Source organism: Tamandua tetradactyla, chromosome 1, assembly GCF_023851605.1.
Source record: "Tamandua tetradactyla isolate mTamTet1 chromosome 1, mTamTet1.pri, whole genome shotgun sequence".
NCBI classification, from domain to species: Eukaryota; Metazoa; Chordata; class Mammalia; order Pilosa; family Myrmecophagidae; genus Tamandua; species Tamandua tetradactyla.
In genome coordinates, this window is record NC_135327.1 from 62,878,704 (window position 1) to 62,950,792 (window position 72,089).

At 35.2% G+C, this 72,089-nt stretch overlaps 1 protein-coding gene across 1 annotated transcript; it reads left to right on the forward strand.

The window, feature by feature from the left end:
• Window positions 1–43,747: 43,747 nt before the first annotated feature.
• LOC143684689 (olfactory receptor 10AG1-like) lies at window positions 43,748–44,710 on the forward strand. The gene has a single exon (XM_077161887.1). The coding sequence runs from the start codon at window positions 43,766–43,768 to the stop codon at window positions 44,708–44,710; it is 945 nt and encodes a 314-aa protein (XP_077018002.1). The 5' UTR covers window positions 43,748–43,765.
• Window positions 44,711–72,089: the final 27,379 nt, after the last annotated feature.

Sequence of the window (72,089 nt, forward strand, 5' to 3'; positions counted from 1 at the left end):
CAAGGCTTTACTCCAAAACCCTAAGGGCCTGAATTATGATTCACCTATAGTGGCCTACTAAAGGGTCTAGCAGCATCTCTATTTGCCATTGACACTTCCATCACATTAGATCTGCTGGATCATATGGCCCAAGTGGCAGTGCAGCTTGGACCTATCACAGAGCCTCCTTTTGCTCTGGTCTCCACTCAAATCTAGCAGCTTTTTCTGGTCACTTGATAAATGGGCCAGAGTAGCACACCCAAATGAGGAATATCATGTTTTCAACTAGGCATCATGCCTCTTTTTTTGGTCATAGGAGGGACCAGATGCAACAGCTTACCCTTCACCTTAGAAGGGATATATTGACATGCCCCACACCACTATACACCTAGAAATTGCCCTGCGGTTGAAGGCCTTCGTATTTTTGTTGGAATTATCTCCCATTCTCTGACATTCAAGTGCCTTGGCAATATGTCTAGGATAGTTGTTACTTCTTGATAACTTGGTCCAATCAACATGCTATCATCAAAATAATGGACCAATGTGATATCTTATGGGAGGGAGAAATGATCATAGTCCCTCTGGACAGGATTATGATATTGTGCTGAAAAGTTTCTACATCCCCGCAGTAAGAAAGTTAAGTTAAGCTGTTGGCCTTGCCAGCTAAAAGCAAACTGTTTTTAGTGGTCCTTGCCAACAGCTATTGTGAAAAAGCATTTTCCAGAGCAATAGCTGCATATCGGGTATGAAGGGATGTGTGAATTTGCTCAAACAATTATACCACATCGGACAGTGACTAAAACTGGCATCAACCCTGGTTAAGTTTACAATAATCCATCTCATCTTCCAAGACTCATCTGTTTTCTGCACAGGAAAAATAGAAGAGTTAAATGGGAATGTGATGGGAATCACCACCCCTGCATCCTTCAGGTCCTTAAGAGTGGTACTAATCTCTCTAATCCCTCAAAGAATATGGTATTGCTTCTGATTTACTATTTTTCTAGTAAGGACCAATTCTAGTGGCTTCCCCTTGGCCTTTCCTACCAAAAGAGCCTTCACTCAGGAAGGCAGGGAGCCAATGTGAGAATTCTGTCATTTGCTGAAAATTTCTCTTCCAATCATGCATTCTGGAAACTGGAGAAATAACCAAACAATGGGTCCAGTGTTTCAGTGAACAACTGTGAGGTGGAACTGAGCTAAGACTTCATCGATCACCTGACCTCCATGAGCCCCCTACTCTGACTGGTAGACCAGAGTGACAATTTGGGTCTCCTGGAAGTATTGTCACTTCTGAGTCAGTGTCTAATAATCCCCCAAATATCTGATCATTTCGTTTTCTCCAGTGTACAGTTACCCTGGTAGATGGCCATAAATCTCCTTGGAGAAGACTAAGAGGAAGATTAACAGCATAAATTTCAGGCAGTTTACAATTATTCCCCAAGCGGATCAGGTCTTCACCTCATTCAAGGGGCTCTGGTCTGTAAGCTGTCTCAAGTCTGGGAATTAATTAAGGGGCCATGACTCTCTATTTTTGTAATTCAAGTTAAACATTTGTTCATTTTACCCAGAATTCTTCTGCTTATATGGCTCAAACAAGAATTTAATAGACTGATTATCTATTTTACTTCTAGGTACCCCATGAACTATGAGCCAACATCATAAGTCTCTGCAAGTTAGGTTATTTTGACTGCTGTTTTGAATCTGGTATCCATTATGGTAGCCATGCCCACCTTGCCTTTGCCAGTTTAGTGCTGCCCCCTTGTTTCTACCAACTCACAATCTGATCATCTCCATTGTGTGTAAGGATTTCAGCTCAGTGACAACAATTCCCACAATAATATTTGCCCTATAGAGAACAGCAACTACAGAGTTCTTCAGGGATGACAGAGCTAGTCTTGCAAATTTACTCGTCACAACTCTGGTAAAAGGTGTGTCCTCTGGACATTCCTGAGAAGTATGAGCAGGCTTTCCATGATAAATTGACTCTAACACTGAAATCTCTCTAATTCTTTTTTTTTTTATTAATTAAAAAAAGAATTAACAAAACAATTAGAAATCCTTCCAATCTACATGTACAATCAGTAATTCTTAATAACATCACATAGTTGCATATTCATCATTTCTTAGTACATTTGCATCGATTTAGAAAAAGAAATAAAAAGACAACAGAATAAGAATTAAAACAATAATAGAAAGAAAAAAAACAAAACAAAAACAAAAAACCTATACCTAACATGCAGCTTCATTCAGTGTTTTAACATAATTGCATTACAATTGGGTAGTATTGTGTTGTCCATTTCTGAGTTTTTATATCCAGTCCCGTTGTACAGTCTGTATCCCTTCAGCTCCAATTATCCCTTCTCTTTTTTTTTTTTTAATTAACGGAAAAAAAGAAATTAACCCAACATTTAGAGATCATACCATTCTACATATGCAATCATTAATTCTTAACATCATCACATAGATGCATGATCATCATTTCTTAGTACATATGCATTGGTTTAGAAGAACTAGCAACATAACCGAAAAAGATATAGAATGTTAATATAGAGAAAAAAATAAAAGTAATAATAGTAAAATCAAAACAAAACAAAACAAAACAAAACAAAAACCTATAGCTCAGATGCAGCTTCATTCAGTGTTTTAACATGATTACTTTACAATTAGGTATTATTGTGCTGTCCATTTTTGAGTTTTTGTATCTAGTCCTGTTACACTGTCTGTATCTCTTCAACTCCAATTGGCCATTATCTTACCCTGTTTCTACCTCCTGCTGGACTCTGTTATCAAGGACATATTCCAAATTTATTCTCGAATGTCTGTTCACATCAGTGGGACCATACAGTATTTGTCCTTTAGTTTTTGGCTAGACTCACTCAGCATAATGTTCTCTAGGTCCATCCATGTTATTACATGCTTCATAAGTTTATCCTGTCTTAAAGCTGCATAGTATTCCATCATATGTATATACCACAGTTTGTTTAGCCACTCGTGTGTTGATGGAGATTTCGGCTGTTTCCATCTCTTTGCAATTGTAAATAACGCTGCTATAAACATTGGTGTGCAAATGTCCGTTTGTGTCTTTGCCCTTAAGTCCTTTGAGTAGATACCTAGCAATGGTATTGCTGGGTCGTATGGCAATTCTATATTCAGCTTTTTGAGGAACCGCCAAACTGCCTTCCACAGTGGTTGCACCCTTTGACATTCCCACCAACAGTGGATAAGTGTGCCTCTTTCTCCGCATCCTCTCCAGCACTTGTCATTTTCTGTTTTGTTGATAATGGCCATTCTGGTGGGTGTGAGAAATTGAAAACTTTCCCCCTAAGATCAGGAACAAGACAAGGATGTCCACTATCACCACTATTATTCAACATTGTGTTGGAGGTTCTAGCCAGAACAATTAGACAAGAAAAAGAAATACAAGGCATCAAAATTGGAAAGGAAGAAGTAAAACTATCACTGTTTGCAGACGATATGATACTATACGTCGAAAACCCAGAAAAATCCACAACAAAACTACTAGAGCTAATAAATGAGTACAGCAAAGTAGCAGGTTACAAGATCAACATTCAAAAATCTGTAGCATTTCTATACACTAGTAATGAACAAGCTGAGGGGGAAATCAAGAAACGAATCCCATTTACAATTGCAACTAAAAGAATAAAATACCTAGGAATAAATTTAACTAAAGAGACAAAAAACCTATATAAAGAAAGCTACAAAAAACTGCTAAAAGAAATCACAGAAGACCTAAATAGATGGAAGGGCATACCGTGTTCATGGATTGGAAGACTAAATATAGTTAAGATGTCAATCCTACCTAAATTGATTTACAGATTCAATGCAATACCAATCAAAATCCCAACAACTTATTTTTCAGAAATAGAAAAACCAATAAGCAAATTTATCTGGAAGGGCAGGGTGCCCCGAATTGCTAAAAGCATCTTGAGGAAAAAAAACGAAGCTGGAGGTCTCGCACTGCCTGACTTTAAGGCATATTATGAAGCCACAGTGGTCAAAACAGCATGGTATTGGCATAAAGATAGATATATCGACCAATGGAATCGAATAGAGTGCTCAGATATAGACCCTCTCATCTATGGACATTTGATCTTTGATAAGGCAGTCAAGCCAACTCACCTGGGACAGAGCAGTCTCTTCAATAAATGGTGCCTAGAGAACTGGATATCCATATGCAAAAGAATGAAAGAAGACCCATCTCTCACACCCTATACAAAAGTTAACTCAAAATGGATCAAAGATCCAAACATTAGGTCTAAGACCATAAAACAGTTAGAGGAAAATGTTGGGAGATATCTTATGGATCTTACAACTGGAGGCGGTTTTATGGACCTTAAACCTAAAGCAAGAGCACTGAAGAAGGAAATAAATAAATGGGAACTCCTCAAAATTAAACACTTTTGTGCATCAAAGAACTTCATCAAGAAAGTAGAAAGACAGCCTTCACAATGGGAGACAATATTTGGAAATGATATATCAGATAAAGGTCTAGTATCCAGAGTTTATAAAGAGATTGCTCATCTCAACAACAAAAAGACAGCCAACCCAATTACAAAATGGGAAAAAGACTTGAACAGACACCTATCAGAAGAGGAAATACAAATGGCTAAAAGGCACATGAAGAGATGCTCAATGTCCCTGGCCATTAGAGAAATGCAAATCTCTAATTCTTTTGAATCACCTCATCTACATTATACTAGGGCAGTTGTGGCATTTCAGCCTCAGATAGCCAGCCACCTTTTGATCCTTGTTTCAGCTAACCACCCAAGCAAACTTTCAAGCCCTTTTTAACATCTTGAACTATAACATTGAATCTAGAATCTCTGCTTAATATCAGCCACCTTTTGATCCTTGTTTCAGCTAACCACTCAAACAAATGCTCAGCCCTTTCTAGCATTTTGAGCTATAACATTAAATCTAGAATCTCTTCTTAGTGGGCCCATATTAATAAATTCAGTCTGATCCAGATATGTATGCCATCCACCATTATCCTAAATCCTTAATATCCATTCCCACACATATTGCCCTGATTTCTGTCTATGTAAATTGGAAAACTTATGCAGTTCTTTTGTAATACAGCATAACTCCTCACAGGTCACACTTTGTACCTTACCTTTCAGGGGCTTTTGAGAGTTTAGTTAAGTTATAGACCTGAAAGAAAAGAGAGATAGTGGGGGTGGGTCATGAAAAGATGTAAAAGTGTCTTTCAATCTTGTTACCTCAGGGCATTCCCTTGCAGTTTCATCTGGTGAAACAGGATTAAGCTCTCCAGACAGAGAGGTGAGGGCTGATTCCTCAGGCTAGGTGGTAAAAGATTTAGCAGGTACTGAATGGTTGATCTTTCAGGTAGAGGTTGGATGGTGGACTCATCATGGCAGACAGGAGTTCAGGAAGCTTTTTCCTCATGGCAGGCTGTAGATTAGGTGGCTGTTTCCTCAGGGCAGAACCAGTACAGGTTTATCTAGAAGAGATTTAGCAGACTAAGTTTTCAATATCTCCACTGCCATAATTATGAAGTCCCTATCCCACTTTTCAGGATCCCATTCCTTTCCAATCAATACCCTTATTTTAACAATAGACACCCTGCAAAGTTGAGAATTTAGTTTATGTTATAAATCTGCTACTCACATAAGAGCCCGGGTCTGATTTTAAGAGATCCCAAATCTGCAGCCACAAGAAATAAGATTTTCTTTCAGGAAACCAATAGGAAAATTTACATCTTTCATGTTTCATTAAAATTGCACATTTGAAGTCTTCACCTCATCCCTTTCTTTTATAACTGTATCTAGCACTTCTAGGAACAACCTGCCAATATCATTATGCCTTTTCACCCAAAAAACCCTGCTAAGATGTCAAAAACATTGTCACCCAGTGCCTTTACTCATATAAGTGTACGATTAACAGAATCAAATGGCAATATTTTACATATCTCTATTGACAGCTCATGCCATGGACTGTCAGTGCCGTCTTGATTTTTGGAAATAGTGTTGTTAGTGCCTTTAAGTCTAATCACAGACAATTGCAGAAATCCTTTCTTAAGATTGTTTCTCAAGAACCGTTCCCAGTACCAAAGTTGTATTAGTCAGGGTTCTCTAGGGAAAAAGAACCAATAGCTGATATCAGTAAATAGTATGAAATTTTATAAATGTGTCTTACACCACTGTGGGGATGTTGAGTTCAAATTCTGTAGGGCAGGCTGCAAGCTGGCGCTCTGATGTAGGTCTGCAATAAATTCCCCAGGAAAGGCTGGCTGGCTGAAGTAGCAGCAAAAATTTTCTCTTCTGACTAATGAAGTCCTCACCTCCCCCTTAATACTGTCAAATGATTACACACTTTTCATTGTGGAAGACACTCCCCATAACCAACTGCAGAAGTGATCAACTATAGATGTAATGAACAAACAATTTTAGTTCACAAAATGCCCTTGTTGCAACATCCAGGCCAGTGCTAACTTAACCAGACAACAGTGCAACATCATCTGGCCAAGTTGAAGTAAACCTAACCATCACCATTTCTAATAGTAAAATAATTTTGATGGAGGATCAGAAGTGAGAACGAGAAAAGGGAATTAACTTCCTTATCTTAGATGATATCAAAGAGTTATCACTTTATCCCTGACAACAATTACTCAATTTGATTATTATTTTAAGGTTTCTATTGCTCCATTTATTTTTTTTCAAGCTTTTGATTTGTGTGTTTTGAAATTCTATTAAGGATTTTTACATCTTTCTGATAAATTGGCTTTAATGTTATTTTACACTATCAAAAATATATCTGGAATATAGATGTCTAATAATAAGGTCACAGTTTTATTTAAATTTATGATATGCATTTATTTATTATGTATTTTTCACCTATCTTATAAATATTACACAATTGGTTATTACCTTTTATTTATTCTCAGTAACCCTGCCTTTTTTTGGCGTGTTTAGTCCATTTACACTCAAAATAATGTTTAATGTGCTGTTTTCATTTTATGCCATCTGTTTTTTGTACTTTTGGTTCTTCTCTCCTGAATTCTTTTGGGTTAATAAAAACACAATATCCAATTTTCTTCACTGGATTTTTAAAACGTGTCTGCTTTTATTATATTGCTAATAATTAAGGGATAAGATTTACATTACTAAATTATTTTAGTGTACTTAAAATTAATATTGTACTGCTTCACATAAAGTGTAAGAACCTTAAAATGTTCTAACTCCATTTACTCATTGTTATTTCTGACATGGTGCCATTTATTTGATTCTCATGGAAATTATAAACTTAAAAATAAAATATTATTACTTTTGTCATATATAATCAGTTGTCTTTTATAAAATTTAAAAATATTTCCCATCCCTGATGTTCTTCATTTCTTTTGGGAAATATTTTCTGATAATTTTCAGAAATTTTTTATTTGAATATCATTTTTATCTATCATATCATAAAATTTTCTTGATATCATATTTTTTCTTAAAGAAATTTTGCTGGCTTTTCTTGTACTGCAGATTTTAGCAGTGAATCTTCTGAAAGCTTGTTTGTCTCTTTGTCACCTTGTTATTTAGGAATATTTTCACTAGGTACAAATTTTTCTTTTTCCTATAATTTTTTTTATGAATTTTTTTCTAGTCTTTCGGTTTCTGATGAGAAGTCTGTCATAACTGCTATCATTTTTACACGCAGTTAATTTGTACTTCTTACCCTATATGATTGCTTTTAAGTGTTTCTTTGTATCTTTCTTATTTTATAGCTTGAGCATGAAGTGCCTCAGTGCATGCTGGTATGTGTGTGTGTGTTTGTGTGTGTGTGTGTGTGTGTGTGTGTGTGTGTGGTAGAGTTGTTTTTAACCTGCTTGGATGTTCAGAACTTCTTGAATCTGCAAACTGATGTTTTTCTCCAATTTAATAAAATGTCATCCACTTTTTCTTAATTTTTTATTGATGTACTTAGGCTATATTCTCATTTACTTAGTTTTCTCAGTAACGTTTCTTGAAAACATTTTATTGTTCTGGCCTCATGTTAACTGATACATTTCTCTGTACCTGTAATCTGCAGTTTAGTCCTTTCAGATAATTTTTTCCTTTCAGATATTTTACCTTTCCGATCTGGATCACCCTGAAAAATGTTTGTATTAACTTCTTTATTTATTAATATTGTTCATATTTTCTTGCTTTGACAAATGTTTGGTGTTCATTATGTAATGTATTTTATGAATGATCTATTGTAGAGGGTTTGGACTATGTTGCTTTCCTTTAAAGATTATTCAATTTTGTTCTGGGAGGGAATAAATTACTGAGAATGCCATTTGAACTTCTCTAATTTATTTTATTCCTTGATAAAAAAAGACCTTTTTGTTTTTCTCCTGTTTGGCTTTTTTACCACAATTTCTTTCCTGAGTCAATCATAGATATTTTTCATAATGGCTGAGTCATAACTTCAACTCCTCCCAGCCCTTCATGAATTCTGTAGTTGTCTTCTGCTCTTAACCCTGTAGCAGCATCTCTTGGCTCAACTTACATCCCGGTGCGCATATGCAGCCCAGTCTTCATCATAGGACCTACAGGGAATCCCCACACAGACATTTGGAACACCTCCTTTTGGTTCTCTGTATTGAATGTTCCACTTTTTCAGCTGCAGGACCTCCAATTTCTGTCTTTTCAATTCTACAAGACCAGACCTTTATGTTCTGCTTGCTCTCATTACTTCCTTGCTCAGCCATCTAGAAAGGCAAAATAAACATAAGACTCTTTTCATATAATTCCAGAATCTTATGAATAACTGAACTTTGCTACCTGTTTTCCAATGCCTGAAAGCAATCATCATGCACATTTTGTCCAGATTGGGAATTGTTTATGATGCCATGGAAATTATTGTGCCATTTACTCTGTCATGGTAGAAGCCAAAGACTTAGTAGGGATTTAAAATCTCTTCTGATTTAAATGATGATATAGTTTTATCTCCTCACTGACCACATCTTTTCTGATTTTGTTCTCTCTCCTCTTATAGATTATACTTCCTGTTTTTTTTTTTCTTTTCTGCTGGTTATTAAAGAATGGGTCTATGGTTCTATTTATTTCTTTTTTGATAAATGAAAATCAATTTTGGCCTTTCTAATCCATTAATAGCTGCTTTAGTTTCATCAGGTTTTCTCTCTACTTCTTTAGGTTAAACGTATTATTTCTCCAGCACCTTCATATAACTAATTACATTATATATTTTTGTTGACTGTTTAACAGTACAGGAATTTAATGTTTCCATTATTCAGCTGAGAACACTTTACTTTTACTTTTCATTCAGTGATATGAATGATTTATATTGTTATCCATTGTATAAATAGTCTAGAATCAATCTTTATTTCCTGTTTGACTGAGGATAATTTGATTGTTTTTATATATTGTTATGATGTCAATTTTCAATTTGAACAGCCTTTCAGTTTTTATATTTTGAATAGTATTTTTAAATTAAAATACATTTTGTCTGAAAATGTGGTTCCTGTATTTTAAACTATGGAAATTTTTTGAAGTATATGGATTAATTATACCCAATTTGTATAAAAGATACATAGATGCTGAGAAAGTAAAGATCAAATGTTGATATTGCAATTTTAGCACTCTTCATTATATTATTCAGATATTAAAATTCTGAAATGAGTTTTACTTGCTGGATTAATTACACACTAAATGGGTTGTGTATAAACATTCCACTGCATTTTATTCATTTATTCAGTAAATATTCTATTGAAAACGTGCAATGTACTGGCACTGTGTACACAGTATAGCAAAAGAATAACAGAAAGAAACAAAAATATACAGAAATAAGTGATAAAACATGCTAAAATGTGAAAAGTGGATGAGACGTTTTGGCACAAGGGCATGAGGGAGCAACTGGAAATAGTGTGGTCAGGACAGGCCTCAATAAAAAAGATGACATTTGATCTAAGAAGAGAAGAGTTAATCACACAGGTACTTGAGAGGAAAGTGCTCCACACAGGGGTCACCAGTGCAAAGGCCTGGGCAGGGGATGGGCTGTGCAGGTGAGGAACAGTGAGGAATCTAAGAAGAGTAACATAGAGCGGTACTCTATTATGTGTGGGAGTAGGTTGATAGACAATGAAGGATAAACATGTATGTTGATGGTGACAGTGATATGTTGATAGGGATAAGTCCTATGGAGAAAAGCTACATGGAGGGGGTACGTGGAGACTGCTGGGCTTATTCTTTTAAAAAATAATTCTCAGAGACTTTTCAGTGATAAGGTCACATTTGTTTAACCTGAAGGAAGTGAAGTAGAGATCCATAAAAATACTTGGAGTAACTGAGGCTCAAGTAAATGGATTAGTAAAAAGTGTTCTAGAAAATTAGTTACTTTGTGTCCTTTTATCCTAACAATTTGCGTCACTGTATCTTAGTAAAAATTGTGTAAGTAATACCTCATAGGAGATTTATTATTTCGATTCACTCTCAATCCTATGTTTTTCAGAGGACTTTATTCTAGTTAATAAATATAAACAATATAAACAGAGTTTTTAATATATTTATATTTTATTGCATCAATATTTCTACTTTCTTCATTAAAATATTTTCTTTCTTGTAATCCTTTTCTTATTTGATGTCTTTAGGTATTTTTAGATCACTGCTCTATCCACTCTCCTCACCCCTTCCATATCTTGAAAGACAAATTTCTTATGCAAAATCCTAACTTATTTCATACTATGTTCTCTAATTATCAGCTAATATTCTTGAGTTAATTTTTAAATGTACCTTTAATTGTTGTGTATGGATTTAACAGTGAGTCTGAATCTACATGATCTCAATAAGTTAATTTCATCCCATTTATTGTATTTTCTTTAAACATTATATTTTGGGGGAATTCCTTAAATATTTTTAAAATAAAACTTGTTAGGAAATATTCTTTTCTCGAGTTGATGTAAAAGGTATCTGAAACTGAACAAAAATAATTATCTCCAATTTGACACCTGATACATAAAACACGTTTTAAAGTGGATGCTTTCTCTTAATATATTAAAAAAGAAAATATATCTGGTAAATTTCAAACATGATACTTATTGCTTGGGACATAGTTGCAAATGTTACGGGAATGGATATTTTAAAAAAGAGAGCTAGAGCCTTGAGGAAGTCAAGTGAAGACAGAGGTGTGGCAAAGAAATTCATGACTCTTTCTGGAAAGATGGTATTACTGGGAACTAAAGGCAAAGTGCCGAGAAAGCAGCTAGGAAAGAGATTAGGAGGTATACCAGAGATAAGTAAAAGGAGAATATCATGAGGTATAAATAGCAATTTATACAAATAAAATGTATTAATACATCTTATGATAGGCAAAAAAAGTGTGGCACGTTTTTTCACAGCAAGACAACATTAACAATAAAAAAACAACTAAATGCATTGTTTTGTTTATATTAAATATAGAAGTGTGAAAGCTAATTGAAATTATTTATGGAAGAATATGTTTTCAATGCAAATGAAGATGAACAAAACACATAAAAATTAGAACCAGGATAAACAGAAATAAGTTTTGGAAACCATGATGTTTTATATAATTATTTTTAAATGAATATTAATGAAATAATGAAATAAATAAATAAATGAAAATGAAAATCCCTGGTAGGAATAAATGAAATAAAGGAAAATCCCTGTTAGAAAAAAGAAATTCAGAAAATATAATTGGTTTAATAAGTCTCAATAATGATTTTGAAATATCTTCACATTAACCAATTTTAATCAGACAATGTTATTAGAGAAGAGCCTTTTATGACAGGCAAGACAAAATGTCTTCATTTAATAAATGCTTGCTAAATGAATGAAAGGATAAATAGGAATGCTTGTGAACATAGGGACACAAATTGATTAAGTATACTTAATATAGCCTCAATCCTTTTTGGTTTACTTGAGTAGTGTGTTTTTTATGTCAGAAACATATTTGAGTTAACTATACATACTGGTTTCACTTGTTTTCATTTATCAAATATTTATGTCAATCTTACTGGGGAAATAAGTTCTCTAATTTCTAATATGAGATGATGTTATATTTATAATTCTGTGATTTCAATACAACAAATCAAATTTTTCTTACTATTTTAGGATTTTTATCTTTGCCTTGAAAACCACTACTTGTGAATTCAGATGTATTATAGGCGGGGCCTTTTGATTAAGTTATTATAGTTGAGGTTTGCCCCAGTGTGGGTCTTATTCCTTTAACTGGAGTCCTTTTTAAGAGGATAAAAAAACGTGCTGAGAAGTTGAAAGACTATGGAGAATCTAGGAGAGGACTCACCGAAAATAGAAAGGGAGCCAGTGAAGCCAGAAACTGAAAGCAACAAAATCCAAGACAGAAGAACCAGCAGACGTTGGCCATGTGCCTTCCCACATGACAGAGGTGTTCTGCATGCCAACAGGCCATTTTCAGAGTTCAGGTATCTTCCTGTAGATGCCTTGAGTTGGACATTTCATGGTCTAAGAGCTGTAAATTGTAAGTAAATAAATTCCAATGTATGGGGCTTCCTTATGAAGGATCTGCAGGAAAGAAGAAGAAAAATGAAATAACTATGCAGTACAATTTTAATGTATCAATTCAATCTACTAGCATGTTTAGAGAATGGCATGGTTTTAATTGTTTAAAATAATAATCCACAGTAAACTAAATTCTCACAGGTATGAAAATTAGCCTGATACAAGACATTAATTGGAGCAAAATTTCACCAGATCAAACTGGCATTATGCAGCACAAAAGAACCCCTGGAGAAATTAAAATTCCCCTGGATTCTCCTAATAGGATGCTTGAGAGTTTGGGAGATGGATCCTGGATAGGTACACTCCAGATTCCAGAATACAAGGCAGGACCTCATAATTTAGGGAAGAACATTCTGTATCAGAGAACTCAGTATTTGAGAGGTAAATTTTTTAATCTCAGTAAACATATTCTGTAGAATGTATTATACAAAGATTTTATGTCAGATTTCATTCATAACAATCAATTCTTTGCCAAAACTCACCTTTCCAGGAAGTAATTTTTTGCAATTCCAGCCAGTAGTGGTCATTTCATTCTGTCATCTCCTATAGCATTTATTATTCAATGACTTGGATTTATTCATATCAGATTTTTTCATAATATCTTGACTTTAATTAATATCAAATCAGAAAACTTTCTCAATATATTTTAATTTCTGTATTTATAAAGCCTCAAATCTAATTTCAGGGACAGTACCTATCCTTCCTACACAGTAGATATGTTTGAATTGACCTGTTGATTTTTTATCCAGGAAACACTTAATCATTAGCTTGATTTTTGTTAGCATTAATTGTGTAACCCCAAATACAAGAAAAGTAAGTTTCTCATAAGTAGTATGCTTCAGAAACACTTGATTACATAATGTTTAAGAAAAAATTTTTTTCATGACAGGACTTTGAAGATCACATAATAAGCTAATCAGCTTTGTGAGTTTCAGAAAAGTACTATAGATCATTTTCCAAATTAAGTTGATAATTGAATCTATTTTCACTGGACATTTGTTAATATAGTCTTCCAAAATCCATAATTTAAGAAGTTTCCCCTGGCATTGAATAAAGAGTCAGAAAAAGATGGGTTAGGTTTTCTCCATCTTACTATGAGGTAAGGTAAGGAAGTTCAAATTCTGTAAACAATGCTGCAAGATGCCTTTATTATGTCCATTTACCAAAACTGCCAAAGGTTAAAAAGAATGACTATTCACTTTCTACCACAGTAAATTGTGATTTCTTATTAGTTTCTTGTTAGCTTCATCTATAAACAAACCTTCCTCAAGGGGTGAATCTAAGCATTAAATAAGAAAATATGTGAAAACTGTGTGGCCAATCACAGGTGTCCTTTAAATGTTAACTGTATATTCAAAGTAGAAAAAAAAAAGAAAATTGAATGGAGAATGGGCCATTTGTTCACACATTGGACAAATGCTTTTTAGATTTAACTGTGTGTATGTGTTGTCTTTTTTGGTTTAGTTGCTTTTAGTTCGCCTTGCTTTGATTGGTCTAAATATTTATTTAAAGATGTTTTAATTGAAATTTACCTAAGTTGAATATGATACATTTAGTACATCTTCTTGAGGAAAATAAGGAATAAATCCAAAAATTATTTCAGGAGAGCAAGTTAATTTTGACAGTTGATTAATTTTATTTCACTTATCTCAATAATTAGAATGGTTTGAAGCAGTTTTTTTATATATTCTTTTCCCAGCAAATATTGAGAGTTGCTGTGTGCTTATTTATTTATTTTTGTTTAACACGGGCAGGCACCAGGAATTGAACCCGGGCCTCTAGCGTGGCAGGTGAGAACACTTGAGTTAGTGTGTTTTAAAAACAGAGATGGCATTTATAATCCCTTTGTTAAAACATGTAAACATGATGCCTACCTGGTGTTAAAAGGAAAGCCTGGCTTTTTTGTCTTGTGCTTCCTAGTGTTTTTTTATATTTGGTCCAGATCCTTTGGGGGCTGTAATCGCTAATGATTTTGTGAACACTGGGAATTGGTTCCATCATTTCAGATCATTTAATCAACTAAAGATAAGCTGGGAGAAATAAAGTCCCAAAACTATCTAACCAAATTGTGGCAATTTTCATTACCACCTTTTTTAATTTTAGAGAAAAATTGTCACATATTCTTATCTCATCTATATGAGGCTCCACAAGGAAAACCTGATGTGTTACAAATGATAATAGTTTATAATAATAAATCATTGTAATTTAAACACTTCTATGTTGCCTTTGTTGCTAATCATATGCTTCTATAAATATATAATTAATAATAATAATATTTGGGATACATATATATGTTTCAATGTTAGAAACCCCTAAATAAGTAGAAGAAATAATTAAGTAGAAATCAGATGCATGCATTTTCATATATTAGAGCCTTTTTACATGGGATGTAAGTTAGTCAACATTTTTTCATTGCATTGACTGAACACAGAAAGCAGTATTTATATTTAGAATGCAGATTTGGAGAATGTAATGAAAATATGAAAAGAGATAAATATAGGGTGAAATGGTGAGCCAAATCTAAAATAATATTTAAAATTAATTAATTAGTAAGTAAATTAATACAGCAATAAATAAGAACAAATAAGCCTCTAAGATAGGACAAATTCAACCAAACCAAGAAAGACAAATATGTAAGAACTAAATGAAAATTTGCAGTGCTTTTAAATGAGGCATAGTGAGAATGTACTAATATAACAGGTAATATTGTACATGGCTTAATAAACATGAGGATTTCTTATTCTCTGGAAAACAAGAGTAATGGTTTCTATTTAGTAAATTCTTACTTCCAGAGAAATTTAAAACTATCATTTTTAAATCACATTATTCATATTACAGGTGGCTAAGAATAATTAAAGAAATTGCCCAAATTCACACTGTAAGAAGTGATAGAACAATACTTTCAAAACAATGTTTCTGGTGTTTAGTAATCTGTGCCCTAATTAAATTTATTGCATAGGACTTTTCAGTATTTACAACCTAAATACATAATGATAATGGAATGCAGTCATGAGCATGAAGTATAGTTGAAAAGATGAGAAATATCCAGACTGAAAAGAAATTGGACTCAGTAAGTTAGTATAGAAAAAATTAGCATTTAAGAACTGTAAGAATGCACAGTGAAAAGATATGAATTCTAAGACTTACGATATATTTCAGGCTAATGCATTAAAACCATAAGGAGAGTGCTTAAATTGGGAAAATGTGATTATTTAATTGATAAAAATTATTCTAAATTTATTATTTAGATTATTTTATATTATAAAAATTATATATTATTAAAAGTATTTAATCAATAAAATTAGAAAGTACTGATTTTGGAGGTTAGGATAAACAACTCTAAATCCGGGTAATTTTAGAGTGTATTCTATACCAGGGTAGGGATGGCTGTATAATCCTTAGATGACCATGAGACTGAGAGTCAGAATTTGTCCACGTGCCACATTTGACCAAAGACAACTAGAAATTGTCTTCAAAGCTGGGATCAATGTATTCACTATGGACTCATACACAGAACCAAACCTGAGATCTTAGAAAAAAAATTCATTGTGTTGACCACTGGGAATCTTAAGTAACAAACATGAACATGATGAAAGTGCAGTCCGTCCAACCCAGACAGTACTGACAATTTTTTTCCTGAACATTGGTCCTCTTTCTAAATCATAAACACCAAGGTGACACAAATGAAATTTTAAAGCATATGCAAGTTAAGCAAGATTTGTTAAGTCCTGATTTCTCCAATGGTTAATATTGCACAATTGCCAATGTTATGTATGGAGTTAGGGGATTGGGCTATAGTTGTCTATTCCGGGATTATTTTCCCATATATTTTAGTTGACAATAAATGGAGCAGCCTCAGCCTCAGATATTTCATTGAGAAGGCGCTCGATTTATTTCCTACTGACTAAGGACATCAGTCATCTAAGAACACTCAGAAACTGCTTAGGTTTCATTAACTTTTAGAATAGTCTTTAATATACTTCTATCTATCTATCCTTAGTCAATATATAACAAATAGGGATATATTACTAATTTTCCAATATTCCGTCCTATAAAAGTGCCCTCCCATTTGCCTCAGAATTCTAAGAGAGAAAGATCAGTTTTCCTCATTGAGGGAACTAGTTCTTGTTTATAATATAATAATGCAACTATTTGTTCAAGTAAATTGAAGGTAAGTATTAGACAAAAAATCATTTTTTTCATAAAATATTCACCCCTAAACACACACACACAGTGAAATTAATTTTATCTTCTTTCTGGGATAAACAAAATTCTTTTATATGGTATAAAATGTAACAGGGTTTCTAAATAGTTCAATTTATATTTCTGAACCTCAACTATCTTGCCCATATAATATTTCATGTCTTTCATCATCTAGAATATAAGTTATTGAAAGTTCTTGAAAAATTGTAAATGATTATACAATATTAAATTTGTGTATTATTATTTTTATTATTTAATTTTGAATTAATATGTTCACCCAAATGCATTTACATGAATGTCTCATGTATGCAAATATCATATATGCAGTCTTTTGGAACCAAATTTCAAATAATACATCATATTTTGGGGGGAATTTGTAAAAGGATGCACAAATGTTTTGTGTTATTGCTGTTAATATTATTATTATGTCATTCTGCAAATTAAAGACAGAAATTTCTTTGCATTAATGCATAATATAACTAATATTTTAATTTGCCACTTTCACTTTCATTTATATAGACATGGTACCACTCAATTAATAATTTTGGCTTTCACTGAAATGAAAAAACAAAAGGTCAATCTTAATAAATGCCATGTAAATATAAGAATTAATATTTACAAAGCATTTAGCAGTCTCAAAATTGTGCTATTTAACTCAGTTGCCAATTATAATATAATTTGCTTTGTGGATAAAGATATTCTCTGCAATATTTTTCTTCAGATAAAATTGCCTTAGATAGGGCAATTTATAGCAATTTGAAAGGAACAGATATCTTTGGAACAATCAGGATTTCTGAACTTGATTTTTTTTTTTGTATGGTGGGGGTCACATTTCATTCTTTTTCCATGTGAGTATCCCCTTATTGCAGCACTATTTGCTGAATTTTTGTTTATTTGGTAATTCATTTGTTTGTTTGCTTGCTTGTTTGTTTGGGAAGTGCATGGACCGGAAATCGAACTCAGGTCTCCCTCATAGCAAGCAAGAATTCTACTACTGAACTACCCTTGCACCCCCTGAACTTGACTTTATAATGATCTATATAATTTGATTGGCTTCCCATATAGAGGGTGGGCTTTCCTACCTAGAAAAAGGCATCAGAGAAGTTCTTGCTTAATCTGTAAAAGGACACTGGAAGATCCTTAAAGGAAAGGAACAAACTAGTCTGGTTATTAATGGATTCCTAATTATTCTTGAAGTCATTCTACATGAGTCAGAACTTTCTAAATATGAATAAAATTCTTCAGAATACACTTTCTCTGAATGTAAGTGTCCATTGTATATGAAGTGAAGATGAAAGTGTGAAATTCTGCCCTTTCTATTTCATTTATACTAGCTGAAACTGAGGTCAAGATTAGGGAAATGTTTTAGAGTAACCACTATGAGTGGAAAGGAAATCTAGAGCCAGATTTTGTTTCTGAATAATTTTGAATGTCTGTACTTATTTTGAAGACTTTCAAGCTATAACTCAACATAATCTCAGGAGTATGTATGCATCAGTTTTCTGGATAATTTCTGCCTTGAAAGTATTTTATTTATGTTCATGCTCAATGGGGAGACAGAGTTAAGATATACGTTTCAATTTTTAAATTTTATTTTCATCCATTTGTGTATTCATCTACATGTATGTGTATATATTTATTTCTGCCTGTATAGAAAAATTAAAATATTTTGGATTATCTGAACATAATTAAACTCAGTCTTATGTCTGGTTTTAGGTTAGTTTCTACAATAACTAGCCATGAGTCCTCTTTCTAGGCCCTTTCTTCCTCTGTAAATCAGAGGAATTCAAATTAATAAACTTTAAGTGTCCTTAGGGCTCACAGCTTTACTAAATCCATATAGATATCATTAGTCAGAACATTGACTTGTATACTGTTTGGGGAAACCTATGTGTGAAATTCAATGGGAAAACGTTTCCTTTCTGTGGCCCTTTTCATAGCATCCTTTACTTCCTGGTTCCTTAGGTTGTAAATCAATGTGTTTAACATGGAAACCAATAGTGTATAAAACACAGGCACCACCTTTTCTTCTTTAAGGGATATTGGGAGCTTGCTTAAATTTAGCTAAAGCTTATAGAGCCATAGAATAAAGCCACAACTGCCAGATGTGAGGCACAGCTGGAGAGAGTTTTGACTACCTATTGTTGAGCAAGTTCTCAGGATAAAAGCAATAATAAAAATGTAGGAGATTATCACAATCAAGAAAGTGATCATGGCAATAACACCAGAGAAGATTAAAAGCAACAATTAATTAATAAATATGTCAGAATATAACAGCTTCAGCATGGGTGGGAAATGTCACAGAAGAAGCAACTGATGACATTTGGCCCACAGAGAGTTTCAACAGACACCTGTGTGTGTCAATGAGTTGATTAAATCTCCTAAACACAACCCAACGACCTGCACTACACACACTGTTGTAGTCATGACCACTGTATAAAGTAGAGGATTTACAAAAGCCCCATAATGGTCATAAATGAGCAAGAAGTCCTCAGTAGTAAGGAGTCACACAAACACACACACACAAAGAATGAGATTGACTCCTTTTCAACAAAGAAGTTCAGCAGCATTTTCTGTCAAGGACTGATGAATAGCTGGCATCTACCAATAATAGACAGCTAAGAAATACTACATGGGTGTGTGGCATTTGGGAGTTATCTGGATTAAAAAGAGCATTCCCAAGTGAAATGGCATAGATTAGCAGGAACAAGATAAAGAGTATTTATCTTTATCTAAAGAGATTTAGCTCAGCACAATCTGTCAGTCCCAACAGATTAAACTCAATGATCACAGTGAAATTGCCTTCAGCCATTTGTTTGTTTTACTTGATATCTGCTAAGGATATAAAGATTGAATTAAGAGAGAATAGCAGTGCTACAATATGAAGACCATTTGGAATCTCTAGATAGATAGATAGAGACATATTATAAGTATTGACTAATGAGACTACAGGAATTGACAAATACTTATTCCATGGCACAGGCCATAAACTGGGAAATCCAATGATGGTATCAATGAATTCCCCAAAAGAAGCCTCCTGGCTTAATTAGAGATATTCTTATTTCTGACTGCTGAAACAATCAGTCCTCTAAATTCTTCAACTGATTGGATGCGACTTTCTCATTGCTTAAGGCAACCTCCTTTGTTTATTATAAATATAATCAGTCATAGATGCAATCAACTGACTAATTATTATACCTTCACAATGACAATCAGTCCAGTAGTTGCTCTATCAACATTTGGACATCATAACCTAATCAAGTTGACACATGAACTTAACAATTGCATGGATATTACTATGGAAAAGGGTATGCCAACAAATTAGGTAATCTAGATGAAATGTACAAATTCCTAGAAACTCACAAACTACCTGTAGCAACTCAAGAAGAAATTAGGATATCTCAACAGATTTATAAGAATAAAAGTAATTGAGTCAGTAATCAAATACCTTTTTACCAAATAAATGCCCAAGACCAGATGGATTCAGTGGTGAATATTACCAAATATTCTAAAGAATTAACACCAATTCTGCTCAAAACTCTTCAAAAAATTAAAAGAGGGAAAACTTACTCATGTATTTTATGTGCCAGCATCACCTTAATACCAAAGCCTAAGAAGATACTATAGGAAAAGAACATTATAGATTGTTCTAGTTTGCTAGCTGCTGGAATGCAATGTACCAGAAACAGAATGGCTTTTAAAAAGGGGAATTTAATAAGTTGCTAGTTTTACAGTTCTAAGGCCGAGAAAATGTCCCAACTAGAGCAAGTCTGTAGAAATGTTTAATCTAAGGCATCCAGAGAAAGATACCTTGGTTCAGGAAGGCCAATGAAGTTCAGGGTTTCTTTCTCAAGTGGAAGGGCATATGGGAACACAGTCAGAGTTCCTCTCTCATCTGGAAGGGCACATGGTGAACATGGCATCATCTGTTAGCTTTTTCTCCTGGCTTCCTGCTTCATGAAGCTCCCCAGGAGGCATTTTCCTTCTTCATCTCCAAAGGTCGCTGGTTGGTGGACTCTGCTTCTCATGGTATATCATTCTGCTCTGCTCTCTCTAAATTGCTCTCATTCTCCAAAATGTTTCCTTTTTTATAGGACTTCAAAAACTAATCCAGACCCACTCAGATGGGTGGAGACATGTCATCACCTAATCCTGCTTAACAACCACTCTTGATTAAATCACATCTCCAGGGAGATGATCTGATTACAGTTCCAAACATACAGTATTGAATAGGGATTAGAAGAAATGGTCATCTTTACAAAATGGGATTAGGATTAAAACATGGCTTTTCTAAGGTATATACATCATTTCAAACCAGCACATAGATCAACATCCATTATGAATATAGATGCAAATATCTTCAACAAAATATTATCATGCTAAATAAAACAGTAATTCAAAAGAATTATGTACCATGATAATGTGGAATTTGTGTCAGGTATCCAAAAATGGTTCAATTTAGAGAAATAAATTAATGTAATCCACAACATGTGCCAGTTTGAAGCTATTATGTACCCCAGAAAACCATGTCCTTTTATCCTCATTCAATATTGCTGGGCAGGATCTTTTTTATTATTTTCAAGGAGATGTGACCCACCCAAATGTGGGTGGTAACTTTTGATTAGATGGTTTCCATGGAGATGTGCCTCTACCCATTCAAGGTGGGGTTGCTTACTGGAGTCCTTTAAGAAGGAACCAGCTTGAAAAAGGCTTTAGAGCCCACAGAGCCAACAGAGCCCAGCCACCCAGAGATCTTTGGAGATGCACAAGGAAAATGCCTCCTGGAAAGCCATGAAGAAGCCTGGAGAGAAAGCTAGCAGATGTTTCCATGTGCCTTTCAAGCTCAAAGAGAAGCCCCAAATGCCAGTGACCTTCTTGAACAAAGGTATCTTTCCCTGGATGCATTCGTTTGGACATTTTTATAGCCTTGCCTTAATTTGAACGTTTTCATGGCCTTAAAGCTGTAAACTTGCAACTTAATAAACTTCCCTTTTTAAAGCCATTCCATTTCTGCTATATTGCATTCTGGCAGCTGTTAAGAAGCTAAAACACTGCATTAATGGAATGAAATAAAAGATATGTACAATCATATTGATTGATTTCAGAGAAGGCATTTGACAAAATCTAGCACTCTTTCTTGATAAAACCACTTTGAAAACTAGGAATCGAAGGAAACTTCCTCAACATGATAGTGTATATGAAAAGTTCAGTTTTAATCATTCTCAATAGTAAAAAGTTGAACACTTTTCCTCCGATATCAGCAACAGGACACTTATGCTTACTGTGACTATTGATATTCAACATTGTACCGGAAGTTCTATACAGAGCATTTAGGCAATAAAGAGAAAGAAAAGGCATGCAGTTAGGAAATGAAGAAGTAAAATCATCCTTATTTGCAGATGACGTGTATATACATATATATACATATATATATATATATATATTTGAAAAAACCACAGTACAGCTACCAGAGATGATCAATAAATTCAGAAAATTGTTGGGGTATGTCATGGTCAGTTTCATGTATCAACTTGGCCAGATGGTGGTACCTGTTTGTCTGCTTGGGCAAGTGCTGGCCTGTCTGTTGCTCTGAGGATATTTCATAAAATTAAATCATGATCGTGTCAGCTGCATCCACAGCAAATTCCACTTGTAAACATCCAAGGGGAGTGTCTTCTGCAATGAGTGATGCTTAATCTAATTACTGGAAGCCTTTTAAGGAGGATTCAGAAGAGGCAGGCTTTCTTCTCTTCCTGCTTTGGCCGGCGAGCCTCTCCTGTACAGTTTGTCCAGACCCTCCATCAGAGTCATCAACTTCACAGCCTGCTCTATGGATTTTGGACTCTACATTCCCCTGGTTACATGAGACACTTTTATAAATTTTATATAAAATAGAAATACCTATTTCCTGTTGATTCTGTTTCTCTAGAGAACCCCAATTAATATAACTTGGAACCAAGAGTGCTTCTTAAGAAACAGAATCTTAAAAATGAGTTTTTATGATTGACTTTCTACTCTGACAGGACTCAAAGGCACTAAGGACTCTGATTCCTGTAATCAGAATGATACTGCCAATCCATGGAATGAGTTGGCAAGAGAGATAGTCAAAATATGACCATTCAATGTTTCTAATGCATTTTTTTGTATGAAGCCAGTCTCTGGGGGATAATGTTTCTGACACCTTTGTGGAGTTTGTGGAAATAGGAGGTATAGAGATATTGGCTGCTTGCTGTTAGATACACTGTATATATTAATGACTGAAAGGGAATGGGCTTAAGGCTTCAAATGAAAAGCTTACATGCCATCTGACAGATGTAAATGCTTTGATGAGTGTCCTAAAGGAAAATCTTATTTCATGTAGTTGTAGACTTGAGATCTCCAAGAATCAGACTCAGATTCTTATTGCTAGAGTAGCAACTTTACAATGTAAACTGAAATTTCAATCTTGCATGGTGTCTGCCATTAATGTGAGGGCATTGATTGGAAAGGAGAAGGACCCTGAAAAATGGAATGGAGACATATGGGCTGATAATCATGTCGGAGGAGAGTTTGAAACTCTAGGTCATGCTGAGTCTTCTCTAGATAACCTTGTAATGGTTTGCCCTGAGGACATAGTCACCCCACCTCCAGCCTGCCTTGAGGAGTTGACCACCCAATCTCCACCTGAAAGGGTTAGCCCTAGAGTTATTAATTCTATTTCACCAGATGAAACTACAAATGAATGCCCTGATACAAATGGCTTGGAAAATACTTCTAATTCTTTTCATGACCCACCCACATACCCCTAATTTCTTCCAGACCTATAACTAGAGTTATACCTATAACTGAGTTCCAAGAGGCCCCTAAAGGTGAGGTACAAAGTATCACACATGAGGAGGAACATTATAACTAAAAGAATGGTGTGAGTTTTCCAATTCATATATGCAGAAATCAGGGGAATATGTGTGGCAATGGATGTTAAGGGTGTGGGATAATGGTGGGAAGAATATAAGGCTAGATCTGGCTGAATTTATTGCTATGGGCCCACTAAGCAGAGATTCTGCATTCAATATTATAGCTCAAGGGGTTAGAAAAGGCATTAACAGTTTCTTTGGATGGTTGGCTGAAACATGGATCAAAAAGTGGCCAACATTACCTGAGGCTGAAATGATAGAACTGCCCTGGTATAATGTAGATGAGAGTATCCAGAGGCTTAGAGAGATTGGAATGTTAGAGTGGGTTTATCATGCAAAGCCCGCTCTTACATCCCAGGGATGTCCAAAGGATGCACCTTTTACCAGAACAGTGAGAAATAAATTTGTGAGACTAGCGCCATCATCCCTGAAGAGCTTTGTAGTTGCATTTCTCTGTAGGTCAGCTATTACTTTGGGAACTGCTGTCACTGAACTAGAATCCTTAAACATAATTGGGATAACCTGATCCTGTGTTGGCAGAAGCCAGGTGGCAGCACTTAATCACCAAAGACAAGGTGGACATGGCTATAGTAATAGACAGCAAAATTAAAGCAGGAGTCAAAATAATCTGACTTGCAGAGATTTGTTGCTTTGGCTAGTAAATCATGGGGAACCTAGAAGTACAATAGATGGGCAGTCTACTAAATTCTTGTTTGAGCTATATAAACAAGAGTTCTAGGTCAAGTGAACAGAAATATAACTTGAATTACAAAAACACAGAGTCATGGCCCCTTAATCAATTTCCAGACTTGAGACAGTTTACAGACCCAGAGCCCCTTGAATGAAGTGGAGGCCAGGTCCATTTGGGGGAGAACCCTGTTACACTGCCACAAATTTATGCTGTTAATCTTCCTCCAAGCCTTCCCCAAGGAGACTGACAGCCTTTACCAAGGTGACTGTGCATTGGGGAAAAGGAAATGATCAGATATTTCGGGGATTATTAGAACCTGGTTCAGAAGTGACATTAATTCCAGTGGACCCAAAAGTCACTCTGATCCATGAGTGAGAGTGGGGGCTTATGGAAGTCAGTTGATTGATGGAGCTTTAGCTCAGGTCCTACTCACAGGGGTCCAGTGGGTCCCCGGACCTATTCTGTAGTTATTTCCCCAGTTCCAGAATGTATAATTGGTATAGACATACTGAGCAGCTGACAGAATCCTGACATTGGCTCTCTGACTCTTGCAGTGATGGCTATTATGGTGGGAAAGGCCAAGTGGAAGCCACTAGAACTGCTCTTACCTAGCAAAATAGTAAATCAGAAGCAATACTGGATCCCTGGAGGGATTGCAGAGATTACTGCCACTCTTAAGGACTTGAAGGATGCAGGGGTGGTGATTCCCACCACATCCACATTCAACTCTCCTATTTGGCTTGTGGAGAAAATAAATGGGTCTTGGAGGATGACAGTGGATTATTGTAAGCTCAACCAGGTGGTAATTCCTATCACAGCTGCTGTTCTGGATGTGGTATCATTGCTTGAGCAAATCAATGCCTCCCCCGGTACTTGGTATGCAGCTATTGATCTGGCAAATGCTTTTTTCTCAATAGCTGTTAGTAAGGACCACCAGAAACTGTTTGTTTTCAGCTGGCAAGGTCAGCAATATACTTTCACTGTCCTACCTCAGGGGTATATAAATGCTCCAGCCCTATGTCATAATCTTGTCCACAGGGAACTTGATCATTTCTCCCTCCCACAAAATATCACATTGGTCTATTATATTGATAATATCATGTTGATTGGACCTAGTGAGCAAGAAGTAGCAACTACTCTAAACTTACTGGTAAGGCATTTGCATGTCAGAGGATGGGAGATAAATCCAACAAAAACTCAGGGGCTTTCCACCTCAGTGACATTTCTAGGTATCCAGTGGTGTGGGGCATGTCAAGATATCCCTTCTAAGGTGAAGGACAAGTTGCTGCATCTGAGCCCTCCAATGACCAAAAAAGAGCACAATGCCTAGTTGGTTTCTTTGGATTTTGGCAACAACATATTCCTCATTTAGGTGGGCTGTTCTGACCCATTTATTGAGTGACAAGAAAAGCTGTTAATTTTGAGTGGGTTCCTGAACATGAAGAGGTTCTGCAATAGGTCCAGGCTGCTGTACAAGCTGCTCTGCCATTTGGACCATATGATCTAGTAGATCCAGTGGTGCTGGAAGTGTCAGTCACAAATAGAGATGCTGTTCGGAGCCTTTCACAGCCACTATAGGAGAATCACAGGGCAGACACTTAGGATTTTGGAGCAAAGCCTTATCATCTGCTTCAGATAACTACTCTACTTTTGAGAAACAGTTTTTGACCTGCTATTGGGCCTTAGTAAAGACTGAAGGCTTAACCATGGTCCACCAAGTTACCATGAGACCTGAGTTGCCTATCATGAGCTGGGTGTTGTCTGACCCTCCAAGCCATAAAGTTGGATATGTGCAGCAGCATTCTATCACAAAATGGAAATTATTTATATGAGATAAGGCCAGAGCAGCTCCTGAAGGCACAAGTAAGTTACATGAGGAAGTGGCCCAAATGCTCATGGTCTCCACTCCTACCGCCTTACCTTCTCTTTCCCAGACCAGAGCTATGGCCTCTTGGCAAGTTCCTTACAGTGAACTGACTGAGGAAGAGGAAACTTGGGCCTGGCTTAGAGATGGTTCAGCATGATATGCAAGTACCACCCAAAAGTGGACAGCTGCAACCCTACAACCCCTTTCTGGGGTGTCCTTGAAGGACAATGGTGAGAGCAAATCTTCCCAGTGGGCAGAACTTTAAGCAGTGCACCTCATTGTTCATTTTGCTTGGAAAGAGAACTGGCCAGAGGTGCATTGTATACCGACTCATGGGCTGTTGCTAAGGGTTTGGCTGGATGGTCCAGAGACTTGGAAAGACCATAATTGGAAAATTGGTGACAAAGAGGTCTGGGGAAGAGGTATGTGGATAGGCCTTTATAAGTGAGCTAAAAACATGAAGACATTTGTGTCCCATGTGAATGTGCACCAGAAGGTGACTTCAACAGAGGAGGGCTTTAATAATCAATTGGATAAGATGACCCATTCTGTGAATACTAGTCAGCCTCTTTCCCCAGCAACTTCTGCCATTGCCCAATGGGCTCATGAACAAAGTGGTCATAGTGGTAGGGATGGAAGTTATGTATGGGGTCAGCAACATGGACTTTCACTCACCAAGGCTGACCTGGCTACAGCTACTGCTGAGTGCCCAATATGCCAGCAACAGAGACCCATACTCAGCCCTTGATATGGCACCATTCCCCGAGATGACCAGCTGGTTTCATAGTGGCAGGTTGATTACATTGGATCACTCCCTTCATGGAAGGGTAACAATTTGTTCTAATTCAGATAGGCACATACTCTGGATATGGGTTTGCTATACCTGTATGCAATGCTTCTGCCAAAACTACCATCCATAGGTTTACAGAATCCCTTATCCATCATCATGGTATTCCACACAGCATTGCTTCTGATCAAGGAGAACACTTCACAGCAAATGAAGTGCTAATGGGCACATGCTCATGGAATTCTCTGGCTTTACCATGTTTCCCATCATCCAGAAGCAGCTGTATTGATAGAATGGTGCAATGGCCTTTTGAAAACTTAAATATGGTGCCAACTAAGTGGCAATACCTTGAAGGGTTGGAGTAATGTTCTCCGAGAAGCTGTGTATGCTCTGAATCAGCATCCACTGTATGATGCTGCTTCTCCCATAGCCATAATCCATGGGTTCAGGAACCAAGGGGTGGAGATGGGAGTGGCACCACTCACTATTACCCCTAGTGATCCACTAGGAAAAATTCTGCTTCCTGTCCCTATGACCTTGAGCTATGCTGGTCTACAGGTTTTAGTTCCAAAGGGGGAATGCTTCCACCAGGAGAAACAACGATTCCATTGAACTGGAATCTAACACTGCCACTTGGTTACTTTGGGCTACCTATACCCCTGGATTAATAAGCCAAGAAGGGGATTACATTACTGGCTGGGGTGATTGACCCTGACAATCAGAGGGAAATAGGACTGCAACTTACACAATGGAAGTAAAGAAAAGTTTTCCTTTCTGGAGCAGCTAGAAGGAAAAACATGAGAGTATCACATGGTAGCCCATAACAAACTCTGGGATCTATCCTGTAACTACTTTTTAAAGAGTGCTTTGAAAACTATTGCTTTTTTTTCTTTCCTTTGTATATATGTCATACTACACAATAAAAAAAGTTTAAAAGAAAAAATATATATTTATTAGATAAGGAAATTTGAGTCCTGTCTGTATTTTTTATAACACTAGAAAATTATTGTTCCTTTTTGACATGATCTTGGTATTGTGATTATGTTTTTATAAAGAGTTCTTAATTTTAGAGCTATATACTGAAGTATTTATATTTGAAATGATAAAATTTAATAAAATTTACATAAAATGTCTGGGGTTGGCTTCAAACCAGTAGTATGTTTGGGGGTGGGAGGTAGAGTCAGGGGAGAGTATACAGAGTGACTGAAACAAGATTAGACATATAATAAAAAATGGTTGAAGCTGAGTATGTGTTATACTGATCTCTCTACCTTTTTTTATGTTTGAATATTCCCATGACAGAAACATTTAAAAACATAAAAAAAAGAAGTTTTCCTGGAATATGGGAGATCTCCTAGTGTGTCTTTTGGTACTACCATGCCCTGTGATTAAAATGATGGGAAACTGCAACATCCCAATCCAGACAGGACTACCAATGGCTCTGAAACTTCAGAAACAAAGTTTTGGATCACCCCACCAGGCAAAGAACCAACAGCCAGCTGAAGTGCTTACTGAGGGTAAAGGGAACATGGAATGAGTAGTGGAAGAAGGTAGTGATAAATATGAACTGTGACCATGTGATCAGTTACAGAAATGAGGACTGTAATGCTGTTTTGTTCATGTTATAGTATTTAAGTTGTAAGATTTCAAGTTTGAGAATGAATATTACCAAAGGACTTGCACTCTATTCAGTGGAGATTTAATGTGTTTCCAGTTATATGCAGGACAGTTGAGTGTTGTTAGGTGAGGGAAAATGTGTCTTTTATTGTTTTCTATTTAGAAATTAGGTATGGTTTAAGGTGGTGTGTATAGCTGCCAAGTTGACAAGGGGTGGACTGTCATGGTCAGGTTCATGTGTCAACTTGGCCAGATGATGGTACCTGTTTATCTGCTTAGGCAAGTGCTGACCTGTCTGTTGCTATGAGGACATTTCATAGAATTAAATCATGTAAGCTGCATCTACAGCTGATTCCATTTGTAATCAGTCAAGGGGTGTGTCTTCTGCAATGAGTGATGCTTAATCTAATCACTGGAAGCCTTTTAAGGAGGATTCAGAAGAGACAGGCTGTCTTCTCCTCCTGCTTTGGTTGGTGAGCCTCTCCTGTGGAGTTCATCCAGACGCTGCCACAAAGTCATCAGCTTCACAGCCTGCCATACTGATTTTGGACTCTTGCAGGGGTTGATGTTAACCATGACCTAGAAATGCTGTGGCAGCTTCTAGGAGGAGGAAGTGCTATGGTTGCAGCCCCAGATTAGGACTGCTTGCTTTGATAGCTTGAGAGGAAGAGAATGTCCCAGAACATAGTTGGGTGTTCTTTCTATCTATTTCCAAATGTCAAACAAACTGTGCCACCAGGAAGCCTGCTTTCTACATTGTATACTTGTTCCTTGTCACATATCTGTAGCCCTATATAACCTGTTGCTATCTGACAATAAACTTATCTGCTGACGGATGTCTGCAGAACCCCTGATCCCAGTCTTTCTTTCTTTTCATTTCTTGGTACTTCAAGCCTCACTGCAGCAGACAATTGCAACATCTGGCACCCATTGTGGGGTTCAAAGATTGATTTGGATGTCATACCAAGAAACAAGGAAAAGATCTCCACTTGAAAAATTGGGTGAGCTGCCAAATGGACTCAAGTCATAATAAATAACATATTTCCACAGTAAGTAATATGTTTTCCTTGTAGCATCAGCATAACAGGTAATCATCACGGGCAGCTGGAAGAATATGTACAAATTCTAAAAACTCTTCTCAAAACTACAGGGGTCTCAGTGAAGACTTCATAGTCACTAGAGCTCTTTTCTTGGGTACAGAAGCATTGCTATTGGTTTCAGCCTCAAGGCTGTAATGTTTTAAATCTTAAACAATGGAGATTGGTTATGAAGGTGATAATTCAGAACGGGACAGTCTCATGCAGGAAAAATAAAATGAATTCATTTTTTAAGTAAATGTAGGAGTACTAGTTGTACAGACTTAAACAATTGCTTGAGCTGGCCATGGCAATGTACTTTTACATTTTTCAGCTATCCAAATATATAATTGAGCCCACTGCTGACATAACACTGCAACCCATACCTTCAACTTGGAAAACAAATGAGCCTATGTGGGTTGAACAGTGGCCCTGATCTAAAGAAAAGTTAGAGGCCCTAATTCAATTAGTTCAAGAACAGTTTAAAGCAGGACATATGGAAGAATCTCATATTCCTTGGAATTCTCCAGTATTTATTATAAAAAAGAAATCAGAAAATGGAGAATGTTAACTGATTTTAGAAAAGTTAATGCTGTAATTCAACCTATGAAATCATTACATCCTGGCTTGCCCACACCTGTTATAATTCCTAAAAACTGCTTTTTTATTCTAATAAATTTTAAAGATTGCTTCTTTATCATATCTCTAGCAGAGCAAGATGAAGAATAATTAATTTCTGAGCTTATTCTTAATGAACTGCCTTTATACAAAAATTCATATACACCCAAGTCAGAGAAAATTTAATGGGAACAATGCTGTGCTGACCAAAATTCAATACTCATTAATGGTTCCTATGGAATTGTAATGAATTGGTACCCTCAGGGGTATGCAATTCAGAATTGTAGTTCTGACTCAAAATGTTTGGCTAATTACCTTGGTTTAATCTAAATAATTATTCTACTGAAATTTATACCAATGCTACAAATAAAATCTTGTGACAAGGGATGGGAATGGCAGCCCCATCTCCTTTTGTTAACTTATGTACTTGACAAACAGCAATTTGAAAACCGGCCATGAGTTTAATTCCTATTCATATTTGAAAAAGAAATATATTTTAAGAACTTTAAAAATGAAAATTCCAGTTAAAAACTATTTTTTAATGTTTCAAATATGAATTAACTAAAGTATTTTAAGTATTTAACATTATTCTAACAAATTTAATTTTGATGGTAATTATATGTGGTAAAATATTTGCTTAAAATAATGACTTAAGTATGAAAAGTATAAAAGATGTATTTTTATTAATAGGAAAAGAAAATAATTTTATCCTAAAATAAAATGAATAACTGTTACAAAATGAGAAAAATGTAAGACAAAGCCTGAGCTAATATAATAATTGCTGAGCATTTGTGGAAATGGAAATTATGGTCAAAATCGAAAAAGATTTAATGAGTCTAAAATGACAACATTTTACGTTTTCTTGGACTCTAAGCCTGTTCTAATAAAAAGATATAAATTTTTTTTTTAACTAATCAGTGTAAAAAGCAGAGAATCTGTGTTTTATCAAAATAACTTATGTTAACTTTTATCATGTCCTTATCTGTACAAAAAATACTGATTTTCTCCTAGGTATCGTTATACTGGCTAAAAACTGTTTCTTTTCTTGCTCCAAACCAGGTGGCTTAATCTATTTATCTAAGTAATATTGCTGTAAATGAATTTATTACTGGCTAAATAATATTCAAATCATGTAAATACCTAAATTCCTTTAAGCTAAAATATTTTAATGCTTTATTCAGTGTTTATATAAAATACATATGTATAAACTAAATTTATCCCAAAATAACTATGGCTTATGTTGGGAGCAGATCAAATTCTGAAGGCTGAATGCAAAGAAAAAAATACATTCGTGGAGTCTGTTCTGTTCACCTGATATTGCTATTGCATGCAACTGATGTTGCTATTGCGTGACCTTGGTAAGAAACAGTTAAAATGTGCACTCTAGCTAGGAGGACTGGCTATCCTCCTGGAAGGAGGTGTACTTTTATAAAGATGTCTAGATCCCAGGAAGCTCCTCTTGGTCCCTAGCCAGTTCCCAGAGGACCCAACTGGGCCCTGTCAGGTAAGCAAATTGGAATTTGGCCACTATTATGGGAAAATATCATAACAATTGCATGCAATAAATTTAAAATTACCAAAAGCACACAGCCAATTATAAAGAATCCTCATTCCTTTTCAACCAATCCAATAAATGTAATCCATTTTACAAAATCTAGTCATTTACTATGAGTATATATCACTATTAAAATTTACTCTATTTTCATTTTTGCTACCTGCCACTCTGGGGAAAGTTCAAAACATGTTATTTTGCATTGCCTCACTACATTTCCCATTATGAATAAACCAGCAACACTCAATACAGATTACAGTCCAGCATATAAGAGCCAGACTTTTCAAAAATTTTGTTGGACATATAATGTCTCTCACATAATGGGAATCCCATATAATCCCATTGGTTAAGCCATTGTTGAAAGAACCAACAGAACCCTGAAGGAAATGTTAGAAAAACAAAAAGGAGGGAGATGTAGATGTAGAAGGGAGAATAACTCCTCAACCAAGAGTTAGGCTAATGAGAGCACTATTTACCTTCAATTTTTTAAATACTAATGAGTGTTTTAAGGAAACCCCTGTGGAATTTCATTTTAATAATTTGTTCAAGGAAAAATCCAATGAAAATATGGGTAAACATAATACAGAAACACAATATCAGCCAATATATTGGAAAAACATAAAAGATAAACTGAAACAAGGGTTTGTAAAAATATGGGGTCGAAGATTTGCTCTTATCTTCTCAGATGACAGTGAGTCAATCTAAATCTCAGCTAAACGACTCAAGCCACATTTGGAAAAGATGCCTGCTTTTTGTTTGGATCTTGATAACAGGTAAGTGTACAGTAATGGGAGAAAATTATACTTATTGGGAATATGTACCTAATTCCCCTCTTCTTCGTGTTTTGACGTGGGCTGATATTTCTATGCCAGTATACTTAAATTATAGTTTAGGATACCCAGGACCAGTTGATGCACGAATTCCAAAAATGCCTCATTTAACATTATCTTATAATTTTAGACCATTTTGTATAGGAAATCATCTTCCTTGTATGCTTATTACTAATTGTCCAACCTGGTATTCCCTGAATAATAGGTCCCTTGATATACCATATGTATACGCTTCATTTAATTCTACAAGTCAACTAAAACCTGTTTAAAGGAAAATGGAGAAAACTGGGAAGGATGGCAATTATGCCATAAGGAAAGTGCTGTTATCATCTTTGATGATTCCTATGGAATAGTACGAGATGTGACTCCTGTGGGGCCATGTATCTCTAACTCAGGCATAAGGGAAATAATATGGAAAGGAAAAATGGATCAAACACATCTTGGAAAATTTATACCTAACCCACCCATGGGATGAGAAACATATTGTCACTCAAAAAAAAAAAATCCGTGGAAAATATTCTTAGGTCTTGGACCCATATTTATAGCTAACTCTTCAAATTTCAATTTTATTTTGAATGTGTCTCATAAGCATTTTTTAACAGTATGTACTCGGGATTCATATGTATTTATTGTTAGGGAAAATAATGATTACTATCACGGAGAAAGCTATACAGTGTGAAAATTGTTCTTTATTTACATGTGTTCAAGTTTTTAAATATAGGAAAGTCAAATCATTATACCTGCCAGAAAAAGATGAGGGATCTGGATACTGGCAAATATGACTGGGCCTTGGCAATCTTCTCCGGAAAGTCAATTGCTACTACATTTAGCAGAACATTACTTAAAAAAAAAAACAAAAAGATTAATTGGTCTCATCATAGCAGCCATAATTGGGATAATAGGCATTATTGCTGCCGCAGCTGTAGCTGGAACGGCCTTACATCAGACCATCCAAATTCAACAACATGTGAAAGAATGGCATAAAAATTCTAGTGAGTTGTAGCATAGCCACACTCACATAGATGAACAATTGAATAACTGAGTAAATGACATTGAAACAGCTTTGATTTACATTGGAGATCAATTGTACAATTTAAAATTTTTATGGGGACTAAAATATGATTGGAATGAAATGAAATTGCTGTGCAACTCCATTAAAATATAATTTCATCATGGACTGGAATAAAATTCATAGACATTTGCTTGGTCACACTGATAATTTATCATTAGATATTATTTCTTTGCAGAAGCAGATCTTGGAGATGTCCCAGAATCAGATACACTTGGCTGAAGGAGATGATGTAATTCAAACTTTTGCTGATGCACTTAACTCCATAAATTCTGTTTCTTGGTGGAAATCCCATCACTTTCTTACTACCTTAGGGATGAGAGTGCTATTGTTCCTAATAATTCTCTTCCTCCTAGGCTGCATGAAAGCAACGATTAACAACAGCCATTAACCACAATGCATGCCAAGGACAAGCTAATAGCATGATTCTTATGAAAACCCTAAGTACCCCTCAAAAATGAATCAGTAAGCTTGGCTGGTAGTCAGTGACGGGTAAGACTCTCTCAACCAAGGAAGAGAGCAACATAAGACAGACACAGTCACCGAGATTCAAAACAAAAAGGGGGAAATACAGGAGTTAATGTTAACCATGACCTAGAAATGCTGTGGCAGCTTCTAGGAGCAGGAAGTGCTATGGTTGCAGCCCCAGATTAGGACTGCTTGCTTTGATAGCTTGAGAGGATGAGAATGTCCCAGAACATAGCTGGATGTTCTTTCTATCTATTTCAAAATAACAAACAAACTGTGCCACCAGGAAGCCTGCTTTCTACATTGTATACTTGTTCCTTGTCACATATCTGTAGCCCTATATAACCTGTTGCTATCTGACAATAAACTTATCTGCTGACGGATGTCTGCAGAACCCCTGATTCTGGTCTTTCTTTCTTTTCATTTGTTGGTACTTTGAGGTCACCTCAGTAGACAACTGCAACAGACTCTATGTTCCCATGGTTACATGAGACACTTTTACAAATTTTATATTTATGGACATTTATTGTTGATTCTGTTTCTCTAGAGAACTCTAACCAATACAGGGTTTAAGATAAACATGCAAAAATCATTCATGTTTCTATGCACTAGTCAGGGTTCACTAGTGAAACAGAAGCAACAGAAGATATCTGTAAATAGTATGAGATTTTATGAAAGTACCTCATGCAACGGTGGGGGTGCATAAGTCCAACATCCATAGGGCATGCTGCAAACTGGAAATGTCAATGAAGGTTTTTAATGAGTTCTCCAGGTGAGGCTGTCTGGCTGAAGTGGAAATGCAATTTCTCTTTTCTGACTGCTGAAGGTTTCACCTCCTTCTTAAATTCTTCAAATGATTAGATTAAACATTTCTAATTGTGGAAAACCCTCCCCTTAGACAACTGCAGATGTAATTAGCCATAGATGCAATCAACATGCTAATGATTTAAGTCCACAAAATTTCCTTGTAGCAACACATAGTTGGTACTTGCTTGACCAGACAACTGGGCCCCCTCACCTGGCCAAGCTGACACATGAATATAATCATCACAACTACTAGTGAACAATCATTAGGGGATATAAAAAAAAAAATTCCATTTATAGTAGCGACTGTTTCAGTTTGCTAAAGCTTCCAGACTGCAATATACCAGAAATGAGTTGGCTTTTACAACAGGGGTTTTACAATTTACAGTAATTAGCCTGCAAAAATGTCTAACTCAAGATATCAACAGGATGAATACCTTATCTGAACAAAGTCTTCTGGAAATCTGGACTTCTCTGTCACATGGCTGGGCACATGGAGATATCTCCTGGTCCTTCTCTCCTGTGTTTCATTGCTTTCAGCTTCCGGCTTCAATGACTTCCTCGCTCAGATCTTTGGGGCTTTTCTATGAGCATCTCAATTTAATTTCTTGACTTCTATATGTGGGTTTTCCTTTTATAAAGGACTCCAATAAGGGGATTAAAATCTACCTTGAATGGGGTGTGTCACATCTCGATTGAAAAAAACTAATCAAAATATATCTAAACCCACAAGAATGGATTAAAAGAGCATCGTCTTTTCTGGGTCAGTGGAAGGGAATTTCAAGAACAGAAATAAACTCCAAACTCTATGACCAATTTATTTTTTAGTGTGAAGTCCACTCATTGGGGAAAGAATAGTTTTTTCAACAAATACTTTTGGGAAATTATGACATCCATATTCAAAAGAATGAAGTAGGACCTCTATCTCACCCCATATACAAAAATTAACTCAAAATGGATAAAAGACCTAAATGTAAAAACAAAAGCTATAAAATTTTCAAGATATTTTTGGGCCTGCTTGAGAGCCACACTGTTCTCAGAATACCACACATTATGTGAATAATAAATATTTCATAACTTCATGATGTGTGCATGGCATCATAATCACATCTAATCCAAGTTTTGGATAGTAAAAATTTCATCCTGGTTCTTTGTAGTGAGCCCAACAGGGAGCATGGCTTGGACTAATTTTATACAATGCACATCATCTAACAAAAAATCCCATCATTTTTTGACCTGTAAAGGTCATTATTTCACTTTCACTTTTGAGAGTTAGACTTTTGGTTGTTGTTTTTTTTAGATTTAAGTTTCTTGATAGACAGTGTTTTACTTTGATCATGCCTAACACTGCCTTCTTACATCTAAGTTTTTAAATGATAATTCAGCTGTTAATCTCATTGGTTAGTTGCATTTTGCATAACGAGTCTTGCTGCCTTCAACATTTTCTTTATCGTATGTTGAAAATATTTTAACGATGATGTTCAGGGCATACATATTTTTGGGTTATATGTTTGGAGTTTTTTGAACTTCTTGGATGCAAAGATTAATGTTTTTCAACAAATATTGAAAATTTCAGCTCCTGTTTCTTTGCATATTGTTTTCTGCCCCATTTTCTAGCTCTTCTTCTGTTTCTCCACTGTCTACATGATGGTGTACTTTCTCCAAGGCTTTGTTATTTTCCTTCATTTTCTCCTTACAATTCTTCAAGATTGCATAGATTTTTTTTGTTGTTATTTTTACATGGGCAGTCACTGGGAATCGAGCCCAGGTCTCAGATATGGCAGGCGAGAACTCTGCCACTTAGCTACCATTGCCCGTACAGATTGCATAGATTTTAATGACCTGTTGCCATGTTTGGCTACATTTCCTTCTGCCAGCTCTAATCTACCATTAAGTCCCATTAGTGATTTTTTTCAGCTACTTTAATTTTCAATTACATTATTTCTATTTTGATGTTTTTTATAATTTGTAACTTTTTTGATAGTGTCTACTTGTTGAGACATTGTCATCACACTCTTCTTTAGATATTAGTCATTAGAAATAAATTATTCCTCTAATTCTTCAGTTTTTTGAACTGCTGCAAATTGCCTGCACTGATGTTTTTGTCAGGCATATGCAATATTTGGGCTCTTTCAAAAGAAGTTCCTATTGCCTCCTATTTTTTTCCTTTCTATTTCTCAAACTTTCCTGTTTCTTTGAATGTCTTATAATTATTTTTTCTTGAAACCTGAACATTGATAAAAATGTACTGTATAATTGTGGATCATAGTTTCCTACCTCTAGGAGGTTAATGTTTATTTTGATTTGGTCAGTCATTTATTTTTAGAGGCTTAGCTGAATGGGTCTGTGAAGTCTCTTTCACAGAAGTGTGCAGACTCTGATGATTCTATTAGATTTTTGTCTTTGTTTTTATCATTTAGCCTGACAATATGGGGGTAACCTGTGAGTCAGCATAAGCCACTTATTCTCCAAAGGTTCTGTTTAAGCCTGCTTAAGCCTTCTTAGCCAGTTAGAATTTTACAATTTACCATTGTGTGCATGTGTAGCTTGGAGGCTGCTCCCCAGTGTTTGAGTTTATGTTGCTTCTTTTTCAGCAAAGCACTAGTAGCTTGAATTTTCCTTTTCTGATTTCTCTTAACACTGTTCAGCCTTGGGTAAGCACACAATTTTTCAGACTCTCTGAGACAAATTTTAGTTTACTTTTTTTGTTAGTTTACTAACAAAAAACTTCCATGACTTCATGGAAGCTATCCTTGTCTCAAAGATTCTTGTTGTTCAATGAGTCTCTGCTCAAGCTTCTAACATCAAAGAAGCTTTGATATTTTGTTGATTGATCTATCACTCTTGTGGAATGGTTTCAATTCTTCCCAACATCCAGTCCTAATTACACCTGTGTGGGCACAAACCTCGCAAATCCCTTCGATTTAATTAAATTTGTTTTCTTGTTTTTAGTAATATTTTATAGTTTTCTATGTATAGTGTTGAACATCCTTGGTATTAAATTTATTCCTAAGTATTTGATTAATTTAAATGTATTTTTCAGGGTACTCTAGGGAAATGACACCAACAGGATATGTGTATTTGTGTGTCTTATACAGATATTATGTAAATATTATGAGTTTTTTAAATAGGAACTGGCTTATGTGATTTTGGGATGGGCAAGTCCAAATTTAATAGAATAAACCCTGAACTAGAAACCCTGTTGAAGATAATCAGTGAGTTCCCCAGGAGAAGATGGTTGGCTGATGTAGATGGGTGGAAAAACTTAAAAAAAAACAATCTTACTTAATTATCCAAATATTGTGCCTAAAATATTTTACATCAAAATAACATCCATATTAATGTCCATGTTGATGTTATCCTTTATTTCAAAAACAAGTTTTCTCACTGTTAGGAAAAATACTGTTACAAATTATTTGTGCTTTCACCTTGTATAAATAAGGTGCTAAGGTACTAAAATAACCTATTGCATAAGAAGTATTTGAGATACATTACAATGGTTAAAAAGAATTTTCTATCTCTTTACTAATATAATTTAAAAAAGAAAAACATTCATATATTTGAACTTTGTATGAATTCCTAAAAATTTAACAATATTTTCACTATCAATGTTATACCCTAACACTGATCTATATAATGTTAAGCAATGGCATGCTATTATTAATCACTGTTTTAATTATTTTAAAAAGGCAACAAATCATAAAAACAGCCAAATTATCCATTGCACCGCTTTATTCTAATACTTCTCTAAAAATATATGTGCTCAACTTTAAAATAAAAGTTAAACAAATATATATTATATTTTATCTGTTAAATGACATAACTCTGGTAAATGTGTAAAAATATAATAGAACAAAACTCCTACTATAATTTCTTAATGTAAAACAATTGTCTAATGTTTTTATTTTTAAAAAGCTTTATTTAAAAATACTTATAAAAATTAAAGCTCAAATTGTAAGCATTAACAATTATCATTAAATTCTGAGGTACTTTACTCTTTATATAACCCTCAAACTGCAATAAAAATGTAATAAAACTAATATAACTAAAGCCAAGATGAATCAATATACAAGGTAAAAAATATTATTGTCTGTATTTTAAAGCTTAACAGTGTGTGAGATAAAAGGGAAATGTTTATTTTGTCCAAAATTTGCACTATCTAATTTAATCTGTCTAGTAAATCAAACAACCTAATTCAAATTTATTTAATATTAAACCTGGAATAAGCAACAAAATCTTACTGTATTGTACAAGTTAATGTTTTATACACTATACTTCAGAGTGTTTGGGGCAAAAAATAAAAAATTGTCTGCAAAGTCCCTGAGGGACTGGGAAAGATAAAGCTTTTAAGAATTCTCCAGGAAGTCAAGGCCTCAAATTTAAGGCTTGCCCTTATGAAATTTATTTCTATAATAGTAAAAGAAGCCTACTTAGAATTGGTGCCTAAGAGCCATCTCCAGAGTATCTCTGCTGTTGCTCAAATATGGTCTCTCTCTCTCTAAGTCAAACTTTGAGCTTCCCCCCAATGTGGGGCATAATTTCCAGGAATATAAACCTGGCAACTGACAGCATGAAATGAAACTAACCTTGACATTACAGAACAAAACTGGCCCTGGCACTGTGAGACATAAGCTCCAAAGACGAGTCTGACCCTGACGTAGATGAATTGACCAAAAGGGGGAAAAAAGTTTCAATAGCTAAAAAGTTTCAAATTGAGTCAAGAGTTTGTTCTGTCAGTTACTCTTATGAGAACTTCAGCCAAATATTACAAACTGCCACAATACAGCAAATCCCAACTAACAATGTTCCTAGAAACCCTAAAAAGTATCTAATGCTCTATAAAATTTTACTACTAAGTTTGTATTTCAGAAACTTAAAACCTCCAAATTGTTCCAAAGCAAAAGTAGCTCTAAAACCTGAAGATGCTGAACTCTCCAAAAATAACACATTTCATCAATTCATCCTTTTTCCCCTTAGATCCTATTAACAACTCACTCCTCTTTAACTATCCTCCTATTAATTTTTTTTCTAGCCCCCTGTCTCTCACAATGTCTCTCTAAGTTTGTTCACAGGCCAACATCAGCCATAATCAAACAGCAGAATTCTAAAAACATACTCCTACTACAACAAAAATTTAAAACCTGCTCCTGTCACAGCAAAAACAGCACTACCAGCCTATTGCAACTGAAGATGCCTAGAAGCCCAATTAATGATTCCTCTGCCTGGCTCAAAGCAATTTTTCCTTCCCCAATTCTGCCCCTTTGACAGCAGGAAGTAGCCAAAAAGAGAACATGATGTTCCTACTCCTTCTAAAAATTGCTTCTAGCTGAGCTAAGGCATCCCCCAAACTTACCCCAGCTCCAGTCAATTTTATTAAAATAAAAAGGCAGGAATGTCAGGTCTCAGAAAATGAAACTTAACATATAAAATGGATTCTGCGGCATGGGGGACCCTTCATTTTCTCTCCCTCAGCAGCTCCTCTGACAGGACCTGATGTGCTGCCAAGATAAATGAATATGAATGTGCAGACACCTCACCCACCAGAGGCCAGACTAGATAATCATGGGCATGAAGTCATGATCTGCACCAGCCTGATACCTCCCAGTGATGCCTGCAGTCACATGTTACCCCCACCCCTCTTGGTGCACTTTTTTCCTTTAAAACCACAAGCTGTCAGAAAGAGAGTTGGAGCCATTTTTTCTTTCCTTTTGCTAGCAAGTTTCCCTGGCTCCCACCTGTCTGTTCCTCCTTTGCTTTCAATCTGTTTCTCTCTCTCTCAATAAACCCATTAAACTTTAACTTACTCTCATGTGGAATCCTTTAATGACCTTGTGCCTAACAGGGATCATTCTTCCTTTTGGAACTAAGACAGAGACATATCAGAACAATATATATTTATAAAAGCATTTCACAATATGTAACTGAATCTCTATTCCCAAGAAACAAACAAAAGCACAGTTGTAATTAACAAGTAGGATTACAGAAATAAAGACTCAAGAAACACATTAGGAATGGTAGGGCCAGATATGTTTTTTTATTGGATCAAACTACTTGAATGGCAGGCAAGCTGATTTAGTTTAACTATAAAGCAACATGGGAAAGAAGCTGCTCCCCAGGGAAGAGAATCTTTCCTACTTAAAGACTCCAATTTTTCTTGATGTAGAATATGTTTTGAAAGAGGGTTAACCCCTTTTTCAATATATAAATAATCTAACCTTGATTTTTTTCTTCATTTTATCTCTGCCTTTTAAATCAATCAGTGAAGGTAAGTATGAGATTTACCTCAATCCAAACAAGTAAGCCTGAACTCTTTCTTTCCAATACCAAATTCATTTGTATATGTAGCTGTGTTTTTAAGCATGAGCAAAGAACATTCAATTCCAGAAAATGAAAAAGTAAATCCTTGAATTTTAAAAATTTCAAATACTGTTTCAGATGTCCTTTCTATTTTTCTGAGATCATTATTAAGAACAAATGAGAACAAAATGTAAAACACTTTGTAACATAAAGGGCTGGTATATGAAAATTATCCTCTTAATTGCTGATATTCATTGAGTAATTATATACATTAAGCATGGATTTAAGTGTTTCAAATGTAATAAGTCAGGGGATTGTTTCTCATGAAAATCAAATTATATCTAACTATTGAGCATGATAGTGAATGGGTATCATTGATATGGGTATAATACTAGTTTCAAAGAAAGTCCGTATGCATTAAACATTAAGTACCATGGCAAACAAATGTGAAAATACTGGGGAAATATTAATGTGTCTTTATTTTTATCACTAGAAAATTCTCCTTGAGGAAAAAAAAAAGCAAACCTTCTCAATTGCATTTGCTAATTTCTGAGTTTTCTTCCTTGCCTTTAAATTTATTTTATACAACTTTCTTTGAATATAAGCAACATACACATTGTCATGATATTTTTGTAGCTGATAACAGTGTCTACATCAGAGATAATCATTATTTCAATGGGGAGAACAGAAAAATAAATATTAAATATTTGATTAAATAAAGCTACATGCCAGATGTAGCTGAATTATCTAATGGTTTTCATTCTGGGTTGTATTAAGAGTAGCTTCTAAAGATTTCCAGCACTCAGCAGCTGTTAAGTTGCAAGATTGAGGAATGTGTATTTATTTGTTTGCTTGCTTATTTATTTATTGGTGTGATGATGTTTAGAAGACAAACACAATTTTAAATAATTAAAATGTTTCTCTCTCTGACAATTCTGATAGCTGTGGTTATAATGTCAGAGGTGAGGTACATGATACAAACTCATCTGCAAAGACTTGGAAATTCATTCAACAATTTTGATCTTCTTTCATATGTTATGCTTTAGATTGCATTGCATAAATGATAGAACATGGGTACAATTTTGTAGAATTGTGAACTGAAAAATATCATGGCTTGTGCAGTCTTAGTTACTTGAAATCATATCTTAAAAGTGTCACTGATTAGCTATTGAATTCTGACCATCTTTGAGTTTCAGGTACAGCCTTTTTAACATTCCTTACAATCAAATTTTAATTGAGAGAGTGTATAAAATAATAATTGCAGAAAGTTTAAATATCTTTGGAACTTTAGTATTTAGTCTGAAATAATGTAGATAAGAAATGAAATTACTTTTTAGCTTTCATTTTTTCAGCCACAGAAATTCCTCAGGATGCCCAAATTTTCTGTAGACATTGCTCCTGTCCGTATGTGTCTACTGTTTTTGCAACTAAGTCCTAGCCATCATCTACCCCTAATAGCCTTTGTCCAGCATTGTAGGTGTGTCTGCTCTGTGCAGTGACTCTATGCATTTCAAATTAGTTAACATATAATATAATAGTAACCTATCATCCTGAAAACAATGAGATGATGTGCTTTTTCACACACATGCAGAATTAACACATGCTTTATTCTATTAAGGAGGCTGAAATTTGGGTTGGAATTGTTCCTTATTTAGGAACTATTCCAGAAAAGCAACCAATTTAACTCAGCTGCAATTTTTCCAAGCAGTTTTGAATCAAATTTTAAGGAACAAATATAATATCCATTGCAGGGTGGTGCAAGGACAGCTTCATGGTGGAATTCTCATCTGCCATGTGGGAAACCCAGGTTCCCAGGTTCACTCTTGGTCAGAAAGACACTCTTAGAATTCCTTTGCTCCCACAACAAAATCTGAATAAAATGTTTGACTTCCAACTTCATATATTATCCATTCAAATGCAAACGTGGTTTAAAAGATTAAATTGTACACATAATAATTGGTGGTGAGCTCATCACTTATTTTTATAAGAAAATAGGCTATAGATGTAAGTTGCTAAGAACTTTGGAGATAATACAGGAAAGCCACCATATTTGCATTGACTATATTTGAACGTTTCATCCACAAAATTCTATTAGATGAGAGGAAATTTTTACTTGTCCAATGAAATTAATTTTAATTGATAACATCAGAAAACATAATGGATAGGAGAGAGGCATGCCAACTGAAATATTGGAATAATTTTTACAACTGAACATAAATTTAGATTTTTAGATTTCAAGTGTTCAGATAGGGAGCAAAATTTAAAATCACATATGTCATGACTGAAAACGAAGAAATGTAATAACTCTTAAGAGGTTTTTATAAAGGAACATTTTTCTTATGGCCATGAAGAACCATGGACAGTTATAACATTTTTTGGTAGAGCGTTGGAAAAATTAGAAGACATACAATACTCAGATTATACTTTAGAAGACAAGAGCCTAGAAAAGTAAAGTAACTACTACTTCTGATTAAATCATTCCTAGAGATGAAACATGAAGATAAAAATGCCGAAGGCAATGTTTCCACAGTGATGCAATTTGTACTCCTAGGATTTTCTGACCTTCCAAATCTCCAAGGGTTTCTCTTTGGTGTGTTCTCCATGGTTTATATAATTATTTTAGTTGGAAACAGCTTGATAATCATAATAACGAGGCTTGACCCTGCACTACAGGTACCCATGTATTTTTTCCTGGCAAATTTTTCCTCTTTGGAAATCTGTTATGTATCTGTCACTCTCCCCAAGCTTCTGGTGAACCTCTGGACTCAGAATAGAAGCATTTCTATGCTGAACTGTGCCACCCAAATGTGCTTCCTCCTTATCTTGGGAGCCAGTGAGTGTTTCCTCCTGGCTGTGATGGCCTATGACCGCTATATGGCCATCTGTAACCCTCTGCACTATCCTCTAGTCATGAACCACAAGATGTGTATCCAGCTGGCAGTTGGTTCCTGGGTCAGTGGAATCCCTGTTCAGATAGGGCAAACATGTCAGATTTTCTCTCTGCATTTCTGTGATTCCAACAAAATTAACCATTTCTTCTGTGACATCCCCCCTATTCTGAGGCTGGCCTGTGGGGACACTTCTGTGCATGAGATACCTGTCTATTTAGTAGCAGTATTGTTTGTTGCAGTCCCTTTTATGTTGATACTTGCTTCCTACAGCAAAATCATTTCCACCATTCTGAGGTTGCCAACAGCCCAAGGACAGGCCAAAGCCTTCTCTACATGTTCTTCTCACCTGCTGATTGTTGTTTTATTATTTGGATCTGGTACAATCACCTATTTAAGGCCCAAAGCCAATCATTCCTCAGGAAGTGACAAACTGCTTTCTCTTTTCTACACCATCGTGACACCGATGTTTAATCCCATGATATACAGTCTTAGGAACAAGGATGTTATAGCAGCACTAAGAAAATTACTCCTTAGAAAATAGCAATGATGATCATAATCGTTACTGCCTTAACTGACAGTAATAAAAAGAAACATTTAAATCTCAACATTACCCCTTTAATGAAATAATCACTTCTTCCTCATGATGTATTTTTGGATTTGTAGCTTGAAACTTACTGTACTTTAATATATAATAGGCAAATTAATTTACTTTCAATGCTACTTGTGAAAAAATGATTTTATTGCATATATAAAGTAATCATTTGTATCATATATTAATTAAAATCTATAAAGGGTGTCCAAGCTTTTAAGATATTTGACTTAAACATATTGGGAAATATGTAAGATTAGTTGCCCTAATAACTGCTTAAATCTTCACACTTTATTAGCAAGCATTCTCTTCTGATTTTACAGCACAGTTAGTGAATAATAAATGCTGTCAAGTCAATGATTAAATGACTGAATGGATAGATATTATCCATTTAAATGAATATCACTATGACCTACTTCAAACTTTTGCTGAAATCCAGAGATTTTAAAGCATTGGTAAATATTGGAAACATATTTATTTAACTTACTTTGCCCTTATGTAGAATTAGTCAAGCCATATTCTAAAAAGAAAACTTATGTATATTTAGCTCTCTCACTTGTAAATTCCTCACAGAGCATATGTTACAATAGAAAACTTCTGTCTCAACCAATTTATTTTATGTATATTTCTATATTATTCTTTGTAATTGTAGCTTAAAAGAAATATGTTTTGGGATTGTTTTATCCCTTTCATACAGATACATCCTCAATCCATTTTGGATTTGTGCTGCTGTGTATGAAATGCTCTATTTGCTTCCCTTCTAATGGCCAATTATACATTGTCTCATTTAATAATAGCAACATCTTTGAAATGACTCTCTTAAGGAAATATCTTTGAAAACCCAGAATAGTTATTCATAAGACAGTAGAAACAATGAAATATTGCAAAAGATCATTTCACAAGAGTATTGTATGCCAATAGAAACATTATAAATGTTAAGATGGAGAGATTAACTTGGATTAACTTTATGGGTTTAATCTATTCACAAATGCCTATGCCCTTAAAATAGGAAAAGGGAGAGGAAGAGGGAAAAGAATGTATGCCAGGAAGGTAATACAAAAGAAGAAAAATCAAAAGGAAAGAGGCATTGTTATTTTCCTGTAGGTTTCTGCTTTCAATATCATTGATTCCTAGGGTTTAATCTTAATTATTTCCTTTCAACTGCATGTTTCAGATTTACATTGCTATTATTTATCAATTTATCAAATTGGAAACCTAGATTATTGAATTGACAAATTCTTTTCAAATGTATATATATACATATATTTGAAATATATATACATGTGTGTATGATCTTGTTATACCTATATATATATATATAGGTATAACAAGATCATACATAATATTATATATATATAGGTATAACAAGATCATACACAATATTTTATATATACATATATATATATATATATATATATATATATATATATATAAGTATAACAAGATTGATCTTTATTTCTCTCACTTTAAAAAAAATTGTGAGGTAAGATTTATATGGTGGCTTCATGGTATTATTAGGTAGCCAAGATCCAAACTTCCTGCTCTGCTACCTCTGAATATGTCTTCTATCATTGAGTCACTTTATGATTCAAGCTGGTTATTGGAGCCTCCAGGAAGCAGGAATAAGAAAAGGCCCATCTTCTCTCAGGTTTTTCTCAACAAAGACAATGGCAGATTCACTTATTTTGTAAAAGTATCTTCAAGTATTTTTCCAATTTTTCTAATTTTATTTATTTACTGTTTTTATTTATTTATTTACTGTTGTATTTTTACAGTTCTTTACATGTAGTCTAGCTACTATTCTTTCATTGTATATGTGGCATACAAATATTTTTTTCCCAGTTTGTAGTTTGTTTTTCATCCTTTTTCAGAAAATAAAAAGGTTAATTTTTATGAGTTCCAATATATGAAATTTTCATTTTAAAAACTTTGTTTTTGTTGTTAAATTTAAGTATCATTTCCCTAATCCTAGATCCTGAATACTTTTCCTATTCTTTTCTAAAAGTGTATACATTTCCATTTTCCATTGAAGACTCTGGTACATTTTGAATAAATTTTTGTGAAAGACATGAGATGTTGGTTGATATTGATTTTTTTCCTATACCTGCTGAACTTCCCCTGCACAATCTATGGAAAAATCTATGGATTTCACTTCCACTGAAATCGATTTTCCAACTTTGTCAAAATGAATTGACACATTCTCCTCTAGTGAACATGGGTCATTCTCCAGAACAAATGATATGTTAGGTCACAAAATAAGATTAAATATATGAAATCATACAAAGAATCTTCTCCTACAGCAATGGAATAAAGCTAGAAATCAATAAAATTTGGGATAATGGAAAATTCCCCAATAAGTGAAATTGAGCAACACACTCCTGAAATTTCAATGGCTGAAATAAGAAATCACGAGTAAATTAGAAAATGACTTATGTAAATGAATACAAAACTCATGGGAACAGCAAAAGCAGTACTGAGAGGGAAACTTAGAACTCTAAATGCTTGCCTTACAGAAGAACACATAGCTGAAATCAGAGATGTAACATCACAAATGAAAAGCAAAATAAGCCCAAAGGCTGCAAAAGAAAGGAAGTAACAAATATCATAGCAGGTATAAATGACAGAATAAATAAGACAATAGAGAAAATTTAAAAAAAGCAAAAGGTGGCTGTTTGAAAAAATCAATAAAATAGGAAAACATTGAACTACACACAATGTAAAAAAATAAAGGGGAGACAGGAAGAACCCTAAGCAGAAATGAAAAGGGGGGCAACAACTACCAACCCAACATAAATAAAAGTGATTATAATATGATTCTCCAGAGAAACAGAACTGTCAATACACAAAGATACACATATGTATGTAATAGATAGATATAAATTGATTCATCATAGGAATTGACTCAACCAACCACAGGGATTGGCACATCAAAATTCTGTATTACACTTCTATCTTTTCTGAAAGCAATCCCTGTTGTTGATTGTAGATATAATCAGCCATACAGCAATTAATTGATTATTTAAATCCATGAAATACCCTGATAGTAACAATCAGACCAGTGTTTCCTTTAACAAATTTGGTCCATCTACCTAGCCAACTTGCCACATAAACTTAACCATCACAATCCATATCTTCTCAAATTTGTGCCCATAAACATCTTCTTAAACTATACTTAATCTCTAAATTAAAATAACAGGCATACATTTGCTTAACATAATTCAACTGTCAATGCACTAAGCCTATCTCCGGAAGAGGGTGAAAATCCTTGGTTAATATGCACTCTTAAACTTGATATCTTGTAACTTATACTATGACCCAAATATAATAAAACATGTTATATGATAAAGAGATAAAATAGGGAAGAAAATGAACATATTTGCTTTATGTATCCATATAAACATAAAACAAAACATGGAGAAGTACTCACAACCATAATAATTTACAGTTCTGCAACTAGTGCTCATAGCTCATATTTATAACTACATTCTTCCACTACACATTCCGTATTCCCTTTACCCTCAGGAAGCATCCCAGCTGCTGTCATACTTTGCTTGTTGGGGTGACTCAAAACTTCATTCCTGAACAGTCTGGATTATTAGTGGTCCTGCCTGCATCATTGACTTTAATCACAGGGCATGGTAGTACTAAGACACACCCTAGGGGATCTCCTGTATTCCAGTCAAACCCTTCTTTACTTCCATTGTGTAGTAGCATTTCTATTTCTATTTGATAGTCATGATGATTAACTTCAGTCAATACAGTAATTCTTTTCTTTGTTGTTACAGGGACTTAAGGAAGCAGAGTAGTACTTGGATTGCTGTATTAGTCTCCAATTCAATGGAATTACCATTGTTGATTCTGGTCAAAGCACTGTTCCTTTTGGAACTAATGTATGTAGACTTGCAGAGCTTAAGATTGTTGGCGGTGAAATAAAAATATCTCTGGTGGATCACTAGGGAAAATAGTAAGTGGTGTCACTCCCATTACCACCCCTTGATTTCTAAACCCATGAATCCTGGCTATTGGAGTATAAGCACCAAAAAGTAGATTCTGATTTGCAGCATAATCAGCTTCCTGAGAAACACTGCCCCAGTCCTACAAATTATAGCCACTCAATTAATGATGTAATTGAGTCTTCAAGAGGTCATTCTATTGTTCTTTTGAGCAGCTTCAGGATGACTGGAAATGTGGTAAGACCAGTGAATTTCATGAGCATGTGCTCATTCCACAATTTCAGTTGTTGTGTAGTGGGCCCTGTGATCAGATGCAATCCTGTGTAGATTACTTGATAAGTCCACCAATGTTAGTTTAGGTGGTAAAATTATGTGCAGGAGAGGCAAATCAGGGTCATGAGTATTTTCCTATTCTTATAAGAACAAAACCTTGCCCCTTTCATGATGAAAGTTGTTCAATGTAATTAACTTTTCACTAGGTAGCAGGCTAATCAGTTTGGAAGGGTTTCATATCAGGGACTGAGTGCTGGTCTCTGTTGCTGGCAGATTTGGCACTCAGCTATGATTTAGCCAGGTTGACCTTGTTGAATGGAAGTCTTGTGCTGAGCCCATGCATACCCTCCATCCTATCACCATGGCCTCTTTGGTCATGTGCCATGACAGTACTTCTATTGGCTCCCAATAGGTCTTTCTTGTCATAATGGCCCTCATTCCACAAGTCCAGGCACCAATGCTGTGATTTTGTCATTTGCTGATTTTGTTTATTGCAGTTACACATTCTGAAGCTGGGGTAATAATGACAAAATGGGTCTTAGACCCACCAGCCTGCTGTGAGATGGATACCAGTTAAAACTCAATTGATCAATCTGTCCTCCAGAGGCCCTTCTCTAACTGGTGGATCACAGTAATGATTGAGTCTCCTAGAATTAATATCAGTTAAGAGCCAGCATCTAATAATCCCTGAAATGTTAGATCATTTATTTATCCTGAATGCACAATCACCCTGGTAAAAGACCATAAATCCCTTTGGGCAACTTGGGGGAAAATTAATAGTATAGGTGTGGAGCAGTGTAGCCGGGTCCTTCCTCTAGTGTAATAACATTTTACTGAGTTCTGGGTCTGAAAACTGTCTCATGTCTTGGAATTGATTGAAGGCAATGACTCTCTGTTTTTGTGATTCACATGTTAGACTTGAACTAGAATACATCTGCCTAAATCCAGTAAGAATTTAGTATATTGCCCATCTATGTCATCCATGATCAACTAGCCTACACTATGAGCCCCTACAAGTCAGGATATTCTGATTACTGCTATGACAGTACTGTCCATTACGGTAGCCACACCCACCTTATTTTTGGCAATTAGTGCTGCCACTTGGCTTCTGCCAAGCCAGGGTGTGATCATCACCATGTTGTTTAAGAATCCAACATCTGTGGCAGCAATTCCACAGTGATGCCAGATCTGCAGAGAAAAGTTACCACAGAGCTCTTCACACATGATGGAGATTCTTCCACATATTCCTCACAGAGTTTAGGTAAAACTTCTATCTTCTATAACATTCTTGGGAATTGTGAGCAGGTGCTACATGATAAAATCCAATCTAACATTTCAGTATCTCTAAGACTTTGGATCCTCCATCTATATTATATTACGGAAGGTCTAGCACTTAAACTTCAGATGTAGGCCACCGTTCTTCCACACATCAGCCAAAAGCCAAAGAAACAGACTTTTCTAACCACTCATGCTATTGAGTGGTTAGAATCCAGACTCTGGGCTCAGTGGACCTGTATAAATAAATTCAGCTTCATTCAACGTTAAGTTCCTTCCATCATTATGTCACATCCTTAATATCCATTTCCACAAATATTCCCCTGATCTATGTCTATAGAAATTGGATAAATCATGGAGCTATTTGGAGAGTAGTACATATCCTCATGTTCACATTTTGTACCTCTATTTTCAGGGTCAGTTGGGACTTCAGTCTAGTTATAGCTCTGGAAGAAAATATAGGCAGTAGAACTGCACAATGAGAGGCATTAGCAGTGCCTGTCAAGCCATTTACATAGTGCTCTCCATTAGAATTTTATCTGGTAAAAAAGGGTTAATGTTTTCAGATTTAGATGGGAGGGCTGTTTTCTCAGGTGAGGAACTTGCAGGTTTATCAGGCACAGTCTTTTCAGTTGGAGACAGAATGACTGACTCCCAGGGCACACCATTATAGGTTTATTTGGCAAGAATATTCAGCATATTCTAGGGTGTCAAGTCCCTACTCTCATAATTATCAGCCCATATGTCTCCATTCTAATTTTCAGGATCCCAATCCCTCTCAATTTATGCCCTCACTTTAAAGCAGACACTCTGCAAGGTTGGGAATTCAATTTATATTTTAATTAAGTGTCTCACTTAAACAGTGGAATTATGGGTCTTCTTTTCAGAAATATCAAGTAGTTCCCTAAGAGAAACAAGAATTTATTTCAGGGCACACATAGAAAGTTTTAGGTCTTCATGTGGTACTTGAACTGGGAGTTTGAAACCTTGCTCTCATCCCCTTCTTTCACAAATGTATCCAGCATATTTAGGAATGAATAGTCAACATCATTGTACTTTCAAACTTCACAAAATGCTTTTAAGGTATCAAATACACTGTCTCTCAGAGCCTTGCATCTTATGCGCATTCAAGTATCAGTATCAAATGATGATATTTTGCATAACTCTAGTGCCAATTCATTCCATGGAATAACAATGTGATCTTGACATTGGAGACATAGACATTAGTGCATTTAGTCTGATTACAAAACTATCTCCAAAAATCCTCAGAATCAACTCAGAAAACTCAAGTAAGATTCTGTTTCTCAGGAACCACTCTTGGTACAAGTATATTTAATAGTCTGGGTTCTCTAGAGAAAGGGTACTGACTATAAACATATGCAAATATTAATAAATCTATTATAGCTATTTCCTCATGAGACCACTGTGATTGGCAAATCCCTATTCTCTAAAGCAGGCTGTAAGATTGGATTTCCAGTGAATCTCTAGCATTTCCCAGGAGAAGCTGACTGGCTTAAGAAATTATACTTTCTGACATAAAAAAAAATCATCAAGTTGTCTTTGTGACATTCAACTGATTGGATGTGATTTTCCATTCCTTAGGGCAATCTGTTTGTTATATATGTAACCATTCATAAATATATAATGAATAATTATATATTCCATAAAATACCCACAGAATAACAATCAGGCAAATTCTTTCTTTATCAACATGTGGACTCCATAACCTAGTCAAAGTGATACATGAACTTAACAATAACAAGAATGTTACTAAGAATAAGTGTATACCTAAAAATTAGATAATCTAGATGAAATGGTTCAATTCCTATAAACTCACAAACTGTCAGCATTGATTCAAGAAGAAATTAAAAATCTCACAGATCTATAACAATTAAAGTGAATGAATCAGTAAGCAAAGCCTCCCACAAAAAAAAAAAGTCCAATACCAGATGGGTTTCACTGGAGAATATTACTAAATATTAAAAGAATTAATACAAATGTTGCTCAAAACTTTTCAAAAAATTGAAAAGGAGGTAAAGATTTATCATTTTTTCTATATACCAACATCACTCTAATATCAAAGCCAAATAAAGGCACTACAAGAAAAGAAAGTTACAGACCAATGTCCATTATGAACATAGATGCAAATGTCATCAACAAAATATTAACAAGCTGAATACACAGTAAATAAGAAGAATTATGAATCATGATAGATGGGATTTGTGTCAAGTATCCAAGGATGGTTAAACTTAAGAAAATAAATTAATGTAATGCACCACCTTAATGGAATGAAGGAAAAGAAATACATGATCATGTTAATTGGTGCAGAACAGGCATTTACAAAGTGCAGCACTTCTTCTTAATTAAACCACTTATTAAACAGGTTTTGAAGGCAACTTCCTTAACATGAAAAAGTGTACATGAAAAGTTCACAGTTTGCATCATCATCAACGGTAAAAGGCTGAAAGTTTTCACTTTAAGACCAGTAAGAGAACAAGTACACCCAAGTATATGTTTTGTATATATAAAATCTTGAAAAATACAAGGAAAAGTTGCTAATGCTAATAAATATATTCAGAAAATTGATGGTGTACTTCACAATACCATCAATTTGTGATGGTATTCACAATACCATCAATTGTACTTCACAAATATGCAAAATTCATTAGTGTTTCTATACACTAGCAATGAAATACCTGAAGGGGAATCACAAAATAATTTCATTTATGATAGCGACTAAAAGTATGAAACATCTAGGAATAAATTTAACCATAGATATATTGGGCTTATACATGGAAACATACAAAATATTAGTAAAAATATTAATAAAGTCCTAAGAAATGGAAGGACTTCTATGTTTATGAATTCAAAGACTAAATATTGTTATGATGTCAATCCTACCCATGTGATTTACAGTTTCAATGTAATACAAATGAAAATTCCAAGAGCATACTTTGCAGAAATAGAAAAGTCAATCATCAAATGTATATATGAAAAGTAACAGAACCCAAAAAGCCAAACCATCTTGTAAAAGGAGAACAAATTTGGAAGGTTCACACTTCCCTATTTTATAGATTCTTAAATGCTAAAGTGGGAAAAACAGCATGGTACTATATTAGGAAGAAATGTAGATGATTGGAAGTGAATAGAGAGATCAGAGATAGAATCTCCAAGGTCTAAAGCCTTGGAAATTGATTTTTGAGTATTAAGTTCACTTAATGGGGAAAGAAGTTTCTTCAACAAATGGTGCTGGGAAATCATAATTTCCACATTCAAGAGTGAGGTTGGACCCCTACCTCACACCATATACAAAAATTAACTCAAAATGGATTAGAGACCTACATATAAAAACCAAAGGTACAAAACTCTAAAGATATTTTTGAGCCATCTTGGGATCCACACTGTTCTCAGAAAGCCTCATTATGTGAATAATAAATATTTCGTATCTTCATGAGATGTGCATGGCATCACCAACATCACCATCTGATTAAATTTTGGATACTAGAAAGTCCATCCTGGTTCTGCTGAGTGACCCAACAGGAAGGAGAAATTGGAGTGCAGCAAGACCAAAGCCCAGAAAGTGAGGCTGAGAGCCATAGAAAGTGTTCTCAGGGCTTAAAACCTGAGAATATTCCTGACTAGATTTCAGATTTGTTATGGACCTCTGACTCTTTTGTACCTTCTACTTTAATATGTTTGGCTAGAAGACACTCTTCCTCTTGTTGGGTTTGATGAGAAAATTGATGATTAAATTCTGTTATTGGTAACAAAAAGTTTGTTCAACAAAATGTGTTTAAATTCCAAGAAATCAATTTCAGAAAGACTGATAAAAAAATTGATTACTCTTGTGTACGGAACTAATATATGTGCTTCCCCAACCTTTTGGGCATAAATCTATTGTATTTGTTTTCAGATAGACAAAAGTCAACTTATGCACCATTAAACCAGTTTAATAACCACAAAAACTACTTAGCAAGCAAGGAACTATTTCCAATTACCTGCATGAATAATTTCACCAATGCAATCAAGCTTTGTTACATGCATTCTCAAGATTTGGGAGAGCTAATAGTTGAAGGATTTCAAATACAGCATTTTCTAAAGGACTACCAAGGAATAATTAGCAGGTATTGACAATATGTATTTATTTCCTAGAGATTTATTTTGTATAATTATAAAAGAAATACTATTAGGGATAAATGGAATAGGAAATTTCAATCTCAGTAATATTGTGGTTGTATTCACTGATATCTCAAATCTTTAAAAAATTCCATTTTGTGATGATTCCTTATAAATAGTTCAAATATTTAAAAATGTGATCATTATGATTTAAAATATTGGAAACCTCATAAAAGTTCAAAATATGTTACCAATTATCATTAATACTGGATATGTTTAAATAAATATGCAATTTGGAATTTCAGAAAATACCTGTTTCCTCTCCCTAATTCTTCTCTTCAGGGAGGCAGTTGATAAATTAACACTCAGACATCTCATCACTTTCATTAGAATCTCTGGTCAAAGGCCTAAGTTTCTGAGATTTTGTTAAAAGAGTCCATTCTCTTAAGTAACTAGGGCTTTGTCTCTGTAGAAAAAGAATTGTAATATCTCTTTAATTCCTTGAATTTTGGACCACTCCTAATTGTTACTCTAAATTTCCCTGATATTTTATCCAAGTGATGGAGGAGAGAGAATAATAAAGAGGAGCTATCTTACATTATTAAGGTAAATGGAAGCCAAGCAGTCCATTCAAGTTTACTTATTGGGCAGAGAGTTTAGACTTAATTTTTTAACATCAGGTGTGATGGTATGTATTAAGTGTGATATCATTGCCAAGTTTACATTTGAGTTTGCAAAAAAGACCCTTTAGGTGATATTGCTATGGAACATCTACTTTTATGTTTCTTTATATCAAGAAACCACAGAGGCCAGCTTTGGCTTTGCAGGCAACTGATTAGGTTTTTCTTTTGTTTAGAAAGGAGAGACAGTCTATATTTCAAGATTCTTTGAATTCCTTGCCCATTAATTCTTTTTTTTTTTTTTTTTTTTTTTTTTTTAGGAAGGGAAGGAAAGACAGAGAGAAGGAAGGAAGGATGGAAGGAAGGAAGGGAGGAAGAAAGGGAAACATCTTTTTTTTTTAAACATTTTCTTGTTTTATTATATTTTGTTTGTTTGTTTGTTTTTTACATGGGCTGGGGCCGGGAATCGAACCGAGGTCCTCCGGCATGGCAGGCAAGCACTCTTGCCCGCTGAGCCACCGCGGCCCGCCCCTGCCCATTAATTCTTGTTGCTGTTTCTACCAATCATGGACTGTTGTATTTGATCCTTACCCAATCTCCATAAAGAATTTGCTTTTACCGACCTACCTTAAACTAAACTTTTCATTCTTAAGAAATTTTGATTTTGCCTTCCCTGGTCTAAAATACTATCAAGATTTTGTAAGTTGATGATCTTCATTAGAAAAAGATTCAATAAACTCAGTATCATTTTTGTCAACTGGTTGTGTTGGCTATATTAGATGAGTCAGCTTTCACATAATATATTTTAAAATATGGGCTAGACAGGGTAATTCAAAAGAGGGTATAACTACTTACAGGTGAGCTGAAAATTTGAAGGTGTCCATGAGGGCATTGACCAACTGTAGTTGTGGATAAAAACCTGAGGATATGGGCTTCACCAGAATTTAAGCTGTCACACAGTGCTAGGATACTGAAACCGGAGATATGAGGAACCTCAAACAAATGGCAGATTTCATTTTCAAGACATTTCCTAAATTCCAAAGCCTCAGCATGCAATAGTCTAATGGTACTAAAAAAAACTAGAAAGGCAATGTGTAATTGATTCCAATCACTTGTGGTGAGGATACAAAAGCCTATTGATTTGGGTTCTGAGAATGAGAGAGGTTTAGAAATATCTTGAGTGAATAGTTTACTTGGCACAGAAAATCTGTAATTACATTTCCTTGAGAATACTTCCTGATATGGGCACATCTAAAGTGCCTGGGAATATAGGTATCAATCCTAGAAGAGGCCTGGAACTGGGCACAGGAAAGCTAGCACAACTTTTGGTGATTGTACAGAGCAAGAATGCCAACCCTGGAGATCTTGTGGGGACCTGAACACACTGATATTCCTTTCAAAACATTTGCCAAATCCTAAGGCTCCTTTGAAGGAAGATTCACTATCCAAGCCAAAACCTCTGATGCATGGAGTTAAAATTTTTGCACTGTCTCCATGCTGAAGAGAAAAATGGAGACCATGTTTAAATGTGAAAGCCTGGATGACCATGCCCTAGAAGTTGGAATTAACTGAAAACATGGTCCTGAAATGGTAAGGAAGAGACATTATATATATATATATATATATATTGACATTATATATATATATATATATTGACATTATATATATATATATATATATTGACATTATATATATATATATATATATATATATATATATATATATATAATTGGGGTGAAATCTCTTTGTTGGGAGAAGTCATCAGGAAAGTCTTCTTTGCAATTAATATATAATGGACATATACAAACTACTAAACATTGGACTAGACAAGGCCTTACGACCAAGAAACAAGCAAAGAATTGTTAGAAGCAAATGAATGTTTGACAACAGAAAATGGAGAGGGCAAGCAGTGACTTTAAAATAACTATAATATCTAAAATAAAATGATAAAAAATTGGACAATGATAAAATTGTGGAAAAGTCACAGGGACTTGGAATTCATAGAAAACAATTAAACAGACATTCTGGAAGTGAAAACTTCATTATTCAGAATGAACAATTTATTGAATGGATTTAACAGCAGGTTGAATATCGGGGACCCACCTAGAAAGGGTGGGTCAAAATGTTTTATATTAAGGATCTTGAGCTTGAAACTCACAGCTAATGTAGTGTATGATGTCATACAAAAATATGTGCTGATATCAGTCAAGCACCCAGAATGCCCACTTTGAATTGGCCTTAAGAAATCAGACATTCTCTGCCTATCATTTTTCAAACTGGGACTACTTGAGAATGAATAATTTCAAAGTGCTTTCTTTTTCCCATAGAACTCATGGTGTTCTTACATCTTCCACACACCAGATGGCCTAAAAACAGTTACTTAACCTTCTAGCAAGTCTCTAAATTCTAACATGTTTAACCTTCAGCATTTTTAGAGTTCTTTGTTGTACTTTGGATCTCCATAATCTTTGACAACATTCTGTTTCACATTCTGTATGTTTTTTCATAATTGTATAGTATCTCTTAAACCGCTGTTCTGTTACATTGGTAGATTGATAACACATGTTTGTGCACATGATACTCCAACTACCAAATCCTGGTAAGCCATCATTAAACATAAAGACCTGCCTTTTATACTTCCTAACTTTCACATCAATACACCATTAGGTTAAATTCACTTTCAGACTAAGTAAAACATCACTGAATTAAAATTGAGCTTATGTTTTGTCAAGTATCAAACTAGCAAGCACTAAAGGTGATTTCCTCATAAATCACTTTCCCTACCAATTAATCCTTTTAAAGTAAGAGAAAAGTGTAGTAGCCAAGAACTAGCAAGCTATATTGTAAGAAGGGAGACTTTCCTTTGGGAGTATCAGAATTAAAAGCACTCAAAACTCTTAAGAATAACAAACAAAATGTTGCATAAAGCTGTTCTAAATGGACCAAATCATCAAAGACATTCTGTCATTATTAGCTAAAGCACTGAGGAAGGAAATATTCTTGTCATTTATTGTGGGTAAATAATACTCATATTTGGAACCAGTGTTAAAATGACTGCAATTAAAATTGTAACAATTCCCAGATGAACATCAAATGCAGTCTTGGGTTTTTTATCATTGTAGCCAGTTAGAGGAAGGTGCATAATACTTTCTTGAAGTAAGTATTATCTACTCTTTTGCACAACATGTTCAGCATAAAATTATAGATAGATAGATAGATAGATAGATAGATAGATAGATAGATAGATAGATAGATAGATGATAGACAGATATGAAAAAGTAGGAGAAAGAAAACATGATCTTTAATCATGAGAAAATAGTACAATAAGAAAACAGGCCTAGATTGCAAGCTTTTAGAACAGACACATGAAGCCTGGAGTGGTGATTACTATTTCTGGATTTTGAGAGGCTGTTTTATATATATAACCTGATATTTAGAGATAAGAACAAAGCTGAACAGATTGGGGTTAAAGTAATTCAGAACATAGGAATAAGGGAGACAGTGTCTATATTTTAGAACCATACATACTCTTTGAGACCAATGGAAGTAAGCTTCATTTGATCTGGAACTGAAATTTTCTGTAGTGCATAATCTAATTCAACCTATCTGTATAGTTCATTTGAATAACTGAAACACAGGGAGCACAGGATGAGAAAGAGGTCCTTTAACCCTGTATAGATTATTGTAATGCCTGGAAACATCCTAGAGTATATTAACCAGATAATCAAAAACTATTGGCAAAGTCCCCTGAGGGAGGGGAAAAAGACTATGGAACAATTAAACCTTACCATCAGGGAATCCTCTGATACTGTGTCAAACTTCAGGGACACCCAAATCAATAGACTATGCCCTCAAACATGAGACTTACTCTTGTGAAGCTTATGTCAGTAGCATAGAAACTTAGACTACCTATAGGCATGCCTAAAAGTTACTTCTGGAGGACCTCTGTTGTTGCTCAGATGTGGCCTCAGTCTCTCTAAGCCCAACTCTGTAAGTGAAATCATTGACCTCCCCCCTATGTGGGACATGACATCCAGGGGTGAAAGTCTCCCTGGTGATGTGGGAGAGGATTCCCAGGGATGAATCCAGAACTGGTGCTGTGGAATCAACAATTACATCCTACCAAATGGTGGGAAAGTGTAATTAATTAAGTATCAGTGGCAGAGAGAGTTCAAATAGAGTCAAGAGGCTACTCTGGAGGTTGCTCTTACTCAAGCTTCAGGTAGACCTTGCTACCCATCATAACCTGCCAGCCCCCAGGCAGGACCATTACAGCCAATCCTAAAGAAACCTACAGCAATTCATAAGATTCCATGAAGGTTCCAGGCACTAGAGTAACCTACAACCTCCAGATGGGTCCCCGGTCCAGATAAGTCCTGAAACCTAGCCCAGCCTCTCCAGAACATCAGATAGTTCCATTCCCCTACCCCATATTAGTGACAGACCCTTCCAATATCAAAAAGTTAGAATTGCCATAGCCTAAACAACCCCAATGAGAGGTATGGAAAGATAAAAGATAGTGGTGGAATTACATAGAAGATAAGACTTAACAAATGAATACAAATATTGAATCATTAAATTGATATCTCTTTTATTCTCCAGTGTTTTAGAGCAGCTAGACATAAAAACCTAAAATCGTGAAAGTGTAACCCATGCGAAACTATGAAGTATGTTCTGCAATTAACTGTGGTGCTGTGCTTGGAAACATATCTTTTTTGTATATATGTTATTGTTCACAAAAAAAAGAAGGAAAAAAGTCAATTGTGATGATAAAAAAGTATTTAAGCATTCTAACCTCCTATATTCTGGAACATCTAGAAGGAAAAATATGAGAGGATCATATGGTAGCCCACGACAAACTCTGGGATCTGTTTTGTAACTACTTGTTGAAGAGTGCTTTGAAAACTATTACTTTTTTATTTCTTTGCTTTGTATATATGTTATACTATACAATAAAAAATAAGTTTAAAAAAAAAAGAGGAAAGTACAATAAAAACCCAGAAAACTCCTGTGTTAAAATTATCAGGTACTCAGGGAAATACAACTATAATAAATATGTTTTTAAAAGAAGTGGAAAGGTGAATAGCATCCAAAAATTAATGGGAAACTTTGCCAAATAGTTGTAAATTACAAGGTAGAACTAAATATAAATTCCAGAACTTGAAAAACATGATTTCCAAAATGAAAAGTTCTTTTAATAGACTTAATATCATGCTGGATACAGATGAAGAAAAATCATTAAACCTGTGCACCATCCTAATCTTAATCCATTCCTGTGGATGTGTACCCATCATAAATATGTCCTTTGCTTAGGTTACTTAGTTAAGGTGTGGCCCAAGTAAATCAGAATTGGTGTTGATCTTATTACTAAAGACCTTATAGGGAAGGTCACAGAGAGAGAAGAGGGAGGGTGCAACTAGGAGCTGTAATCAACAGAACCTGGAAGAGCATGGAGAAGGTGCCATGTACTTTGACATGTGACAGAAATGCCAAAGACCAAAGATTACTGGCAGTCATCCCTAGAATGCCACCTTCTTCTGGGAGAAAGCATTGTCTTGAAGATATCTTGATTTTGGTTTTCCACTAGCTTCAAAACTGTGAGTCAATAAATTCATGTTATTTAAGCCACCCCATTGCATGTGATAACTGGAAAATATGCTTATTAAATAATCTTTCATTTAAGCAATTCTGGATCTTCTAATACCATAGGTAAATTGGTTTTCTATTAATCCTATCTTAGCTATCTATTCTTTGTATTTAGTTTCCAAAAGAACATTAACTAGACCTTCTCAGTTTTGCTTGTAGGAGTAAGATAACAGAATATTGTCAAGAACACCCTGTGGCCTAGTGAATAAGTGATTTCCTTCTCAAAAGATATGTGTGAAATTCCTGAGCAGTCAGTTTAGAAAAGAGAAGGTTCTACACATAAGAGCTTGCACACCAATATCTAAATCTAAACTGTGGTTGATGAATCACTGAAGCTGGAACAACAGGACATGCTTGAGACAGGATTGAGACATCATTGCTGACCTCATATAATATATCATGTGACCATTACTTGTTTTAAGATTCCTACCTCAATTCCTTTACCTATAAAAACCTTAATTCACATTCTCACTTCAAACTTGTTTTAGGAAGTTTTCTCCAGTTTCTTGCTTGTGCACTCACAATAAATCACTTCACTGAGAGACATGCTTCTCCTTTGTAGCAGCAGATCAGGCAGGTCCTTCTATTGGAAAAAACCTTATTTGTGACAACACATTGTTATTTGTTTTAGCAGCCAGTAAATGAAAGCATTTTTCAGATCCAATACCTTGTTTACTATGTGGTACACTATCATATGGCATTACACTTGCATAATTTCAACTCTAGTGGGAGAGGAGAGCAGTAGTAGGCAAAATAATTATTTGAAGAGATAATATCTGACACCCAAATGATAAAGTACATCAATACTCAGATCTAAGAATCTCATTAAGCATAAAATATAATGATTGTGAAGTGAACCACACTTAGACATATAAGAAAACAAACCAAAACAATAAAAAAAAGAAAAGGCACATGGGAACAAGCATAAAAATGACCTTTGGTATTCCCTCAAAAAAATAATAAATGTCAAAAGATGTTAGAATGGTACCTTTAAAAAGGAGAAACTAATTTAAATTATCAAAGTGTTATTCTTTATCCAGAAAAAAATACCTGTTTTTTATATTGCTGGATTTGGTTTGCTAATATTTTGTTGAGGATTTTTGCATCTATATATGCATGCAGGTTTCTTTTCTTGTGATGCCTGTGCCTGGGTTTATTATTAAGGTTATATTGGTTGAGAATAATTCCCACCATTTCTTTTTGTTGTTGTTGATAAGAGTTTGTGAAAGTGTTGAATTAATTGTAATATAAATGTTTTGCTGAATTTAACAGTGAAGCCATCTGGTCCATAACTTCTCTTTAAGGAGAATATTTTATGACTAATTTAATCACTGTATTGGCTATATTTATACTCAGATTTTCTAATTGATTTTGAATTGGTAGTTTGTGTTTTCTAAGAATTTGTCCATTACATCTAGGTGATCAAATTTGCTGTCATTTATTTGATCATATTTAAGGAATTTCCTAAAAATTCCTTTTCAAATTTTCTTAAAATTCTTCCTATTTCTGTAAGTTTGGCAGTGATATCCCTTCTTTCACTACTGTGTTCCCACAATGCACCATTGAAACATCTCACTTCACAGCTATGAAACACAACCAAAAAGCCAAGTCAAGGAACCTAAAGGGTCACCATTGGCCAGCACCAGAATCCTTCTATAAGAAAAATTATTGCTCATACTCATTTTGATCATTTTGGTCTTCTAGCCCCAAAGCTGTGGGCCAATAAATTCTTATTCTTGGGGAGAATTTACACGTGTCAAATGTGTCATAGCTTCCTGGTGAACTTGGACACACATAAATGTGAATTTCCCAACTTTCTACTATAGATTTCTATTTTGTTACAGTGTGGTGTGACAACTATAGTTTCTGTGATTTCAATCTCATTACATCTATTGCAGTTTGACACATGGCTTAGAATATAGTCAGTCCTGAAGAATGTCTCATGTGTACTTGAGAAGTTTATATATTTTGCTGGATGGGTGGAATGTTCTAGAAATATATATTAGGTAGAGTTGGTTTATAGTATTGTTTGCATCTTTAATTCCTGTGATCTGGGTATCCTCTACATATTAACAGTGATATATTAAAATCTCAATTATCATTGAATTGTTTATTTCTTCTACCAATTATATCAATTTTTACTTTATATAATTTTGAATTCTATTGTTGCATACATATGTATTCAAAAGACCCTTTTATCATTATAAAACTTCCTGCTTTGTAATGTTTTTCAAGTCTCTTTTATCTGATATTTGTATAAACCCTTCAGCTCATTTCATTTCAGTTTGCATAGTATACAATTCTCCATCTTCTTATCATCAACTTTTGTATCTTTGAATCTAAAATGTTTTCTCCATTTAGGCAAGAGATGGATCATTTATATATTGTTTTCTGCCTGATTTATCTATCTTCTGTTTCTTCACTTTCTGCATAATGGTGAACTTTCTCCAATGCTGTTATTTTCCTTCACTTTCTTCTTGCAGTTCTTCAGATTGCATAGTCTCTAATGACCTATCATCATGTTTGCTTACATGTCCTTCTTCCAGTTCAAATCTACTGCTAACCCTGTTAGTGATTTTTATTCAACTATTTTTTTTTTATAATTTTTTATTAATTAAAAAGAAATTACAAGAAAGATACACAAACATCCGTAATATATGCTCATTCCATTCTACATATATAATCAGTAATTCACAATATCATCACATAGTTGCATATTCATCATCATGATAATTTCTGAGAACATTTGCATCAATTCAGAAAAAGAAATAAAAAGGCGACAGAAAAATAAAACAACAACAGAAAAAGAAAAAAAATTTTTACATACCATATTCCTTATCCCTCCCTTTCATTGATCGCTAGTATTTCAAGCTGAATTTATTTTAACATTTTTTCCTCTATTATTTATTTATTTTTTTTCCGGATCTACTATGTGCTTTTATTTTTTTATCCAATTTTTAAAATTTTTTTAATTAATCAAAAAAAAGAAAAGAAATTAACACAACATTTAGAAATCATTCCATTCTACACATGCACTCAGTAATTCTTAGTATCATCACATAGATGAATGATCATCATTTCTTAGTACATTTGCATCGATTTAGGAAAAGAACTAGCAAAACAGCAAAAAAAGATATAGAATGTTAATATAGAGAAGAGAATTAAAATAATAATACTAATAAAATATATATATATATAAAAAGGAAAAAGAAAAAAAACAAAAACAGAAGATACAAACAAACAAACAAACAAACAAAAAACCATATTTCAGGTGCAGCTTCATTCAGTGTTCCAACATAGTTACATTACACTTAGGTATTATTGTGCTGTCCATTTTTGAGTTTTTGTATCTAGTCCTGTTGCACAGTCTGTATCCCTTCAGCTCCAATTACCCATTATCTTACCCTGTTTCTAACTCCTGCTGGTCTCTGTTACCAATGATATATTCCAAGCTGATTCTCGAATGTCGGTTCACATCAGTGGGACCATACAGTATTTGTCCTTTAGTTTTTGGCTAGACTCACTCAGCATAATGTTCTCTAGGTCCATCCATGTTATTACATGCTTCATAAGTTTAGTCTGTCTTAAAGCTGCATAATATTCCATCGTAGGTATACGCCACAGTTTGTTTAGCCACTCGTCTGTTGATGGACACTTTGGCTGTTTCCATCTCTTTGCAATTGTAGATAATGCTGCTATAAACACTGGTGTGCAAATGTCCATCTGTGTCTTTGCCCTTAAGTCCTTTGAGTAGATACCTAGTAGTGGTATTGCTGGGTCATAATCCATTCTGCCATTCTATGTCTTTTGATTGGGAAATTCAGTCCATTACCTTTTAGTGTTATTACTGTTTGGATAATATTTTCCTCTACCATTTTGGCTTCTGTATTATATATATCATATCTGATTTTCCTTCTTTCTACACTTTACTCCATACCTCTCTCTTCTGTCTTTTCGTATCTGACTCTAGTGCTCCCTTTAGTATTTCTTGCAGAGCTGGTCTCTTGGTCACAAATTCTCTCAGTGACTTTTTGTCTATAAATGTTTTAATTTCTCCTTCATTTTTGAAGGGCAATTTTGCTGGATATAGGAGTCTTGGTTGGCAGTTTTTCTCTTTTAGTAATTTAAATATATCATCCCACTGTCTTCTAGCTTCCATGGTTTCTGCTGAGAAATCTACACATAGTCTTATTGGGTTTCCCTTGTATGTGACGGATTGTTTTTCTCTTGCTGCTTTCAAGATCCTCTCTTTCTCTTTGACCTCTGACATTCTAACTAGTAAGTGTCTTGGAGAACGCCTATTTGGGTCTATTCTCTTTGGGGTGCGCTGCACTTCTTGGATCTGTAAATTTAGGTCTTTCATAAGAATTGGGAAATTTTCAGTGATAATTTCTTCCATTAGTTTTTCTCCTCCTTTTCCCTTCTCTTCTCCTTCTGGGACACCCACAACACGTATATTTGTGCGCTTCATATTGTCATTCAGTTCCCTGATCCCCTGCTCAAGTTTTTCCATTCTTTTCCCTATAGTTTCTGTTTCTTTTTGGAATTCAGATGTTCCATCCTCCAGTTCACTAATTGTAGCTTCTGTCTCTTTAGATCTACCATTGTAGGTATCCATTGTTTTTTCCATTTTTTCTTCTTTGTCCTTCACTCCCATAAGTTCTGTGATTTGTTTTTTCAGATTTTCTATTTCTTCTTTTTGTTCAGCCCATGTCTTCTTCATGTCCTCCCTCAATTTATTGATTTGGTTTTTGAAGAAGTTTTCCATTTCTGTTTGTATATTCAGTATTAGTTGTCTCAGCTCCTGTATCTCATTTGAACTATTGGTTTGTTCCTTTGACTGGGCCATATCTTTAATTTTCCGAGCGTCATCCATTATTTTCTGCTGGTGTCTGGGCATTTGATCAGCTTTCCCTGGGTGTGGGACCCGGCTGGTTGAGAGGTTTTTCTGTGAAATCTCTGGGCTGTTTTTCTTTTCCTGCCCAGTAGGTGGCACTCGTGGCACTCGTCTGTCTGCAGGGCCCACCAGTAAAAGATGCTGTGGCTCCTTTAACTGGCCAGTCCGAATCTTGCAGTCAGCTCGGGAAACCGCGCGTGGAGGGGGTGGGTCGCCGGCCGCCGTGGCTTGGGGGACTGCCGGTCCAAATTGCCCAGCTGGCCCGAGATGCCAAGTGTGGCGGGAGGGCCCCACTATCCAACGTTCCCACTCAGACCGGGGAGCCACGTGTGTGGAGGGGACCCCGGTCGCCAGCCGCCCCGGCCGGGAAAACGCGCGCCCCTTGGATATCTCACCACAGCGGATTCTCCCTGCCCGTTCAGCCGTTCCAGAATGGGGTACGCTGTCTTTTTGGTCTCTGTCGTGGCTCCGGGAGCTGTTTCGTATTGTTTCTGTTTCTTTAGTTGCTTTTCTGGAGGAGGAGCTAAGACCCGCGCGTCTTACTAAGCCGCCATGTTCTCCGGAAGTCTCTATTCAACTATTTTTATTTTTAAACTACATTATTTCTATTGGGCTGTTTTTATAATTTCTAACTTATTTATAGTCTCTACTTATTGTGATATTGTCATCACACTCTCCTTTAATTCTTTAGGCATTATCTTTAGAAATAAATTATTCCTTTAATCTTTAGTTTTTTTTAGCATCCACATTTCCAGCATTGATGTATTTGTAAGCCAAGTGCAACATCTGGGTCCTTTCAAAAGAATTTCCTATTGTCTGCTATTTTATTACCTTTCTATGTGTCACAGTTTGTTGTGACCCTGAATATCTTCTAATTATTTTTTCTTATAGTTCAGAGATTCTGCTTAAGCCTTATTAGCCAGTTAGAATTTCACAATTTAGCATTGTGTGCATGTGTAGCTTGGAGGCTGCTCTCCATTTCACTAAGTATATGTTGTTTTAATTTCAGCAAGGTACTAGAAGTTTGGATTTTCCCATTCTGATTGGTCTTAACAGCGTGCTCCCTTGGGTAAGCACTCAGTTTTACAGATTGCCAGGAATTGCACATCATTTTACTTTTGAATATGGCTACATGGGAGTTGGACAGTCTCCAAGATTGTTATTGTTCAGCCCACAGCATCAGAGGACCTTCCATACATTGATGAATGATCTGTCACTCTTGAAGAATATTCTCACTTCTTTGCAACATCCTGCCCTAATTTCTCTTGTGTTGGTATAGACTTCCAAAGACCCTTCTATTTATTTATTTAGGCCTTGTTTGTTTTTTTAGCAATATTTAGTAGTTTTCTATGTATAGTCTTTTACATCCTTGGTTAAATTTTTTCCTAGGTATTTGATTGTTATTAGTTGCTGAATTTTTCAAGATTCCTTTGGGAAACAGCACCAACAGGATACATGTATGGTGTGGATATATTATGTAAATATTCCATTTTTTATAGGAATGGTTCATGTGACTGGGGAGATGAGTAAGCCCAAATTCCACAAAACAGGCCACAAGGTAAGAAGTCTGTTGAAGGTTTTCAGTGAGCTCCCCAGGAGAATATGGCGCATTGAAGTAGAGATGGAAGTTATTCCTTATGACTACTGAGATTATCACTTCTCCTTTTAGTTCTTCCTACTCATTGAATGAGAATTTTTTACTTGTTGACATCAATCTCTTCAGTGGTTTGCAGATATAATCAACCATAGATACAATCAACTTACTGATGATTTAAATCCACAAAACATCCTCACAATAAGATTCAGGTCAGAGCTTGCTTGACCCAACAACTGGACACCATAACATGGCAAAATTGACAATGAACTTAGTCATCACAATCTACTCCTTGACAACTTGGCACCACACACATCTTCTTAAACCATAAATAAAGACAATAACAGTCATATTTCCCAAATAATTTTCAACTTTCCTGTGTACAAATGTAAATTCACTATCTTTACACAGAGAAGATTCAAGTAGTTGGACAATATTCACTCTGAAAATCATCCTATATCTTAACTGCTACAACATGAAGTTAATACAACTTACTCCATATGATAAGGAGACAACATAGGGAAGAAAACAAAGGTATTTCCTTTATGTATATAGACAAATATACTCATAACAAAACAGGGGAGAAATATTCATAAAAACATTAACTCCTCATTTCAGTAAATGGTCACATGGTCATGGCTCAAATTTACAACTACCTTCTTCACTATCAGTTTCACATTCCCTTTACCCTCAGCTATCACCTTTGCTGGTGGTAATTCTTTGCCTGTTGCAGTGACTGAAACCTCTATTTCTGAAATGTCTAAGCTATTGGTAGTCTTGCCTGGATAGGATTGCTGTAGTTTTCCATTAACTTTAATTACAGGGCATAGCAGTACTAAGAAACATCTTATGGGATCCCCTGTATTTCATGCAAAATTCTTTATCTCCAACTTCGTGGTTGTGTTGTTATCTACCACTGAGTATACTGTGAAGTTGTAGTATTATTTCCACCTGATCATCAAGATCTATCACACCAGTCAACACAGCAATTCTTTTCTTTGTCTGTTGATTCTGAATCATGAGAAACCCAATGTGATTGGGTGGCAGTCTTAACTTCCAGTTCAATGGAATCATTGTTTTCCCTTCTGGTGGGAGCTTTTTTTCCTTTTGGAACTAAGGCACAGTCTGATATTCATCATTATGTTTTCTGGATTTTATCCTCTTCATTTGGATGGGCCATAACTTCTCAGTTCTTTTTAGTCTTTTAAAATTTTATGTACTCTGTACATTTTAATATTTTAATGTGCTATCTTTGGATTTAGTCCCTGAGTTGTCTCCTTCTTGAGTTTATATCAACTATTATTTTTCTTGAATGTCAGGAGCTAACAAAACCTAACAGCAATGCAAAAAATACCTTTCCTATTTTTTTGACAAATTAAATTTGTGTCGGTCCATGTACTCTTTCAGAGTCTGGTCCTCCCCTCAAGAAATTCAGCCCCAAGTGCATGCAAAGTGTAGGCCGTTCCTTTTATGGGCCTGTCTTGAACTGAGCTTTTGCTTTCTAGTGGCCTTAATCATTCCCCTATTTAAAGGAATTTGAATTCCCTTCTACTGCCTGTGAAATAGACCTGCTCCCTCTTCTTGGTGCTCTATTATAGAAGTTTTTAAAATTTTATTTTTAATTATTTCTCTTTTTTTCTATTATAGAATTTAGGGCAAGAAAGTCTTTGCCCTAGGCTGTTTGAAGTAATTGTTTTTGTTTGTTTGCTTGTTTTACTGCTAACTATACAATGCTGCTCTTGCCTTGGTGACAAATTCATGGGGGAAGAGTGAGCTGGACAAAACCAGAGAACAACAATGGGAGCATCATACTGCACTAGGGAGGTCATGGGGGAGAGACCAGCAAAAGTGTTGGAGCATCTCCTATGTATTTTGAAGCTGTGTTTTCTTGATTCAGCACTTATCAGTTATTGCAGTCCTTTAACTGTTTTCTCAATGTGCTGGTTTGCAGATGTTATGTTCCACAGAACAGCTATGTTCTTTTAATCCAATCTCATTTGGGCAAAGCAATTGCTGAGTGTTACTTTTTCATTAGGTTGTTTCCATGAAGATGTGACCCCATCCATTCAAGGTGGGTCTTAATCTGCTTACTAGAGTCCTTCAGGATAGAGAAATTTTGGAGAAAGCACAGACACTTGGAAACAGAAAACCTGGGAGATGCTAAACTAAGAAATGAAATACAGACTTTGCCCTGAATAAGCTAAGAGAGGACCCACAAATATTTAGAGAGAGAAATGCCCTTTAGATGCTAAGTGAAAACTCACAGGACATACAGTGGAAGCCACTGGAATCCGAAGCTGAAAGCAATGAACTGGAAGCAAGGACCAGCAGATGACAGCTATGTGCCTTACCAGCTACAGAGGGTTCCAGATGCCAGTGGCCTTTCTTCAGAGTATCATTTTGCTGATACCTTAGTTTGGACATTTTCATGGCCTTAAAACTGTAAATTTTTAACCAAATAAATCCCCCTTGTAAAAGCCAATCCATTTCTGGTATTTTGCATTTCAGCAGCTTTAGCAAACTGAAACTCTGCACTTCTAGGGAAGGATATGGTCTTTAGTAGTCCCTTCTACTGGTTTTGCATGAGGGGCTTAGGAACAATGGCCACCCTCAGAGCTGGGTCCCAGAGATTTCAAGTAGCTGATTGAAATCAGCTATCAGTCACCTGCCAACATGCAACTCCACCCCCAGTCCTTGGGAAATTAAGTTTTTATACCTCCACCCTGGCATGAGCAAGCTGTACAAGAAGCTGGGACTACAGATCCCACTGTTGTCTGCTATGAGGTACATTTATCTTCCAGGTCTTCCTGGAATGCTTCAAAGTGTTCTACTAGAGCCCAAGTTTGAAAATAGTTTATTCATACAGTTACTGCTAGTTCAATAGTTGTTCTTCTGAAGAGACTGATGCATGAAGTTTCCTACCTTCACATTATTTTACAATCATCAGTCAGTAACACATTATATATAAGATTAAAATTTTGGTGAAGAATTTACAACTGATTCTGCCTTGGTCAATGTGTTAGTTTGCAAGCTACTAGAATGTGATATACCAGAACTGGAATGACTTTATTTTGGGGGTGCATGGTCCAGAAATCAAATCTAGCTCTCCCACATAGAAGGTGAGCACACTGAACTACCTGTGAATACTTGAATGGCTTTTTTTTTGTATGCTCCATCTGAGCAACAAAAGACATTCTCTGGGGGTGACATCTCGGCCTAATTTTAAGTAGGTTTAGCCTTTGCTTTGCAGGGATAAGTTTTATAGGAACAAACCCCAAGATTGAGAGCTTGGCCTATTGATTTGGTTGTCTCCACTGCTTGTGAGAATATCAGAAATTCTCCAATTGTGGAAGTTGAACATTTCCTCCTTTTTCCCCAGTGCCCTAAGGGGATCTTGTAAATACTTCTTTGTTCACTGCCCAAATTACTCTGGGATATATTGGGCATCATACTAACCTGGATAACCCAACAAATTCTCATGTGCTATTCAAGATTCCATGTACTTATGGGGTTCAGCTAAACTGGGATAGAAGTTAAATTAGGAAATGCAAAACCCAAAATATAAATTTTGCACCAAACAAACATCTCTCCCTTTGGTCTTACATAGAAGTTGAAGTTTTAAAATATGGATGATATCATCTTTTTACCCCATATTCTGATTTACTCTAGCCTATCCAGATCAACTTCATTCATATCTCTATTTGAAATTAAATCCCCTTTTCAACATTTTAAACAGTTCTTGTATGGGGTACTACTGATTTTTATAGCTTCAGATCTCCAACTCTGAGTCTCAGGTGTCACGTAACTACCTGAAGTGCCTGGGAATGATCATATTATAAACAAACAGCTCAGTATCTCAGAATTTGGAAATAATAGTTACAACTGCTGAATATTTGTGACTACTGTAAGAGTTTACAATCTAGAATTCTTTGCAATAAGCTCCAATCTGATAGCCCATGCTCTTGACTTCAGTTCACTGAGTTTTTATGTTATAGTTAGTCCATATGAGTGAGGCACGACAATGTTAGTCTTTTTCTTTCTGACATTTTATTCAACATACAGCCCTTAAGGTTCATTTACCTAGTTGCTACCCTCACAACTTCATTCCTTCTTGTGGCCACTCAATAGTCTATTGTATGTATACACCATAGTTCCCCTTTCCATTGCTCAATTGTTGCACCTTTAGGCCACCCCAATCCATTGTGAATTACAATTACTGCTGCCATAGACACCAGTATGCAAATATCCACTGTTCCCATACTCAGTTCCTCCATGTATATACTAAGCAATGGGTTTTCTGGATCATATGGCAACTCCACCCATAGCCATCTGTGGAACCACCACACTGGTTGTACCTCCCAGTTTCCCTACTGAGAGTGAATGGGTTCATCTCTTTCTCCACATTTTCTCTAGCACTTTTCTTTCTGTTTTTTTTTGTATGCTGCATGACAGGGGTCATATTTCATTCTTTTTCCATGTGAGTATCCTGTTATTGTAGCACCATTTGTTGAATTTTTGTTTGTTTGTTTTCTTTTTGGGAAGTGCATGGGTTGGGAATTGAGCCCAGGTCTCCAGCAAGACGGGTAAGAATTCTACCACTGAACTAACCTAGCACTCCCTCTCTCTGTTCATCTTTAAAGTTTTAATCACACATCATACAATCCAACCTAAGTTAGATTCTTTTAATGTACTGCTGGATTCAGTTTGCAACACACACCTTTGCCACCACAATCTATCTGAAGACATTTCCATTTCTTCTACAAAAAAATCAATGCCCCTTCCCATGCCCCCTGCCTGTTGACATTTAGTTTGGCATAATGCATTTGTTATATAAATGGAATGTTACAATGTTACTGTTGACTATAGACCCTAGTTTGCATTAATTGTACTTTTTACCACATATCATTGATTTCAGCACTCTGCAATGCTGACACTCATTTGTTCTCCCTCATGCAAA

Coding starts and splice junctions, on each gene's coding strand:
- LOC143684689 (XM_077161887.1), top strand. CDS start 43,766: ATGAAACATGAAGATAAAAATGCCGAAGGCAATGTTTCCACAGTGATG.